At 40.3% G+C, this 72,089-nt stretch overlaps 1 protein-coding gene across 2 annotated transcripts; it reads left to right on the forward strand.

Moving 5' to 3' along the window:
• Positions 1 to 15,604: 15,604 nt before the first annotated feature.
• gata5 (GATA binding protein 5) lies at positions 15,605 to 38,102 on the forward strand. 2 transcript variants are annotated; one of them, XM_072277203.1, is made up of 7 exons: positions 15,605 to 15,939; positions 16,686 to 17,418; positions 21,991 to 22,157; positions 23,199 to 23,324; positions 31,160 to 31,247; positions 35,631 to 35,750; positions 36,639 to 38,102. In XM_072277203.1, exons 2-7 carry the CDS (start codon positions 16,890 to 16,892, stop codon positions 36,650 to 36,652), a joined length of 1,044 nt encoding a protein of 347 aa, XP_072133304.1. In that variant the 5' UTR covers positions 15,605 to 15,939; positions 16,686 to 16,889; the 3' UTR covers positions 36,653 to 38,102. The 2 variants fall into 2 exon arrangements, with proteins under 2 accessions (XP_072133304.1, XP_072133293.1); XM_072277192.1 differs by having other exon boundaries at positions 15,607 to 15,939; positions 35,631 to 35,755; positions 36,553 to 38,102.
• Positions 38,103 to 72,089: the final 33,987 nt, after the last annotated feature.

Here is a 72,089-nt window from a genome sequence, read left to right on the forward strand (position 1 = left end):
CATTGGAGACCTCTTTCCAGAAACAGAAGATTTCTGTGTGGCAATACAGGACCAGGTGGATAACACAAAAAAAAAGATCAAAAATACATATTAAAAGACCAACAAATTCAAGATGATAAATGTAGAAAATATCAAGAAAAACCAGAAACAACTCAACACAAAACAGGATCCTGTAGCACTTTAACACAATCTGATTACTTACACAGGCACAATCAAGTGGCAGGTATCATTCATCAAAATCTTGACTTAAAATATAAATTCATAAATGAAATCACACTTTACTATAAATACAAGCCTGATCCAGTTTTAGAGTCAGAATCCCACAAATTATATTATGATTGATCAGTTATTAAATATAACTGATCAGTTATAATAACCATCCAGATATAATAATACAGGATAAACAAGCAAGAACAACTTATTTAATAGATACAGTGTAGTCACACCCAAACTGTAACTTACAGAAACCAGTACGTGAAAATCACCAGAAATATGCTTAAATAAAAGTGGAAATTGAAAGACCTTGGAACATTAACAAGGTATACATTGTCCCAATAGTAATATCTACAACTGGCATCATCCCAAAGGCATGACACAATAGCATTAAACAATTAGGGCTACATATCTTCAGAAAGCCACAATACTAAACACCACTAGAATAGTCTTAAAGTTCCTAACAACTGATAAGTGAGTGTGCTTGGCTATGCCCGTACCTCAGGTTTTACCAGCTTGAACTGAGAAAAAAATTAAAAATAATAATAAACACAATAAATATAAATACATATAGCCTATATAGCTTATATAAATAGATTGATTGTATGTCCATAAAGTAATGCCTGGTTGTGTGAAGGGGTGGGTTAGTGGGTGGGGGTGTTGATCAGCATCACTGCTTGGGAAAAGTCTCTGTTTTTGAGTCTGGTGGTCCTGCCAAGTGGCTTCCTCCCTGATGGGAATTGGACAAGCAGTCCATGAGCAGGTGTGTGGGATCCTTCTTGACGCTACTGGCCCTTTTCCTGCACCTTTCTGTATACATGCCCTTGCCTGGTGCCAGTGATGCAATGGGCAGTTTTGACTACCCATTACAGATCTTTCATGTCTAGCACAGTGTGGCAGCTTGCTAGGATGCTCCCTACTGTGTATCTGTAGAGTAACGTCGGTATGCACGTGCATAGTTCAGCTCTCTTCAGCCTCCTCAGAAGGTGGAAGCATTGGTGAGCTTGCCTGATTGTGTAGGATGTACTCTGGGACCATGGGAGGTGGTGTGAGATATGTACTCCGAGGACCTTGAAACCTCCTACAGTTTCCACTGCTGTGCCGCTGGTGTAGAGAGGTGTGTGAGTAGTGTGAATTCTCCTGAAGTCGATAACCATCTCCCGTGTCTTGTTAACACTAAGGAAGAGGTTATTTGCTTGGCACGGGGCTACAAACTCTTCCACCTCCATTCTGTAGGCTGCCTCATGTTGGAATATAATTGAAAGTGGTGCATACAAATGTATAGGTAAAGCCATGCAAGAGAGACTCCAGTCAGATCTCAGTAGGTTCCACTTTTTTTTTTGCATTGTTACCTCTTGGAGAAAACCCATAGAGATACCAATAATGAGAGCAGATATTGATCTTATCCAAGAATGAAACAGTACCAATGAAATAAGAAACCATTTTAAGGTCAGCACTGAAAGATAGATACAAAATATAAAACAGGAGTGCATTGATCTTCTCTAGGCATACAGATAATAAACAGATTGGAAGAGAAGGGAGCAGCTGTTTAGAGATATAATTCATGAAAGCAGAAAGCACGTCTGAGTTACTGAGTACTCTGCAATTATGTGGCAAGGAAGTTGATGCAGGCAGCTCAAATTGATAAAGATATTCCATTAGAATGAATCACAACCAGGTTTAATATCACTGATATATGTTGTGACATTTGTAGTTTTGTGACAGCAGTACAGGGCAATACATAATAAAATACTATAAATTATAATAAGTATATACAAAAGAATAAGTTAAATTAGTGCAAAAAGAGAGGAAAAAGTAGTGAGGTAGTGTTCATGGGTTGACTCATTGTCTATTCAGAGGGGAAGAAGCTGTTCCTCAAATGTTAAATTGCATCTTCAGGTTACTGTGCTCTTCTCTGACGGTTGCATTAAGAACAGAGCATGTCCCGGGCAATGATGGGGCGGGGGGGTGGGGGGGGATTCCTTAATAATGGCTTGTTGTACCTGAAGTCAGCAAGTCTCAAGGACCACATGAAACGCATCCCGTGTTGATGAGAGAAGCAAGTGTGGGCATTATATGGGCCTAGTGACAGAGGAATGGGAAAATGCAGATGTTATCCACAGTTTTTACGCAAAATAGAAAGAGCAGATATAATACTAGCAACAGTAAACCAGTTTGTGATATAGGAATTTTTAGAAGCAATAATCCAGGCAAAATTAGCAGAGTGCAGATTAATTCATTCATGTTGGTATGGATCTGTGAAAATAAAGTTGCTTACCGAAATTATTGAATTTTTAGTTAAACTAGAGTGTTGGTTAGGGTGACATGGTTAAGTGTATGATCATTCAAAAGGAATTTGGAAAAACATCCCAGGTGGTGCGCAATCCAGCAGACTGTGGAGTAATTATCTTGGATGCTTTTGTTGCGATCGCAAGACCCTGTTGGACGTTGGTAATGCAGAACACTGCGATTCTGATTCACCGGGTCATTGGTAAGACTGATGGCGGGGGAGCTGCATGACCTCAGTTGTGGCACGGATAAGGCCCTCCTTCATGCCTCTGGGTTGCCTGTTGCAGCTGCCAAAGAAGGCCACGCTGGAGTTGGCAGCGTGCTGTTGGAACCCATGCTGAGTTGGCGGCTAGCCCCTCCCATCATTGCTGCCCTCCAATGTTCGCTCAATGAGAGTCAAGTTGGATTGCGTTTGTCAGCAGCTGCATTATGTGATATGAGGAACTGCTATGGCTTTGTTCCACAGAAACATGGTTCCAGGACAATATCTATGCCCCATCAATCTATAGACCATGACACTCAGGGTCTTGCACTATATATATTTTGTAATTGTATGTTATTCTGCTATCATAATTAGATGTGCCTCATGTGCTTTGTTCTGTGTGTATCTGTTGATTCTATGTTTTGCACCTTGCGCCCAGAGGAACACTGTTTCATTTGGCAACATTCACATGTATGGTTGAATGATAATTAAACTTGAACTTGAGACAAAGTTCAAACTCATGGAATAAAAAGTGCGAAGGCAGCATGAATAAGAAACTAGCTTGGAGAAGTACAGCAGTTAAATAAATTTTCTTTTGTGCGGGGATGCACTGACTTAAGAAAGACAACAGTGGCACTCACCAGAAGTCAAAGCAGTGCATCAATCACTTCCAGTCAAAGTAAATTGATTATCAAAGTGATATACAGTATGATGGTGTAATCCGGGTCATATTACGATCGAGGAACGTGTTTGTAGATATTGAAATTTTTATGCTCCGGCCATATTCCACCGAGATACAACACTGGGCATCACGGGAGGTTGTTCCTGCCTGTGGCCATCGAACTTTGCAGCTCCTCCAGTAGGCTGGTCCTGGACATATTTCCATCTGGCATAGTTTGCATTTTGTTGTTTGATTGTTTGTGGTTTTTGTATTGCTACATTTATGCTCTATTCTTGGTTGGCGTGGCTGTAATGAAACCCAATTTCCCTCGGGATCAATAAATTATATCTATCTATCTATCTAAGTTTCCTATAGTGATGGAGTATAGCACCAAGGGGTGCAGCCTCAGAATAGGACATTCCTTTAGAGCAGAAATGAGGAGGAAACCTTTTAGCCAAAGGGTGGTGAATCTGTGGAATTCATTGTTACAGATGGCTGTCGAAGCCAAGTCATTAGGTATATTTAAAGTGAAGATTGATGCGTTCTTTATTGAAGTAACACACACAAAATGCTGGAGGAGCTAGCAGGCTAGGCAGCAACTATGGAAAAGGAGTACACTTAATTTTTCAGGCCGAGACTCTTCAGCAAGACAGGGAAAAAAAGATGAGGAGTCAGAGTAAAAGGGTGGGGGGCAGGGGAGGGAGAAACACAAGGTGATAGGTGAAACTGAGATTTGGAGGGATTGGTGAAGTAAAGATCTGGGAAGTTGATTGGTTACAGAGATACAGGGCTGGAGAAGGGGGAATCTAATAGGAGAGGACAGAAGGCCATGTAAGAAAGAAAAAGGGGGAAGGAGCACCAGAGGGAGGCAATAGGCAGGCAAGGAGATAAAGTGAGAGAGGGAAAGGGGAATGGGATCTGAGGGGGGCATTACTGGAAGGTTGAGAAACCATTGTTCATACCATCAGGTTGGAGGCTACCCAGACGGTATATAAGGTGTTGCTCCTCCAACCTGAGTGTGGCCTCATTGTGACATCAGAGGAGGCCACAGCTAGACATGTTGGGATGGGAATAGGAAATAGAACTAAAAATTGATGGCCACTGGGAGATCTTTCTTTCTCTGGTGATGGAGCGTAGATGCTCGGCGAAGCAGCCTCCCAATCTTCATTGTGTCTCATCAATATACAAGATGCCACACTGGGAGCACCAGATACAAAAGATAAGCCCAACAGACTCACTGGTGAAGTGTTGCCTCACCTCGAAAGCCTTGAATAGTAGTAAGGGAGGAGGTGTAGGGGCAGGTGTAGCAATTGTTCTACTTGCAAGGATAAGTGCCAGGAGGGAGATAAGTGGGGAGAGATGAATGGACAAGGGAAAGCAGAAAGAGGGAAGGAGGGAAAGATCTGTTTGGTGGTGGGATCCCATTGGAGATAGCATAAGTTATGGATAATTATGTGCTGGATGCGGAGGCTGAGGGGGTGGTAGTAAGGCCAAGAGGATCCCTATCCCTGGTGAGGTGGCAGGAGGATGGGTAGGATGGGGTGAGGGCAGGTGTGAGAAAAATGGAAGAGATGCAGTTGAGGGCATCATTGATGATGGAGGAAGGGAAGCCTCTTTTTTTGAAGAAGGAGGACATCTCCTTTGTTCTGGAATGAAAAGCCTCATCCTGAAGGCAAATGTGGCAGAGAAGGAGAAATTGAGAGAAGGGGATGGCATTTTACAAGTAAGAGGGTGGGAAGAGGTATAGTCCAGGTAGTTCTGAGAGTCAGTGGGTTTGTAATAGACATCAGTGGATAAAGTGTTTCTAGAGACAGAGACAGAGAGATCGAGAAAGGGGAGGAAAGTGCTGGAAATGGACCGGTAAATTACATTCTTTATTACTAAGGTTACAGGGAGAAGACAGCAGAGTAGTTATGGGGGTGAGGTCCTTCATTGATTCTATTCTGGTTATTATTCTGCTGTGGATTTATTGAATATGCCCACAGAAAATGAATCTCAAGGATTGTATATGGTGGTGTTTATGTACATTAATAATAAAATTACTTTGAACTTTGAGAAGGATAATAAATCTCCAAAACTCAACGGGCCAAGTAGCCTAATTCTGCTCCTCTGTCTGATTTTCTTATACTACCCTGAGAGTCATTTACTTGCAGGCATTTACAGGACAATAAAGAAATACAATAGAATTTATGAAAAACCTTATATAAGCAAAGACTGACAAACAACTGATGTGCAAAAGAAGACAAACTCAGCAAATAAATAAATAAATAATGCTGAGAACATGAGTTGTAGACTCCTTGAAAGTGAATCTACATGTTGCAGAGCTAGTTTACCATTGAAGGGATGTTTCAGATGTGATCGAGGCAGAGGAATGAAAGGTGGTGGGGGGGTAGCATTGCTTGTCAGGGAAAATGTTACAGCAGTGCTCAGGCAGGACAGATTAGAGGGCTTGTCTACTGAGTCCTTATGGGTGGAACTGAGAAACAGGAAAGGTATGGCCACATTAGTGGGGTTGTATTATAGACCACCCAATAGTCAGCGAGAATTGGAGGAGCAAATCTGCAGAGAGATAGCAGGCAACTACAGGAAACATAAAGTTGTGGTGGTAGGGGATTTTAATTTTCCATATATTGATTGGGATTCCCATACTGTTAGGGGTCTAGATGGGTTAGAGTTTGTAAAATGTGTTCAGGAAAGTTTTCTAGATCAATATATAGAGCTACCAACTAGAGGGGATGCAATATTAGATCTCCTATTAGGAAACGAGTTCGGACAAGTGACGGAAGTGTGTGTAGGGGAGCACTCTGGTTCCAGTGATCATAACACCATTAGTTTCACCTTGATCATGGATAAAGATAGATCTGGTTCTAGGGTTGAGGTTCTAAACTGGAAGAAGGCCAAGTTTGAAGAAATGAGAAAGGATCTAAAAAGCGTGGATTGGGACAGGTTGTTCTCTGCAAGGATGTGATCGGTAAGTGGGAAGCCTTCAAAGGAGAAATTTTGAGAGTGCAGAATTTGTACGTTCCTGTCAGGATTAAAGGCAAAGTGAAAAGGAATAAGGAACCTTGGTTCTCAAGGGATATTGCAACTCTGATAAAGAAGAAGAGAGAGTTGTATGACATGTATAGGAAACAGGGAGTAAATAAGGTGCTTGAGGAGTATAAAAAGTGCAAGAAAATACTTAAGAAGGAAATCTGGAGGCCTAAAAGAAGACATGAGGTTGCCTTGGCAGTCAAAGTGAAGGATAATCCAAAGAGCTTTTACAGGTATATTAAGAGTAAAAGGATTGTAAGGGATAAAGTTGGTCCTCTTGAAGATCAGAGTGGTCGGCTATGTGTGGAACCAAAAGAAATGGGGGAGATCTTAAATGGGTTTTTTGCGTCTGTATTTACTAAAGAAACTGGCATGAAGTCTATGGAATTAAGGGAAACAAGTAGTGAGATCATGGAAACAGTACAGATTGAAAAGGAGGAGGTGCTTGCTATCTTGAGGCAAATTAAAGTGGATAAATCCTCAAGACCTGACAGGGAATTCCCTCGGACCTTGAAGGAGACTAGTGTTGAAATTGCAGGGGCCCTGGCAGAAATATTTAAAATGACGGTGTCTAAGGGTGAGGTGCCGGAGGATTGGACAATGGCTCATGTTGTTCCGTTGTTTAAAAAAGGATGAAAAGTAATCCAGGAAATTATAGGCCTGTAAGTTTGACGTCGGTAGTAGGTAAGTTATTGGAGGGAGTACTAAGAGACAGAATCTACAAGCATTTGGATAGACAGGGACTTATTAGAGAGAGTCAACATGGCTTTGTGCGTGGTAGGTCATGTTTGACCAATCTATTGGAGTTTTTCGAGGAGGTTACCAGGAAGTGGATGAAGGGAAGGCAGTGGATGTTGTCTACATGGACTTCAGTAAGGCCTTTGAAAAGGTCCCACATGGGAGGTTAGTTAGGAAAATTCAGTCGCTAGGTATACATGGAGAGGTGGTAAATTGGATTAGACATTGGCTCAATGGAAGAAGCCAAAGAGTGGTAGTAGAGGATTGCTTCTCCGAGTGGAGGCCTGTGACTAGTGGTGTGCCACAGGGATCAGTGCTGGGTCCATTGTTATTTGTCATCTATATCTATGATCTGAATGATAATGTGGTAAATTGGATCAGCAAATTTGCTGATGATACAAAGATCGGAGGTGTAGTGGACAGTGAGGAAGGTTTTCAAAGCTTGCAGAGGGATTTGGACCAGCTGGAAAAATGGGCTGAAAAATGGCAGATGGAGTTTAATACAGACACTTTGGAAGGATGAACCAAGGTAGAACATACAGGGTAAACGGTAAGGTATTGAGGAGTGCAGTAGAACAGAGGGATCTGGGAATACAGATGCAAAATTCCCTAAAAGTGGAGTCACAGGTAGATAGGGTCGTAAAGAGAGCTTTTGGTACATTAGCCTTTATTAATCAAAGTATTGAGTATAAGAGCTGGAATGTTATGATGAGGTTGTATAAGGCATTGGTGAGGCTGAATCTGGAGTATTGTGTTCAGTTTTGGTCACCAGATTACAGGAAGAATATTAATAAGGTTGAAAGAGTGCAGAGAAGGTTTACAAGGATGTTGCTGGGACTTGAGAAACTCAGTTACAGAGAAAGGTTGAATAGGTTAAGACTTTATTCCCTAGAGCATAGAAGAATGAGGGGAGATTTGATAGAGGTATATAAAATTATGATGGATATAGATAGAGTGAACGCAAGCAAGCTTTTTCCACTGAGGCAAGGGGAGAAAAAAACCAGAGGACGTGGGTTCAGGGTGAAGGGGGAAAAGTTTAAAGGGAACATTATTGGGGGCTTCTTCACACAGAGAGTGGTGGGAGTGTGGAATGAGCTGCCAGACGAGGTGGTAAATGCGGGTTCTTTTTTAACATTTAAGAATAAATTGGACAGATATACGGATGAGAGGTGTATGGAGGGATATGGTCCGTGTGTAGGTCAGTGGGACGAGGCAGAAAATGGTCAAATGAAGGGCCAAAATGAAGGGCCAAAATGCCTGTTTCTGTGCTGTAGTTTTTCTATGGTTTCTATGGGAGTGAAGTTATCCCTGCTGGTTCAGAAGCTTGATGGTTGTAGGGTAATAACTGTTCCTGAACCTGGTGGTGTGTGACCTAAGACTCCTGTACCGCCTACCTGATAGTAATATTGAGAAGAGAGCATGGCCTGAATGGTAGAGGTGCTTGATGGTGGATGCTGCTTTCTTGTGCCAGTGCTCCTTATAAGAGTTTGCAGATCACAGAAAACTTGGAAATATGGCAAGCAGTAATGGAGACAATAATAGTTGAAGAGGACATAATCAAGCTGGTGGAATGAGAGGGCAAATGGCAGATGAAACTTAATACGGAAGGATCCCAAATGGTACAAATGGACATGGAGAGAATGTTTCTGATAGTGAGAGAAATTGGGACCAGAAGGCACAATCTCAGAATACAAGGATATCACCTTATAAAAGAATCAAGGTGAAATTTCTTCAGTTAGATGGTGGTGATTCTGCAGAGTTCATTGCCACAGATGGCAATGGAGGCCAAATTGTTGGGTATATTTAAAGTGGAGTTGATAAGTTCTTGATTAATCAGGGTGTCAAAGGCTACGGGGAGAAGGCAGAAGAAAGGGGTTAAGAGGGATGCTAAATCAGCTGTAATAAAATGGTGGAGTGGACTTGATAGGCCAAATGGCCTTATTCTGCTCCTATGCTTTATGGTCTTGGTAGGAAGAACAAAGAGAGGCAATATAACAATCACAATCCTAGAGGGTGCGCAGGAGCAGAAAGACCTTGATGCATGAACATAGCTTTGAAAATGCCACGGCAGATTGAAAATGCAATTAACAGGGCCTCAAAATAGATTTTATAAATAGAATGCAAAAGTGAGCAAAAGTTGATTAAAATGCTCATTTAGCCTCAAATAGAATGTGGCATTCAATATTGGAGACTGCACTTGGGAAAGTACCGGAAGTTTTGGAAAGGGTCCAAATAAGTCCAGGGGCAAGGAACATGCGGCAGGTGTAGCTACCACAGCTGGGGCCATTCTGCATACAACAGAGAATATGGAAAGAAATGTGTTAGAGGGCTTTGAATTTAGGAGATGCCCGGACTCCAGGTAGAATATACACAGTGTGAAGTTATTCCCTTTGATGAAATGGGCAAGAACAAAAGTAAATAGGTTTAAATCAACAAAACTATTATGAGAAAAACATATGATTGACTATTGCAGAAACCTTTACAGTATGACACTGCCAAAGTCATTGAGTCTATTTTAAGTGGAGGCTGATAGTTCTTGATTATTAAAGGCGTCAAAGGTCACGGGAAGAAAGCAGGACAATATGTTTGAGAGGGAAAGTAAATCAGCCAATATTAAATGGCGGAGCAGAAACATTGGGCTGAAGGTCTAACTGTATTCAATGTTTTATGTATTATGTATCTTCAAGCCTATTGCCTGACTAGATTCAGGAATAAAAAATAGATTCAATCTATCTATCAAGATATAAGAGTTAACACTAAAAAATAACAAATTTGTAGGATTACTGAAAAGAAAACTCCACAGGGACTGGAAACAGGTGAGCTGTAAACATTTTATGATACGATCGAGGCGGAGAGTGTGAACTCCCAGGTATCAGGTCAGAGAGTGGGTGTGTGCCTGAGACCCTGACGGGAGTGGTCAGTCAGTTCAAAGTCGGAGTCGGCCTTGCACGGACTCCAAGGCAAAGAGCGGGACCCCAAATAGCCCAGTATTACAGAGAGCTGGCAGATAAGAGGAAGGTGGTGGTTAAAAGCTCACGGCGGCCGGAGAGGACTGGCCATCGTGCTTTTGCGAAGTGTTCGGAATATCCTGTGAATGGGTCGACAGGTCCAAAAATACCCGCGCCCCCCATCCCCTTCCCCCCTCCCCAAAGAATCTAACGCATTGCGAAACGAACAGAGTGAAGGACCACCTACGAAGATGTGTATGGTCAGCCTAGATCTCCACTGACACCAGCAGCAACAACAAACCGGAATCCAACAGGAAAGACGCCATATACAGAGAAGACAGTGATAAAAGGTACCCAGAGCGTGAACCAGCTTTCAAGCCTTCCACGTAAACAATGGGCAGATACTTGTAAATGTCCTGGTCCAATAATGTACTGAGGCCAATAGAACAACTACAGATCCTGAAAGAGGCCGGGGCATGATGGAGTAACATTGCGATCACCACAACAACCTAAACAGCCACGCGGAAACCTGGACACAACCTTAACCGCACAGACTGAAACAACGCCCGTTCTCTGGAACTTGACGAGATAGCAAGGCGCAATTCCGTTTACATGGGAAGGTCTCAATAGTATAATTGAGCGATTTCACGGGTAGATGCTAGAAAATTATCCTTTAGTTGAAGAGCCGCCCTCCAACCTAGTTGAGCGGGACCTCACTGAACTGCTGGTGCCGTGGGGGGCATAAGCGAAAAATTCGCGCGGTGTGGTATGAATGGTCTAGACAATCTTCTTACTTTAACGGAAATAACTCGTTCCAACTTTTTATTTTTACGTTATTACTAATGTTAACATGTACTGTTAAACTCAAGATAGTCATGCAGTTTGTATCGTTCCACTCAGTACGTACATTCGCGATTTGCTTCGGACTGTAATTTTATTTAAAGTGGGTAGCTTGCACATTGACCAGACTCAACACACCAGTTATTTAAAACCGTTCTGTTGAAATAATAAAGAAATATTGAGTTGGCTTCGGTCATAATAGACAGAAAGAAACACTGGAAAAGTTAAATATTTAAGATAACATATCATTCTCCAGAACATTTTTTCTACTCACAGCATAAACACATTTTCGATTATGACGCTGCTACACAATATCGACTACTATTTATATTTGAAGTTTATAACACACATTAAACATACAGTCACAATCATTCGCTGCTGGTAAACGGTCAGTTACAAAATGACAACAGGCTGACCACAATTACTGTGATAGTCGAAATAAAAACAGAAACAGCCGAACATACTAGGGACGTCTAGCTGCATATGTGGACAGGCAGAATCAACATCTTATCATGATAGTTATGACTAGCATCTGAGACTGTTTGCCTGACCTGTTGGGTACAGCATTTACAATTATAAGCGACTTTATAAAGCGACATCTACACAGTGCTAGCAACACACACAAAATGCTGGAGGAACTCAACAGGCCAGGCAACATCCGTGGGAAAGAGTACCGTCGACGTTACGGGCCGAGACCCGTCAGCAAAATGCTGAAGGAACTCAGCTTGTCCGGCAGCGAATAAACAAACAATTGATGTTTCAGGCCAAGACTCTTCATCAGGATGGATCTTGAACGGGTCTCGGCACGAAACTTCGACTGTTTATTCATTTCCATAGATGTTGTTTGACCTGCTGAGTTCTTCCCGCATTTTTGCGTGCATTGTTTCGGAAGTCTCGCATCTGCAGAATCTCTTGTGTTGTTTTTATTTTATATAGCGGCTGTTCATATCAGTTTATACTCAATTGTCTGTAATCCCTTAAGAATGTTCATTAACTTTTGGAAAGTGAATTTTGCTTTAGCAGGTACAAATGAGCCATTCTAAAACGCTTAAAATCATTATGCATTTTAAAGACCGGCACTGCGCGTTATTGGAGTAAGAAAATTAGGTTAAGTCTGTTAAGACTAAACACGTTAATTCTTAAAGATGTGTGCTTAAGTTTCAATGTGCAAACTGGGATTTGTAGTTGAGATAAATAAAATCGCATTAAGCTAAAATCGATCATATGATCGAGGTATTAAAGTAATATGATTGTAAAATCATAGCATCGAAGCCACTGATTTAATGTAAATAGTAAAGCGATTAGAAGGTGTTGGGGATTTTCGCTCCTCAGGAAATAGCAGGGGTTTAAACTCGCTGTCTGAAAGGGCATTGAATGCAAGAACCATTTACGAATTGAAATCTCGGATTAGTCTATATCGCTCTATTTTTTCTGTGGGGATAAATAGGATGGGGCGAATGGATCTCTGGATAGAATTAATCAGTATGATTTTATGATAATTAATCTGTTTACCTCATACTTCGAAGTGAATATATTAACTTTTATAGTCCGTTTCCAGTTGAATTTATTTCACAATCTACAAAACAATTCTAATAAAATGGTTTTGGGCTGTACACTGAGAATACAATGCATTTTATAATATTAAACATAAATGTGGCATTTTGCTTCCAGTAACAAGAAATTCTGAACGCAGAAATGTCTCTTTCCAACACACGCTTACTTACTTACAAGCACACACACACACACACACACACACACACAGTTTCGCAGTCTCCCTTAATTAAGTAGTTATTTACATTATCAGTCGAAGACAAACAGTACAGGCTGACATTTTCTTTTCACTTGATTGCCCCTCCCTACAAACCTCCCCCTCACGTCTCAAGTCGGCAAACTCCATAGGTCATTGTGTTGGCCTGAAACCGAGCAGACACGACTAATGCAATCATCAAGCTGATCTAAACTATATTAAAATAATCTAGTAAAGGGGATCTTACTGTTTACCGTTTAGATATAATTAAATTTAAGTCGCTGTCAGGAGCCAGTTATGACCAACTAAGAGACAACAAACACCACAATTGCTCGCAGTACAATCAGCTCATTTACTGCTCATCCTTGAGATAATTATATCTTCACAGTTTTGATATCCTCATCTATTAATCAAATTCGTTGCGGCCTTTCACAACATCAACTGAACGACTTACTTCGAAAATAGTGTATGACATTTTTTGTTCATTTTTAGACTAAGTAAAATTGTGATTTCCCCGGCACGTTTGTTTTTACTTGAAATTCTCACTGTTTTAAGACTTGAAAGAAATCAAGGCTGGTAGTCTGTTGCTTTTCCGAAACTCACCTGAAATTGCCGATATTATCGTTGGAAACGCAAAATTTCGCGAAATAAAGTTATTTGTCGGCAACAAATTAAAGATCACGATGCTGCTGCCAATCGAGATGTGAGCATGAAGACAGCCTCCGAGTAAAAGCCAAAATAACTCCCTGCGTAAGTGTTAAGATAACCGCTTGCACTGACGGAGATACAATTATCTTCAGTTAAAAAAAACATTTTGAAATGGCCAAAACTGTAAATGAAAAGATTCATATTAGAGATTCTTTCTTGAAGAAAGAAATATAGTGCTGATATAAACCGCCCCCCCCCCAACACTACCACCACCAAAATAAACAATCTTAAGCAATTAAATAACACGGGCGAAGAATCATTCTGAATCTATGTTGTAAAATGTCTTCAGTGTGCTCATTATTGGGGAGCATTTGACAATGGCAACGGCTCAAGGTCGTTTTGTAAAAAATAAATGTGTAATAAATGCAATTTTAACGTATTTTTTTACAGAATTCAATAATGCATGGCCTTTTTAGTTTGGGATATTGTTTGTAAAGTAATTTGCAGATTATTTTACATATTATTTTACATCAGAACCAGGTTGAATATCACCGGCATATCCACAGTAACCTATCAATATTATAATGTTTTATAAATTACAATTAAAAAGGAAAGAAATGGCCAGTTGAACTGGCTTGTAACGCGCTGTTGTCCGGTTCAGGGATGATGGAGGTAGAACAGCGACCGTCGTTCAACCTGACCCAAGTTACTCTAACTTGGTTGAACTGGTATTTCTTTACTGTAATGAAAATCCGTACTGATCTCGGACGAAATCTTTTAAAAAGGTTATGAATGCTACCAGGATTTGCCGTACAGTATGGAGATATTGCACTAAAGGGAGAATGAGCAGAGAATGCAGGCTGAGGAAACACCAGCAATAGCTTTTACTTATTCAACTCGTTCTAAAAAATCATGCGCGTTTAATCCATGCCACGGATGCTAACAATCTCCCTAACTGGCTGGAATGGAGGCAAATGCTTTCGAATTATCCTTTGTGATTTAGAAACACCAGGTCAGAAAGAATCCTCAATTGACTTTACAGCGGCACGGAGCTTCTTTCCTGAATCGGTCATATTCCCATAGTTAGGCCGGATTATCTATTCCAACCGCAAACTGTAGTATGGACAAGAAAAAAAGAACGATCTACCCCTCCCCCCCTTTTATTCCCCATAAAATCAGAGACTTGGAACAACATATGTAGTCAAAAACTGACAACACTGGATTAGATGGAAATGATTATTTATCCCAGGCTCATAAGTAGAAGAACTATACCGTACTCTGTAAAATTCTTTAAATCAGAATATTAGTAGTGAAACACTTGCATTTATATGGGGCCTTTCATGCACGTCGCGCAATATCCCAGAGCGATTTGCTACCGGAAAACTTATACAGATGTGCTAACGATTTCTGTCATGTTTCACATATTGAAGCCATATCGAGTGTTATGTGCGGTGTACTTAGATGTAACTACATTTCTTATACTTTGTTTTTTACGCGAAATGATTTTAATATATTCAAACTGTTTCAAGTAATCTCACTGCGGTGAAGTTAGCATGTAAATTCAGCACTTTGGAGCGGCAGCAGTAGACAGACTAACTGAAAATTTAAATTTAAACTCCAAGGACTGTTAAACGCGGCGTCCCGTCATTGTCGGTCACGGGGCGTGCTCACTGTCTTTGTTAACGCACTTTCACAGTTTGCATAACTTGAGACTTAATATTCAAATCTGATGTGAGTTGGAATTGATTTCTATTAATATTAAACAAGGGCTCCTTTCAGACATGCGCATCACAAGGTTATAGATGGATTCCACACTTTGTCATGTTCTGCCCCATGAAGATAGAAACAGCCTTCTTGACAACGTTCAGTAAGGAAGCAATGCCCATAAACATAAAGATGTCAAAACGGAGTCCCATAGAAATCAGAATTCTCTTATTAATGCTAAACTTGTCAATTATTTCCTTAATAGTTCACTTGTTAGAATTACCGTGATTCCTTTTTGTATTTAGGCATTTCCCCGTTCTATAGACCTCATGGAGTGAATCGAGAATACCTGACTCATGTCAGAAGCAGTTCCTTCACTTTACTATTGCTATTTTGTCATTTTGTTCCTTTTTTCAAAATCAAGTATTATGTTGATGCTTGAGTAGGAATCCGTGTAATCTGCTTTCACATTGTTAGCGCTCTTCAAATTGGATTATGACGCCAAATGAATCGGTTCCCTGTTTCTTTAAGAAGTGCTCTGCTATGTAAATACAGTGCTGGAGGAGGAGGAGGAGGAGGAGGAGGAAGAGGAGGAGGAGGAGGAGGAGGAGGAGGAGGGCCTGCGTCACGTGATCCCAGAGCTACAATTAGCTCAGTGAATTGGCAGGGTTGGAGCGGAGAAAAACACAGGCAGCTTTCTGAAACAAGTCACCAATCAAGATAGGAGACAGGTCAGTCGGTATCAGAAGCACCCCGCGCAACAGTTCCCTCGCCGCTCACGTCGTACTGACAAATTGCAATCTTCATCCCGCAATCTTGGATATTGGTACAACAACGATAAAGAAGGGAAGAAGAGAATTTTCGGTTATTTTAATTTTTCCACTCAGTCCAACGGCTGGCTGCTCTGGATTCGATCGTAAGTATTCTGTTAAAGGTAACCCCCTAGCCAATGAATCTGCCGGCTGGAGGTCCCCCCCCCCCCTTATCTGTCAGGTTACCTTATCGCATAGATAGAGGATGCCATGTAAACCTTAACTAAATTGCCATTACTTTAGAGTAGCGCAGTTATCGTTTTTTTTTTCTCTGTGATTTGTGTGGTCATAGATAATAACAACTTAACCCCAAGCTAGAAAGTTTTATAGGGCGCCCCGGGATAAAGGTACAAGCATTCTATCAACTCTCCCGACTCCCTCTAGATACGTACTATTTAAGTATTTCCGCGACTGTGGCTGAAATTATACATAAGTGAGATTCTATTGATTGGATAATTCGAGAAATATCGAATGCGAGAAATTGCGTGAACCTAGTTTTTGGCAGCTACGTTATGAAATGGCCAATCTTGATCAACTGGATTGAACTAAAGCATTTAGTCAGAACAGACCCTGAAATATTTTCTTATTGCACGAAATTCTTCATACGGAAGCGCAGAAGATATTCCACAACTCCGGAAGTCTAATTCAGATGAACGGCTGCGCTCATATATTTAGAGCAGATTATTAAATCTCGATGTCCCAGTTTGAAAATGTTAAAATAGTTGCTCACGTTATACGGAAGTTGTCACTTAGGGCAGGTACTTCACTTTATGGATTGCATGAAACTGGCTATGGGCATTAGATTGGAGATTGTTGGCTAGGTAATTTGTAACTGATCTATTTCTTTCAGGTGACGTACTTACTGAAAGACCAGAGCGAGGATAGAGGAGAATTAAAGGTTTCCCGCGGTCACCTTCGTTTTGAGGGGCTCCCCTTACGAAATTAGCAATGAACTGATTTCAAAGTGAAGGCAGTCTTAGTGTATTTGGAGCTCAAACGATTTCAAGTGAGCATTCGTTTCGGTGACGCATCAAGGCCTTAACTCGGTTAGAAGATGTACCAAAGTCTGGCGCTAGCTGCAAATCATGGACAGCCGACCTACCCCCACGAGGCTTCCGGCAATTTCATGCATTCTTCGGCTGGTTCACCCGTGTATGTGCCGACAACTCGGGTCCCGTCCATGTTACCCAGCATACCGTACCTCCAGAACTGTGAATCGGCCCACCAGAGTCATCACCTGAGCAACCACACGGGTTGGCCTCAACCGGCTACCGAAAGCTCTGGATTCAACCCCAGTAGCCCGCACCCTTCCACCACCTTCTCCTATTCTCACAGCCCCCCCATGAGCCACGGCGCAGGGAGAGACGCGGCGTACACTAATCCCCTGGTCATCAGCGCCAGCGGCAGGGAGCAGTACGGAAATGCCCTGGTCAGGTCGGTGAATGGAACGTATTCCAGCCCGTATCCTACCTATGTGGGGCCAGAGATGACTTCTGCATGGCCACCTGGACCCTTCGAGAGTTCCATGATCCATAGCCTTCAGGCAAGACAAGTTTCCATGTCTGGAAGGAGATCCAGTCTGGGTAAGTCACTGAAATTCTTCTTCAAGTGCCACACAAGAACTTGGAGGGTACTGATCAACCACTCGAAAACAAGTATAAGTTTTGTACTCTTCCATCAGCAGTAAAGGCTTATATTTCCAATACATCTTTGAGGGCCTTTTTTAACTACTGAAATATTGGGACGAACATTCGGAGCTGATAGCCACTGGCCACTCCATAGCCCTTACCCACTAAAATAATAATAAATAATAACAATTTTCTTCCAATAGAAGTGGATTTTTCTAAATAATAATATAAACGTGGTTTTCCGATTTGAACTGTCGCCGTTTGACATTTAATCCGCAAGTGAACAGTTACGAACGTTATTATTTACTAATATAATTTATAATAATAAAAACTAATAATCATCTTTCGATAAAAACCGATTTTTCTGAATAGTAACTGAAACGTAATATTCGGATTTCAACTGTTGCTGGTTGACGAGTGATGAGAAGTGTCGTTCAGTCCAAGCCTATGATGAATATGGTAAATATGGAGAATGGCGGAGGGTTAGAGCTCTCAGGATGACCTCGGGGCAACTGTGTACCTAATAGCTTGAAATTACAGTCAGTGTTTGATTTATCACACCCTTCGACTGTCATTTGTTTTAAAAATGGGGCCACCTTTTCACCCGTTTTAGGCAGAGTGTAGTCCCGAGTGTTGCGATGCGGGTAAGCAATTGCTTCCACACCGTATTATTCATCCGAAAGTATAGCGCAGTGACATCTGTAAATAAGTCATTCTAAATCTGTTCTCTGTGTAGGAGTTAATTTCACGTAGCCAAATCGGACCGACTTTCAGCGAATTGTTAGATCAAAAAAAGATATCTTGTATACATAAAATTTGGCAAAAATTAGTCAAAAACTTAAATCCTTGAAACGTAACTATCTTAGCTGAAATTAGCTTATGTATTACTCTCTTAGTTGATAAAATATCTGTAATAAAATAATAATATTTATTTTTAGGTTAATTACTGTTATGCCTTTTAGGAAATTAGAATTATATGCAGCTGTTCTCTGTTACCTGCTGAAGTTAGTCCTTGAACAAGGCATGCGAATTAAATCACCGCCGAACATTCATGTTGTAATTGTATTAATATCAAATAATATCGAGTCACAGGGACGCTAAAATTTGGAACCAATTATTCGCTTTTAAAAATTGCGATGCTCACGTTCAAATATAAATTGTAACAACAAAATACTCTGCTGGGCATTGAAACACAGCATAGAATCATAGCAATTGTCTGTCCATTTAGCGACAATTTCTCTGATACTTTTTTTTGAGTTCCATGAAATGTGTTCTTGTAGAATTTATTTTCATGTCTTGAGTTCAAGAAAACGGATCTTAGAGTTATATAGCATGCCATCTATGCACTTTGATAAAAATTTACTTTCAACATTAAATTTACTTTTACTTTGTTTACAAACGTAAACATCTGTTTGACTCCGGCCTTTTCAACATCTTTTGCGTCAGCCGACCTCTGCGTCTTCGTAAAGGAAAAGGTGTATGTTCTGTGTCTCTCCGGCGTTTAGGGCAACCCTCGGGGGAGGCAGTGGTCCAGTTCACTAGCGGCAGTTCGCTTAGAACCCCACAAGTTAGTTATACTCTATACTTACTCGATCGTATGTTTACAACTTTGATGAGCACGAACAAATCAAGATTATATAGTGAAAACAACGGGGGGAAAAACATTTTAAAAATCCACATCCTAATTGGTACCATCTCTTCCAACAGAAAATTGCAGATGCCATTTCTTTTAATTTTCCACTCGGCGAGATGTTGCTATGTGTGACACAATAAAATAAACCCGTGGCATTTAGTCCTAAGTAGTAAATATTGCAATCATCTTTCTGGAAACGCGAGGGTTTCAATGCTGTTTTTCTAACCAGTACATAGAAATGAATCGACACTAGACCCAGAGATGCCTTTATTATGGCCAAGTTAAACATGACAATACCTCATTTTATTCGGTGTCTGGAAATCCAGTTTTGAAACAAAAAAAATGGAGTTCTGAAGTAATAAAAATACCCAGGACTAGTTTGGTTTGATTGGCTGCCTACAAACCTATTACACTGAAGTGTGTTTATCTCTGCAAATATTCAGTCTAGCAAATGCAGGGCTGTAATTTATGTCATTGTCCGATAGCAGTAAGCAATGTAGATCGGCTGAATCTGGGTCTCGACAATACTCTTAGAGTCATTTTCTAACACTAACAGTTTTGAAGATGTTTAAAGTAACTTACGAAATTTATGGCTTGTAAGCCTATTAAGCACTTCAATGGATCACATTAGCTCAGTGCAGTCTCTTTAAAAAGTCTGTAAGTCCTCTGGTTCAATCTCCAAAACAATCTACAAATACGTCCCTATTTACCATAGATGAAGATAGAGAGACAGTGAAACTTGATCAACCACCCCAAGTATCAAACCCACTTCATTACCTGTAATACTCAATGTCTATTTTTAAGTGTCATAGGTTGGAATTAATAGGAATGATTGCAAGTGTATATTTTCTAAATTTTAACAGCCCGTGGAAAAGTGTTATCAAAATATACATTTTTTTAAAAATCTTACATTATTCGATATTAAATTAAGAGATAAATACACAATAATAAATTTATCACAAGCATTTAGATTAAGCGCAGCGGTGTTTCACATCGAAAGAAAAAGCGCTACTTTCGCCGGTTTCACGAATCCAAGATATATTAACGAGAATGTTTTTAAAACATCAGCAGATTCAAATATGTTTTTCTTTATAAATACATTATGATATTAATTTCAATCTGCCCTCATACTTTTAAAATATTTCTTTCATAACAATTTTCGGACTTCCTATAAACTATTATTGCAACTATATATTATTTTTCAACATTTGCCGCCCCGAACTCAATTAAGTTCGCTGCCTACATAAGGTATTTTTTTTCAGTTTTCTAAATCTACAGCTAAATAGATCTCAATAGACTAGAATGGAGTCTGCAATCGCGTGCATAGTCACCATGGCAGAAACGTCGTGTAATACAGAACTGAAGTGTAGGATAGGAATTATTGGTTTCGTTTGAGTAGATAGTTTTCTCTCGACAACTAACGAATCTGGATTTTTAGGAGTATATTTAACTCCTTTATATAAGAAAGGTATTTGTTTACAGCACGTTTTGACATCTGCGGGAATCAACCCAGAATGTTGACCTGTTTTCCGTCCACGGGCTGTCATTTGTCAGCCGAGTGCAATAGGTGTGATTGATAAATCGAGTAGTGGATCACAGAGCGTTCTGTAACACAAATGAGCATTCCATCAGTCTTCGGAGCCAGTCTCCTTGTCGCCACTAGTCAACATCCAAAAACACTTTGATGAAAAACGGGAAAGTTTGGCAAGGCATTATGATTTCTATCACCAACCCTCATAAAAAAACCCTACAGTTTAATCGTCTTTTTCCCTCCTTTGAAATGATTTGTGCTTTCTATTGGAACATACTTTACAGAGCACAAATAACAGTACAGTCCCAAGCACGTTTGGGTGCCACTTTTTTATCACAATAAAATTTATTAGCTCCAGAGTTGCCCCTGCAACAGAGAAACAACTTGGATTGTCAGATCAGTTTAGGCTACACAACATCCATAATATTAGTGCCGCTAACAGATGCTCATCTTCCTTACAGTGATATTTTAAGTTATTTCTGAAGTACATGTACACTTTTAGAAATGTTGAGGATGATACGGACATTTATTTGAAAAATGGTCTGTAAAGTACAGTTCACTGACGACTATCATTACAGCTGCTAACTGCAAGGGAATACTGGACTCTGATCAAATGTTGATTGTTTTTTTCTGAATAAGGGAATAACTAGTTATTACTTTACACGATCTAAAATTTCCTGATTATATTCAGAAATTCACTTGCATTATTTTAATCTAGAAATCTCTAACTGGCTTCCATTTTAATATTAATGCAATGAAAAGTCAATGTTGCAAGGAATACTGATAGTTTGAATGAATATGTTGAAGGGCAACTTTTGCCTATGTGAACACACCCTATCCCAATTTTCTTGATCAACTGTAAGTCTTCCTTATTGATGTTGAATTCGTTGAAACATTGGAAAAATTAATCAATTTTTGCAAAATATTTCCATCAATTATTTCCACTGTTACACAAAATGGACATGAATGGTAATAATTGAAATTTATAATTAGTATTAAAGTGGGAAATATTGCAACCCTTTTGTGAGCAAGTTGGTGCAATGTATCAATGATTGGAATTCAATAATACCCTAGAAACCAAGTGGGGTTGATTTAAATGTTTTTTTTTTGCTAATATTGTGTAACTACACCCAGTTTGATACATGGGAAAGCACATTAGTTTAAGTGAATATAAGATAACATACTCCAGGACCAAGCAGGGTAATAAATAATATAATTTATTAGCTGTGGAGCCATTTTTTAAATTTTATTTCTTTTAGAACGCGTTTTTTAACAGGATGCACTTCTCTGACAGTCGCAAATCTCTGCATTATACAAACCAGATGTCACTGATTTCTCCTTTCCCTTTTATTTGATGAAATAGAAATGTTGGAAGAGTTCCCTGAGGGCCGGGAGTGTGTGAATTGCGGGTCCATGTCCACTCCACTCTGGAGACGGGATGGGACGGGCCATTATCTCTGCAATGCCTGTGGCTTGTATCACAAGATGAACGGGATGAACCGACCACTCATTAAACCGCAGAGGAGATTGGTAAGCAGTTTGCTGATCCTGATTCATTTGTTAAAAAAAAGTTACAACCAGTGCAGACCATCTTCGAAGACCTGCTCATGCATCTCTCCTAAATCCCGCTGTTCTCTGTTGAATAACCTGTGGAACCACTTGCAGTTCACAAAAGGACATCCTGCAAAAAAAAATAAAGCACTGAATTTCTGTGATCGTTTCAACAGATCATCTTTCTGTTAAAAATAGACTTTCTCCTTCTTTTCACCATTGCAATGGATTTATTGGTGGGTCAGACTGCTGTAGATCAGAAGAAAGATCAGGGTTTCATTGATTTTAGTTGTGGAGTCTGACAAGAAATTGGTAACTAAAGACTGGAGTGGGGGGCAGTGTGGTGGGACTACTAAATCGTCCAAAACCAAGCAACCATAGGCACTGCAGCTTTAATTAGTTCCTTTTTAGATTCAGTGCAACCTAAGCTCTGCTACTTAAATTATATTTAACATTCTATCCCTAAACACCATTCAAGTTGCAAAGCCTGCAAAACAGACTCATAATTTTTATGTCTTAAATAACAACACTACATCACAATGTTGGGGGTCAACAACTTCCTTGACAAGGTCAGTGTTGTGAAGAGGCATCCTTCAGAGGCCCATTCCCCATTCTGAATAAACTACTTAGGCCTTGACGATATAAATTATTTTAGCCTTGTGCTTTTCAATAAGTATGAGAGGAACCTTGGTCCTTTATCTCGGTTTGAAAACAACACACACAGTTGTAACTAGGCTTCCCTTTCTTAGACCACTTAATTTAAGCTTGTGCTGTATTATGATACTTGATTCCTTCTTGTGTGCACAAGTACACTTCAGAAAATTATTTTCACAAAATGGAATAAAGGACAATAGCACAATGAGAAAAATAAAATTATAATCTTAGTACCAATCAATAAAATTCTTTCATAAATTCCAGTTATGTTATCATTTCAAAAGTATAGATTTTAAGAAAGTGGATCAAAGTAACATTGTGGATTATTACATTATTGAAAACTGCTCCAAAAATTGTGTATTACAGTCTTCTTCCAGACGTGCTGGCTTGTGTTGCACCAACTGCCACACCTCTACCACCACCCTATGGAGAAGAAATGCCGAAGGAGAACCAGTGTGTAATGCTTGTGGACTCTACATGAAACTTCATGGGGTAATACTTTTATTACTTCTGCAATTAAAATTTAATAGATCTGTGAACTATTCAATAAGGGCAAAATATAAGATTTATGATAGAATTTCTATGGTTTAAGTAACCAACTCTTAGTCAATAATAAAATGAGAGAGAATGCAGATTTTCAAATGAAACTTAAAATGGCTAGACTAATTCTTTTCCATAATTGAGAGAAATTATTACCAGGGCATAATTATGAGATTAACTATGAATTAAATCAATTGGTCACCTACCCTCAATGCCCTGATTGAAATAATCAATAAATAATTCTAATTCATAATTAAGCAATACAAAATATTACACAAGTAAATTCAAAACCATACACCTGCCCCTGAATCCATTTGATCATGTGGCAATTTAATAAATGAACTTTGTTCTTTAGGTTTGGTAGCTTTCAGGTACAAAGTTATCTAGGAGTTGTTTGCAACCCATAAGCAAATCTGCAGCATTAGAGAACCATTTAGACTCATGTTTATAATCAACAAGTGTAAACCAGATTGTGAACTAACATTGTTTAGAACCATGTTTGATTCTGTGAAGGCTACTTAAATTTTTGAATAAGGTGCTTTTCAGTCATAATAAGTCTTTTTAAGTTCAGTTTCAGTGAAATTTAATATTTTAAAGATATCATGCACTTTTCCACATTACAGACAGATTCATAGGCCTTGTATCATAGCAGAAGTGCAATAGTGTGGGTCAATGTGTGGTTAATAGTAGACAAAACAAAGCGAATCAGTACTGTGCAAAGGTCTCAGGTACGTACATATAGCTAGGGTCTGTCAGACTTTTGCATAATACTGTGGTAATTTTATGTATTGCACTGTACTGTTGCCATAAAAAAATTCAAGCCATGTGTGAGTGATGATAAACCTGATTCTGATATACTGTAGGTCTCTTGTGGACTGAGAGTGGGAAGGGAGCAGAGCAAGGGGAATCATGGTTAGGAAAAGGGGAAGGGAGAAGGGAGAGAGTGGGAAGCACCAGAAAGACATTCTGTAATGTTCAATAAACCAATTATTTGGAATCAAGGGACCTTGCCCGGTGTTTCAGGGCAGGGTGTGTCTGTACCCATGCCACTCCTTGCCCCTGGCACTCCTTCTCTACCACCTATCCCACATTTCTCCTGCAGTACTCCCAACATCCTTAATTTCCTTCAGATTTACAAACTTGCTGTTTGCTCCACATTGACAAATAGAGTACTGTGCAAAAGTCTTAGGCACCCTAGCTATATATATATATATCTAAGACTTTTGCATTGTACTGTATGAGAATTGCAGAAGAACATGCTAGTTTTAATTTTCATTAATTAGAGAATTGCTATTGATTTGGAAAATAACAATTTTAAGATACCCAAAATTTACAAATGATAAAGCTGAATGGAATAACTAATAAAATGAACCAATGAGAGTTAATATCAAAAAATCCATGTTTGTCAGTGAACTGAGAGGTGATAAAGTGCAATTGAGACTAATTAGCTACTGAAAATCCCTCCTTAGTGTGGTAAGTGACAAAAGAACAAAACTGTGCTTGTTGGGTATGGAAGGGTTAATAAGTTCCATGGCTACAGGCGAGCAGGATTGGCGGGATTGTTCTGTTGGGATCCAACATGGACCCAATAAAATGAATGGCCTTTATAACAGGAGATTAGGTGGAAAGCCATGGATTAGAATTAATCTGTTTTTAATAACAGGGCAGCAAGAAGATTTGGGAAAATGGATTAATAAAAGTGTGGCTTCAGTGTTTGGAGATAATGAAGGTGAAAGAAAGGCCTCTGGCTTAAAAGCAAAATAAATGATACCACTGAACTACTGTAACACACACAAAATGCTGGAGGAACTCAGCGGGCGAGGCAGCATCTATGAAAAAGAGTAAACAATCAACTTATCAGGCTGAGACCCTTCATCAGGATCTCAGACCAAAACGGATAAAAGGTTTTGGCTTGAAACGTCAACCATTTACTCATTTCCATAGATGCTGCCTGGCCTCCAGTATTTTGTGTGTGTTGTTTTAGATTTCCAGCGTCTGCAGATCTTCTCATGTTTGGGCTACCACTTAACTTGCAACTGACAGGTTGACTTTTAACATTCATATTAAAAGAACAGTTAAAATAAAATTATTAAAATAATTTGGGAGAGCAAGAGGATGGAAAAGTGGACCCATAAACTCAGAAGGGGGAGTGTTTGTCTGCTGAACCTTTGGAGAGGAAATATGATGACAGGAAAGGCTTAGCAATTTTAACGGCTAGAGAAGGTTTGGACCCAGGGAACTACTTTAGTCAAGGAGACGCAAGAGACTGCAGATGCTGGAATCTGGAGCAACAAGGTCAAGGACAGGATTTAAGGATTATGGGATAGCTTTTTAAGTTAAGTGTGCCAAGTAAAATGGGAAGGTTAGTCAGACTGTTTTGAGAACTGTTCAAACAAACTCAGTAAGAATAGCAGAACAAGAATCCATGGGGAAGTTTTGTTTAAATCATTTGTTAATAGGAAAAAGCAAAGCTATAACTTTAAAAAAAAGTCATTCGGAGGAAATGGACAGATGATGTGGAAGTAAATATCAATAGTCTCTCCCTTCAATAATGCTACCATTGCCCAGGGAATACTGAGAATATCAGAATTTATTTAGTGCTTTTATATGGAATGTAGATTTCACTAGCAAGGTCAGGATTTATTTCCCATTTTTAACTGTACTTGAGAAGGTAACTAAGATGTCATACTGCATTCCTTGTGATGGTTCTTCCACATTATTGTTGGGTAGTGACTTAAACTCCAGTGATGATAGAGGCAGGGGTTAGTGTGTGACCTAGTTAGGAAATTTCCATGCAGTGATTCCTTCATCTACTTGCAATCCTCCTCTCTCATCTGAATATGGTGGATTTGGAAAGTGCTGAAGAGTATTTTATTTTAATGTAAAAGGTGAACACTACTTCACAGTGCACCAGTGTAGAAGGGAATGAGTGGTCAGGGCTTGACATTTTCCAGAAAGCTGAAAAATGCAGCAAGACCACAAGAAGTCAATTCTCCTTGAAGGTTCAAAAGCAGAAACCAAAGAAACAAACATTATAACATAGCCCTTTAGAATGCATCAAGTAATAGATTATTTTTGAATGTAAGGCACTGCTGTTAAGTAACACAGTCTGTAAAGCCCAATTTATGCCCAATGCATTTACCACAGAGAAAAATTGCGTATGAGCTTGACCCTCTTCACAAAATGCCTTGGATTTATTGATAAATGAGTGAATACGCAAGGTTTTGGTGCACCATACTAAAGATGCCCTGGACTTAATGCATTGATAAAATTTAATGGTTAGAACTCCAGCAGTGTGAGTTGGGAGCCACAGTAGCATATTAGCTGGCATAATGCCTTACAGTGCCAGCGACCCGGGTTCAATTCCTGTTAGCAGCTTGTACGGTCACCCCGTGATTCCTCTGGGTGCTCCAGTTTCTTCTCACAAGCTAAAGATGTGAGGGTCAGCCGGTTATTTGCCTACATGGATGTAGATCATCAGTGCAAGCTTGTTGGTGTGGAAGGGCTTGTTACTGTGTTGTATCTGTATGTAAGTAGATAGATAGGTGACAAAATCCTTTTAACCAATGAACTTCCCATCCACCTCTAGCCAAAATGACTAAACTCCAACAAAAGTCTTTATTGCATCAGATCCACTTCAATATAGCTCTCATGATTGAAGCTACAGAAAAGTTTTGATGTAAATCTACTACACAATGTTGTCATTGGAGAAAGTCCAGAGGAAGTTCATGAGGTTGATTCTGGAAATGAAGGGGTAACATATGAGGAGCTTTTGGCAGCTTTGGGCCTATACTTACTGGAATTTAGAAGAATGTGGGAGTTATCATTGAAACCTACCGAATGTTGAAAGGACTAAATAGGGTGGATATGGAGAGGATGTTTCCAGTGGAGGGGTATCCAGAACTAGAGGACACAGCCTCAGAATTGAGGAGTGACATTTTAGAACAGGAGGAGTTTTAATATCCGGAGAGTAGTGAATTTGTGGAATGCTTTGCCACAGATTGCGATGGAGGCCAAGTCTGTGGGTATATTTAAGGCAGAAGTTGATCATTTCTTGATCGCTCAGGGCATCAAAGGATATGGTGAGAAGGCTGGTGTACAGGGTTGAATGGGATATGGGATCAGTCATGATGAAATGGCAAAGCAGACTCGATGGGCTGAACTCAACTCCTAAGTCTTATGGCCTTATGGTCTAAGCCCTTTTTATCTGAAGGTAACAATCTGTTTCAAATGTGGTCAAGTCCATGGAGTTGGAAGATGCTGGGAAATTCCAGTAGTTTTATTCTCAGCTGTTGGTATTTCTCAGTATTAAAGTGACAAAGCTCAGGGTTCTTACAGAAACACAGAACTTACTAACATGCTGTTTGTTCTTTAGTGGTAGTTGAATGAATCGTAAGGTGACATATAAGATCTTTGATAATAAATTTACTTTGAAGTTGGGATTCTCTTTTTGGCCTTTGAAGTGAGACACTTAATGGAATTTAGCAGTGGAATGCAAACCTACTGCCATTTTTTCCCAATATATTAATTGGGAATTATGCCCACCAAATCTGTACCAGTTAGACCCTACAAAAATGTGAGTCTGCTGATTTCAATGTAAAGGAAATTCATTAGGTACATGCTGATTTACTATTTTAGTAGCTTGCATTTACAAAAATCTATATAGAAAAAATGTTTTTAAACTTTGTTACTTTTTTAATGCTTTTGAAGTTTAGTGATAGTCAAAAATATTTCACTTTTGTTGACAGCTGGCTAAGCCTTAGAGTGTGGGAGTTTATTTCTGCTCATTTTGGGTGACCATTATGTTATGCAAGCTCCTGCAGCCCTACAAGACCTGGCAATTTTTAATCAGAAAGGCTCTGTGCAACATGACAAAGTATACAGACTCAGGGGAAATAAGTCTATACCCATACAGATCACCATGAGCATGGGCAGCTCACTTCAAAGAGCAAGCTTTCTCTCAATGTGTAATTATAATGTACACTCAGTGGACACTTTATTTGCTGTCTCAAATACATAATAAAACAGTCACTGAGTGTATGTTCATGGTCTTCTGCCGCTACAACCCATCCACTTCAAGGTTCAACATGTTGTGCGTTCAGAGACACTCTTCTGTAATCCACTGTCATAATATGTGGTTATTTGAGTTACTTTCACCTTCCTGTCAGCTTGAACCAGTCTTGCCATTCTCCTCCAACCTCTCTCATTAACAAGGCACTTTCCCCCATAGAACTGCCACTCACTGCATTATTTTTGGTGTTCGCACCATTCTCTGAAATCTCTAGAGACTGTTGTGCATGAAAATCCCAGGAGATGAGCATTTTCTGATATAATCAAACCACCCTGTCTGGCTCCAGCAATCATTCCACAGTCAAAGTCACTTAGCTCACATTTCTTCCCCATTCAGATGTTTGGTCTGAAGAATAACTGAAGTTCTTGACCATGTGTATATGCTTTTATACATTGAGTTGCTGCCTCATGACTGGCTGATTAGATAAATGGATTCCAGTTAACTGGGACACTTCTGGACCAGTACATTTTAGCCCAATTAAGTGGCTACATCAATTCATCAAAATTTAATTGAAATAGTGAAAAAGGTATCACAAAGACAAACTATCTGAGTAGTTTGTTTAACTGAGTAACTGAGTTTAAATGAAATGCAGAAAAAATTAGAACACTGCCAATGTTACTACAGTACTATAAAACTGTGTATTAGTTCCTATCAATGGAGGAATTAATCCAGTGTACACCATCGTATTCTCTTAAATGAGCAAAATCAGTGCTAACACCTAGTGTGGACAGTGCACTGCCTTTGCAGTCGTTGAAAGCATAGCTTCCTCCAAGTCTTCAGTTTGATTGTCATATTCAAGACAATACTTACAAATTCTTCACAACTTCTAACTTGTTGAAGTTGTGAAATCATTCCATTTTCACTCCCAGATGTTTCTGGTATATCCAAGCCTGAATGCTTGAAACTACAGTGAACAAAACTGTTCTGAATTGTCTTACTGCTTCTTCTCACCAACTATCAGTGACAAAAATCACACTTCTTGAACACAAATGCATACAACCAATGCTATTTAAAAACTGCTGTAAGCACGGTGTAGTGTCTTAACAGCCACACAAGTGTACACGACTAAAACTGGTTAGAGATTGTTCACAATCTCCTGTCCCAATTAAGCAGCATAGTGTCCCACATAAATGAAGGGAATCCTTGATACTTTCTCAATTAGGTTTTGTCCAATAAGAATTGTCCCCAACAACTGATGACCCAATTAACCAAAATCCACTGTATTTGCATTAACGAGCAGGTCTACTGGTGCACCTAATAATGTGGGCACTGAGTGGACTATTCCATTGAAAAATTAAATATTCTATTCATGGATGCATATTCATGTCTGAGATAGAGACATGTTTTGGACAAGACAGCAATGAAAGTCATGATGATCAGGCAAGAAAATTGATTTCAGGTCAAAGTTCAAATGAGAAATTACTGAACAGTACAACAGGGTTGATTGATCTTTTTGTTCTTTTCCTTTTTCTTAATCAATTCATGAATTTATATAAATTTTTAAAGATTCTTTTAAAAATTTAATTTTTATGTATTTCAAGTCTTTAATGTTTCAAATCACTGGAGACTTTCAAATAGGATGGGAAAATGTTAAGTTTCAGGAGGGCACAGGAGGGTTCAGAGCTGTGCCTCAGGATTCACAGCTTGAGGGCTGTTCACTGCTCACAGACCACTCTTTTGCGGGAGGTCTGGGACAGCAGTGCTTCCAGGAGATTGGCAGCAGTATGGGTGGTAAAGTTCAGTTTGATTGTTTGGGGTGAATCCCACAAGAGGCAAATGCAGTGTATGGGCTGTTTCCAACACAATCCAGCCAAATGAGGTAGTTTTGTTCAAGTAAACATATTGAAAACTTAATCTTACTTTTACATAATCTCTTTAATTTATCAAAAAATAAATTCCTCAGCTTTACTAAAGAAAATATGATATTGAGCAATGTATAGAGAAGTTGAAGAAATTCAGAAGCTTAGACAGACAAGGGCAAGTGTAAATTTGAGAAGTACTTTGTCTCCAATCTGAGCACATTGCAGCCTTCCAAACTGAATATCAAATTCTACAACTTTGGTAACTCACTCTTTCTGTCTGTATCAGACTGATCATTTCCGCTCATCATTTTGGCTCAGTTTTTCTTATCACGTTCATTTAGTCTGGCCTGTTGAACGTATCTCACAACCCCCATCATTTATAACACATTACCCAGACAAGGAAGCATAATGTGTTTGTGTCTGCCCCTACATTGCATTTGAGTTCTCGCTACAAGAGATATTTACTTTGTTCTACCTATTCCTTCTCTACCTTCTCTCCTATTGAAAACTAATGTTTTTTTTTCTTCACCCATTCTGACTCAGGGTCCCAGACCTGAAACATTAAACGTTTCCCCTTGCTGCCTGACGCACGAACATTTCCAGTATTTTCAGAAAATATAAGAGTAATTTTCTTTTAAATTTTCAAAGCATTTTTCACTTTTTGATCTACCATTTTTGGAATTAAGTGTCTATAGAGTGTTCTGTGTTGATATAACTAGTATAGAAGAGAAAAACAAGTGTCTCCAGGATATGAAGGGGAACAACTGAGAAGGGGACATTGAATAGGTTCTACTGAACATCACCACAGATTTGGGTGTGATATTAGTTTAGTCTTGTTTCTGTACTGCATACAATGTTATGATGTACTTGTGCGTAGAACAACATTCACCCTGTCATTGTGCTTTGTCCGGCAGGTACCACGCCCATTGGCGATGAAGAAGGAAAGCATCCAGACGAGGAAAAGGAAACCCAAGAATGTTAACAAATCCAAAGGTTCCTCAGGTGCTTGTATATTCCTGCTATCACTGTCAATAACTTGAACTGGTTTCCATTCTTCATGCTAACCTTCAAACATGTTCCTCAATAGTAAATGGGCAAATGGGTCATTGTCCATGTATTGCTTCTGACCAGAAGAGGCAGCATACTATAGCAATGCCGTACCACCTGAAGGTAAAATCTAGATTGGTGCAGGCTGCATTGTAGCACCAGACGACTGTATAGATCTTTCTTACAGAATAACAGTGTCACAAAAGTTATCCAGCTTTACCAATTCCACTTTACCAGCAATTAGTGCTACAACTCATGGAATATTTAATCGCCAGTCTAGAATTAGTTACAGGGTTCCAGTAGTGCAAGGACTAAAGATGTAATTGCTTAGATGAACCTACAAGTTAAGAACAGGAGTAGGCCACCCAGGCTCTCAAGCCCCTCCTCCATGTCTGGCCTAATTGGAATAACCAAAGTGCTGAGCTGTCTCCTGCCCATAGCCTCCTGCCTTTCAAGGATCTCTCTTTTCCATAAAAATATGCAAGGATTCTGCTTCCCCCACTCTTGAACTAAATGTTCAGTAACATGAGAGGAAATAGTTTTCTCTCATCTCCAACTTAAATGGGTGACTCCTTATTTTTAAACTGTGCCCCTTAGTTCTAGACTCTCCTACAAGAGTAAATATCCTCATCACATCAACCCTGCTAGGATTCCTTAGGACCTTGTACTTCTCAATCATAACTCCTTTCAGTCTTCTAAACTCGGCTAGAAGCCCTTTCTGTCCAAGTTTTCTTTGTATGTCAACCCAGCCAGTCCAGTAAATCTTACTGAAACTGCTTCCAATATCTTTACATCCTTCCTCTAATAAGGAGACCAATACTGCATTAGAGAATATCATTTGTGGACTCACCAATATCACTGAAAACCTCTGTATTCACGTACCTGACAATAAATAAAATTATCAGCTTAGGAGCAGGTAATATGATGCCCCTCGGCTCTAGTAGGTCTGCGCTTGACTTTGGATGCTGCCCAGGTAATACTTGCACATTCTCAGTGTGACGGTTTGAGGTTCCTCTCACATCCCGGAGTGTGCTGGAAGGTGAATTAGTAAATGTAAATTGCTCTGTAGCATAGAAAAGCCACAAGAGGACTGAAAGGGAATTGACGAGCAGTTTGATGAACAGGATCAATGGATAAGAAACTGTGCAAATGCAAATATAAATAAATAGTAATAAATATCAAGCATGAAATAACAAGATAAAGAGTTTTAAGAGTCTACTTTAGATTATTTTTCCTGCCAAAAAGGGTAACTTCACATTTTTCCACATCTTAGTGCATTTGCCTGGCTGCTGCCTGCACAATTAACTTATCTACAGATTCCCCCCAGTTGCAAACACCTGATATATAGACACCCAGTTTATATGAAAGAGCATTTGGGAGACTGGCACAATTGAGGGCGATGGATTTTGCAGACTGCTGTACAGCTTTAGGACAGAGCTGAGCAGGAATTTCTTTAGTCAGAGTGTGGTGAATCTGCAAAATGTATTGCCATAGATGCTTATGCAGGCCAAATCATTGGATCTAGTTAAAGTGGAAGTTGATAGGTTCCTGATTAATAGGGGGTTCAAAGGTTATGGGGAGAGGACGGGAGAATAGGATTGAGAGGGATAATAAATCACCCATGATCAAATGGTGAAGCAGATGTGATGGGCCAAATGGCCTAATTCTGCTCCTACAGTTTATCTTACAGTCTTAAAGTTTGGAGGCATCCTCTGTTAAGTGGGAATTGGGCAATTCTGTGTGCTTTCTTGCCTCAACCTCTTGCCCACCTAAGCTGCAATCATCATGGGCTGGCTCATGCTGAACAGAATCACACTGAGGCTCAGTGAGCCTGGCTGACAGCCATTCTTCCCTTACTAGCTTACTCTCCCAACACAGCCACCTCTGTGATTCAGACCCATGCACCATTTTTGTTCAATTCTGACTGAAGAACAATTAACAGGAATGGAACTCCTTCGTAGCATGGTGACTGCCTGTATATCCTTTGTATTCTCTATGTCCTCTTTGCAACTTAATTTCCAATCTAGTTTTATGGTTTCAGTAGGGTGGCTGCCTTACCTTTAGTGCCTCATTTTTACAAATTGCAAAAAGTAAAGTTCAAGCACCAATCCTTATGGCACACTATTCGTTACTTTGTCCCAACCAGAAAAAGACTTATTATTCCTGCTTTGTTTTCCAATAACCAACTAATCTACAATATTGTTACATCTCCTTTTATTTTTCACAATAACCTTACCAAATACCTTCTGGAATCCAAGTTTAGTATATACACAGGTTCCCCTTTCTCTAGCACGTTCCTTCTTCAAGGAATTTCAATAAATTGGTGAAAAGTTTTTCCTTTCACAAAACAGTTTTGACTTTACCAGACTACTTTAGATTATTTTGCCCAAATGCCCCAGTATAATATCTTTAGTAATATCTTCCAATAACATTTTCCCTATGACAGATGTTAAGCAAACTGACCTGCAATTGTCTGCTTTCTATCTCCCCTTTTGAAAAAAGGACTTGGCTTTTTTTTTTTTGCAACCTTCAAGTCCAAGCAAGTTTGGAAAATTAAAACCAATGCAACAAGTCTCTGATAAGCTACCTGCTAAAGACAGTTGGATGAAGTCCATTAGAATCCAAAGACCTGTAAGCTGGCAGCCTCAGCAATTTGTTCTCCAGAGACTAATTTGCCCTACACTCTTGCCTCCAAATTCAATATTCAGGGCATCTTTTCTACAATGTTACTTGTATCCTTTATAATCAAGTCCAGTGGAAAGCACCTGAGATAAATATCACAGAAACTCTTGCTATCTACTTTTATAGTTCTGGCAAACATTGTCTGGGACATAAATATTTGCTTGCATCTCAACTGATAAACTCCTCAATATAATCTGCCCTTTCACCTTAGCTTGCCCCTAATACAAATTCTAGTTTTTCGGCCCATTTTCCTGTCCCTCAAGCTGAAATTGTTTCTCGGTACCATTGATGATAACATGTCTCCACTAGGAATTCGTTAGTTAATCCTGCTTGACTGCATAATGCCAGGACTAACATTTATTCCCTCAGTGACTACAGAGTATGTTATCCTAAGAAACTATCCCAAAGTTTCTCTGATCTCTTCATTTTGCCTACATTTATCTATTGTGGATTAAAATCCCAAATAATTGCCATCATAAATTTCTGACAAGCTTCTATTATTTCATACATTGTACACTGTCCCACTAAGTGATTGTTGTCAGAGTGCTTGTACACAATTCCCACATATAATTCTGTGCCTTTGTTATTACTCATCAGCAAACAACCCAATATATGTCCCAATTTCTTGAATTTAAGGCATCCCTGTGTTGTACTAAAGTCTTCATTAACAGGTCCACTCCTCCACTTTTCCTAGCTTCCTAAAAGTAATACTTTCTTTAAACTTCTGGCCTCTTTGCCCTCTGGGTCATATTTTAATTTGCACTCTCTGTTCATCTGTTTTGGCAATCAGTTTGAGAACCTTTAGTTTTATTCGTATTATTTATATCTACTAACTATATCTGCTGCATAGCTGTTGGATTTGCACTCTTGATCCTCTCCCATTACAGACTGTTTATCATTTCCCGAGTTAATAGCTTTCCCTCTAGCCTTGTCTTTTTGATTTACCAATCTTCCTACCTTTGATCCCTTGCTCCCATTATTTAGTTTAAAATCCTTTAAACTTCCCCAGTCCATCGAGCATTTTATTCTTACAGTTTAGTGGGTTAAAATAATTAAACAATTCTAATTGAATGTTATATTTCCAGATTGGTCTTGTCACCAGTACTTTGTCTTTCTGAGACAGAATGTTACTAATCGAGGTTTTATGAATTGCTAGATCTTTGCTGAAGCTCAGTGAAGTACTGAAAAAGTGCTGCGTCACTGCATTCGCAGCCTGCTGAGGAGTCAGAATCAGAATCAGAATCAGGTTTAATATCACTGGCATATGTTGTGAAATTTGTTGCTTTGCAGTAGAGGTACAGTGTAATACATAAAAGAAGCTATAAATCAAAATAACATGTATAATATTAAATAAGTAGTGCAAAAAGAGAGCAAAAATAGATTCCTGCTTTAAACAACAAAAAAAATTGTTTTGCTACTGATTCTGCTGTGTACAATATTGACAAGCATAAAAAGATCATTAACTGAGAAAAACACTTCCACTATCGGTAAGCAAAATGTACATCGGATGCACATCATGTCTTCTGTTAAGTTACTGTAGAGATGCCTGTCCCTTTCTTTCAATGACTTCAAATTCCAAGAATCAAGTGATATTATCTTAGACATCTGTCATGTAGTTCAGAAGCTGAAGGATTAACAAGTTCTATTCTCTTTCAGGTACAACTTCAGGAACTAATTCTCCATCTTCTATATCGAACTCCGAAACGGCATCAACTATCAAAACTGAATCTGATTTGGCCTCATCTCCATATGCCGGACAAACAGTGGTGTCTGTTTCTCAGGTAAAGTATCAAGGCCTTGTAACATCATTCATTTGCAACCAAACCATTGAATAACCCTAGAAAATTAAGACGAACAGCTGACATAGTGGTTACAGCGAAGTTAAAATAAATTGGAAAATCTATTGGATGTAATTGGACAACAATTTTAAATATTAATTTAGTTTGATGATTTTGAGTTAATCTGTATGGAATAATGAACCATGAGTGACGAACTCAGGTCTTCCTGAATTTATAATATGATTCCATTCCTGTGAACTGTTGATAACCACAGAGTTCCCACACAACAGCCAGCAAATCCATACTTCAATCTCATAGCCACTCGTTTTTATGTGTGGGGTCTAATAATAGGGACATTCATAAACCAGGAGGGACCTTCATCATCTGGGCCATGCCTTATGGTTACTACCATCAGGGAGGAGGTACAGGAAACTGAAGGCCCACACTCAATGTTTCAGGAACAGCTTCCCTCTGCCATTAGATCTCTGCCTAGTCCATAAAACCATAAACACTACCTCTACCTCGCTGTTTCTCTTTTGCACTACAGTAAATACTACATTTTATTGCAACAGTACTTTTTTTATGTCTTGCACTGTCCTGCTGTGTCAGAGCAACATAATTCACAACATATGTCAGTGATGATAAACTTGATTCTGAAGAAATTTTTATACAGTTATACTTTTTATTTTTACAGTATATTTTAAATGCTAGTTTTTATTCAGTGGATTAAAATACCAATATACTGTAAATAGTGTATTATTATACAATTGGAATAAGTTCAGTGATTCTTATTTCTGTAGGCACCGCCCACAGCAATGATAAGTCGTGAAGATTTGAATCCCGGTCCTTCACACTTGAAATATGTAACCGAAGATTATTCTTATACCTCAGCCACTGTGATCCCACAGACTGGAGTTAATGTTCCACTCAGACAAGACTCTTGGTGTGCTTTGGCGCTGGCATAGATTACAGTCGTTTTTGCAGCTTTTCTGCATCTATCATTGAGTGGATAATCCAAATACCCCAAGGAACTGAAAGAGATAACATGAACCCAGGTATTTGTATTGTGTTTTTCTGATTGGTGAAATGCTATCTGAATATCCCAGCACACACTTCTATTTCCATCTCTGGGAACAAGCCTTATTTCTAAATCAATTAATTCCAACATCTCCGGCAACAAGCGATCAAGTGAAAAGTATGCTGTTCATCTCAAAACTACAAATGATATTGAAACCATTATAAAGTGTCTTCTTGTAAACTACTTGTGAGTGCAATTAATTTCATTAGATCAGTAATAACAACTGATCCTGTTAGGCTAAATAACTTAATAATTTAAAGGGAAAGTGTGAACAGAAATTATTGTATGTTATGTTGAAATACTGGTTCTTTCAATGGACATATTTCACATTTGTTTTGAATATTTTAATGTTATACTAAGGCGCCGTCAGTTCCTTTTTAGAAGTTTTACAGTACTTTGCCTTTCAGATTAAAAAGATGAATTCATTTGTCTGTAATCTATAAATATATATAAACAAAATCAAGGCTTCCAATCTCTACATGGGAATATTCACAGATTGTTAATGGGAAAATAGGACTTGGCAGCATTTGGCATGTAAAATATGTTGTAGAAAGGTTATTATAACAATGCTAATGTTTTGCATATTCAAAAAATACTAAAGCTCTATTTACCTCTGAGACACTGTTGTAAATACAATATAATAACAGCACAGTTTTCATCAAATGTTATGCAAGAGCTAAACTGGGAAGCAAACTAGGAAAGATGTTTACTGTGGATTTGCTAACTTGCAAGCTGAACTCCGAGGTACAATGGAGAAATCACTCTAAACCGTAGAAAATCTATTGACAAATACACAAGATACCTCAAAAGAAATTGAGTCGTTCTCCATATTGATTATTTGTATTAAAAAAATCACATTTTTTGATTCTTACTTCATGTCTAATGGTCTATTCAGAATATTTATTAGTTAAATGAAATTTGTGCAAACCAATTAAGCCATTAAATCAGTGGCAGACATTGCATTATCAGCTTGGATGTATTTCAAGCATCATTATATTACTGGTGCTAATAAAGAGAAACCTGAGAGATTGTTTTCCCTTCATTTTAATGGGCATGCAGAACTGTAGAAAGAAGTGGTTATCAATCTGAAAATTTAATGATAGCAAAATATTGAGTTCTCTTAGGTTACAGATGAATGAAATGTATTTTTAGTTATGCAAAATATGGCACTTAATTGCTATATACCATTACAAATTGCCAACCACATGAACTGTAACTGCAAAGAACGAGATTAGCTTTAGAAAATACATTAATGAAGTGATTTGAACATCACAGTTTGACTCCTGTTATTGATCTTCAATTTACTGACTGTATCACGCATTTTTATACATTTATCTAGAGTATTGTGCACATTTCAGAAGTCTAATTAGTTTATGATTGATATGGACAAGAAAATGATTACTTTCAGTAATTTTGCTGTCAAATGTTTCATCCTTACAAGGTTGACAATAAATACAAATAATTTACTGAATTCTGTTTGGAGTTACAAATTAGACATTACTGTTACATTTGCCTTCTTTGCATTCCTTCTCCATTGGAGTTAAGTTTTAAAATTAATGATCAGACAATTGTCTGCATTAACGATTATCAGTTGAGACACTAAACAAGACTTAAGTCAATTTGGTTCAGGGTTTTTAAAAGTCTGAATCCCTTTCTAATGTTTCCCAGTTTTCCCAGAATATATTGATACTTGATAGATTACAACATTTGCACCACCAAGCAGCAAACAGATCCTGTCTCAGAACAAAAAAATGCTTCAAATAGTTCAAGTGGCTCCATTATTTATTATCGGAGAAAGTATACAGTATACGACCTGAAATACCTGTCTTCACAGACATCCATGAAAAACAGAAGAACCCCAAAAGAATGAATGACAGAGAACATCAGAACCCCGAAGCCTCCTCTCCCCCCTCCCTTGCGCAAGTAGCAGCAAGTATCAATGCATCAACCTCCCCACTACTCCCCGCCCATTTCAACAAAAAGTCAGTGCCTACCACCCACACAGCAACAGCAAAGCACTCAAAGAGAGACAACAAAAATTATTGTTTACCCGACACTTCGACATATCACAGGCTCTCTCTCTCTCTCACTATCATGGCACAAAGAGATATCAGCTATTTGCACAGCAAAAGGAGAGTCTGTTATGATATTACAACCTGCTGCTTCACTTTTCCATACATCCGCTGCAGCAAAATCCTGATGTTCCCTCTTCCATGACTCCTCAGTCAGCGACACTGGCCTGGAATCGGTCATCCATAGGGCCACACCTCAGAGGCGTCATCTTCCAAGCTGCGCCTGGAGAATGTCGGAAAACAGACGGCCGACGAGCTCCAGAATGGGAAGTCATCCGACATAAAAAAAACACAGTTTGAGTGCCACTTGCAGATCAGGACCTCGACATAACCCCATCCACCTTAAAAAAGAAACAAAAAGAGACATCAAAGAGAGGAATTACACTTTCTATACTACCCTGGTTTTTGCCAATGACATGGCCTTTGAGTACTTCTCCGAAGAGCATGTCCAAAACATCAAGGTCTGAGAGAGTTTTTGCAAGAAAACAATTTTGCAGCAATTGGAATAATAAACTCAATAGATGGTGCAGAAGTCTTCTTTGGGCAGGGCTAAAACCATCCTAAACAGTTGAGATTTTTAAAACTGACATCATCCCTTATTTTCATTATTCACTGATTTTAAATGAATCCTCACAAAATGTTTTCGTTAAGCTTGACAAAACTTAATATTTAAGAGAATATAAGAGGAGGTGGAAGAATCTGATCTCAAACCTCAGCTGCTTTGCGGCTGTGCCTACTCATGGGGAAGTCTTTGGGAGTAAACCCTGAGGAAAAATCCAAAGCTGGAGTCCCTAAGTCATTTCTATATTGAATTCAATTCTGACTGGCAACTCCTGTGACACCACTGGTGCCAAACTGTATCGGTCTCTACCGTTCCTTTGGATCCCCCAACTGCATGGAGAGGGAGAGGCTGCTACATGGGCAACAGCTTGCTCTTCACATCATACTGCCCTAGCTTGCATATCATGTAACATCCGTGGTCGAACTTGACACTCCGAGGGCCTCAAGAATTTGAGAGAAGCTTGGGTAAGTACATGGATGCCAGGGGTATGGAGTCCAATGGTCCAGATCTGGGTCAAAGGGACTATTGACTAACGGTTTGGCTCAGACTTGACGTGCTGATAGGCCTGTTTTTCTGCTGTAGTGTTCTATGACTCTGACTTCATCAAGAAGTATCTATACTGCCTCAGCTGTGAGAAAAACACTACAGCACTAGACGATTGAGGATGATCATGTGGATTGCCAAAGTGAAAACTCAATCCCCCTGTCTATCATTGGGAAACATGGTGATATTTTAAAAAATCATCTGCCAGATTGGAGTTTCCAGTTTGTGGGTCTCAAAGTTGATAAGGTCTTTGAAAAATATAAGTTAGATTCTCTTAATGCCACATGTCATATAGAGAATGATGATAGGGATGAGGCCAGTAAGGTCAAGGTCATTGTGAGGAGGAACAATTGGAGGGATGTTGAGTTTGACTGTTACAGTGGACTAGGTAATCAAGGGATTGGAACTCTGTTACAAGAATGATCCCCAATCCAATCGGTGAATAAGGGATCTTATACCCTTTTAACAGACTGAATATATTACAGCCCTGCTCCTACAGTCAAATTTATACCCAGTAAGGAACAAATTGGCCTTGGCCAGACCCACTTTAGATAGGTCACATGGAAGATGTCGGTTAGCAAGATATTTGCCTCAGTGAAAAAACAGTGAATACTCAGATATAATATGGTTCCAGATATTTTATATACATGGGGTGGAGTGGCTGATTTTACTCTTTTTAAAGAACAACTTCTTTTAAACATCAAGCAGGATTTGCTTGGATCCCAGATGTCATTATTGTCAAAGACAGGTGTGGTGTTGGATGTCTCATTTCACTTTGAAAACAACTCTTTTTCTCTGGGCACTTTTTATCAGCAAATCTAATAAGTACGGACACTTGGAATCAATCATAGATGCCATTCTTGACATTACTTTTGTCTAATTCCTTGGTTTTATTGATGCAGTGGGCTATCATTTTCAGAAAACTTGAGAATATTAGATTCTTTAAGCATCTACGAGGGTACAAAACTTTATTTCATGGGCCACCACTACACCTACCGCTCTCTTTGGAATGAACGAACATTAAGTATTTAATGGACTGTTTTATATTTTTAGGTTATGCCACGTTAGTGTTTTATGCATTACTTTTAACTTTTATATCTTATTCTTGCAATTGTATTTTTCATTTTAAACATAGGACATTGAAATCTACAGCACATTACAGGCCCTTCAGCTCACAATATTGTGCTGACCAGTTAACCTACTCTAGAAACTGCCTAGAATTTCACTACCACATAGCCCATTTTTCTAAGCTCCTCTAAGAGCCTCTTAAAAGATCCTATTGTATCTGCCTCCACCACTGTCGCCATTTTAAATTTTAAATATTAAATTTTAAATATGAGGAATTTTAGTCTGAACACATAAAATGATGTTAAAATGGCAACTGATACGTCAAATGGTTCGAAACCCTAGCTCTTTATTTTTGGGCAGCAATCTAACTGGTGTGACTCTTTATTAAGTTATCTCTTGGATGGTATGGTGGATACGTGAGCAAACCAATGCCACTGCTGGAGACCAAACAAGGGGAGATATCTTGTATGACATGGCCCCTGATCAGTCCAATAATAATGTTCAAAAAAGTCAAAGAAATGTATTCGATCCTTTATTAGCAACTAGCAAAACATGCAACTTTAAAGCAATGAAAGTTATTAAACAAAACTGGTGATATTAAATGTACTTAAGCAATTCCAAATGTAATTAAAGTGGTCAACAAAAGATATGACCCCCACCAATCCTCAGCTGTAAACTGAGAGCAAAGCATAAATATGTAACTAAACCCTTCACTTCTACCATGCCTCCACCCATATGAGTAGCTACCATAGTACACATAATTAATGCATAACACAGAATACAATGCAGTTAGAAAACTGATGCATGGTTCCTTCAGCTGGTTTAAATATCTCACTGGTAGGTCCTTTTATTTTAGAGAGCAGGCAACCTACTTAAAATGTCAAAATAAGGTGAAGTAACCTTGTCCCAGATATTAGCAAAAGGCATCTTCAAAATTCACAGTTCAAAGTAAGTTTATTATCAAAGTACATACATGTTACCTTGTACAACCCTCAGATTTATTTTCTTGCATGCAATCACAGTAAGTACAAGAAACAGAATAGAACCAATGAAAGACCACACCCAACAGGACTGATAAGCAACCAATGTGCAAAGACAACACACTGTGCAAATCAAAAAGAAAAAAAATAATAATGATAAGCAATAAATATGGAGAACATGAAATGAAGAATCCTTGAAGTGAGTCCGTAGGTTGTGGGAACAGTTCAGTGATGGGGCAAGTGAAGTTGAGTGAAGTTGCCCTTCTGGTTCAAGAGCCTGCTGTTTGAGGAGTAACATCTATTCGTGAACCTGTTGATGTGAGTCTCCTATACCTCCTTCCTGATGGCAGCAGTGAGAAGAGAGCATGGCCAGGATGCTCTCCATCTAATAAGTGAATGGATGAACATGACTCCCAGTGTCCCCACCTCCCATCTAGTGAACAATATCCAAGGGAATGAGCTTGGCGGAATCAATGGGGAAAGGCAACCCTGTTGAGCTTGACTCTAGTCTGGCGTTGTGCAGGGACATGAAACCTGCAAAATCAGAGGATCCCCTGGACTGTTGGTGAAATTCCACTACCTTGACTGTTTTCTCACTTACCCAGTGTGGCAGGTCTGAGAGACTCTCGCTTCTAGTCAGATTAGGTCCATAATTATAGATTGCTATCCATACCAGGATGGACTGTGAGATTAACAAGAGGATTTCTAAGAACAATAATTTTGTCATTACTTCGAAGTGTGTAGAATATTGCACAAGAATTGGCTGCCAGTCAGATTCACCCCCTATAAATGTCAGTAGAGCCATAGAGTTACTCATTCCAGCTTGCTTTTGTTAACCAAGATGCCCATCCCAAACAAATTCCACTTGCTCGTTTTGACCCATATCCCTATAAACCTTTCCTATTCACGTACCTGTCTAAATATCTTTTAAATATATTTTACCTGCCTCAATCACTTTCTCTGGCAGTTCATTCCATATACTGACCACCTTTAAAAGTTGTGAGAAATTTATGCCCTCCAGTTCTCAACTCCCCAACCCTGGGAAAAAGACCAAGTCCATTCACTCTATCTAGCCCAGCCCAACAACCCACCTATTTATAGGCATCCATTAGTCTCGTGAGACCACGGATTTGCGCCTTGGAAGGTTTCCAGGACACAGGCCTGGGCAAGGTTGTATGGAAGACCGGCAGTTGCCCATGCTGCAAGTCTCCCCCCTCCACGCCACTGAAGTTGTCCAAGGGAAGGGCACTAGGACCCATACAGCTTGGCACCGGTGTTGTTGCAGAGCAATGTGTGTTTAAGTGCCTTGCTCAAGGACACAACACGTTGCCTCAGCTGAGGCTCGAACGACACTAGACCGACGCGTTAACCACTTGGCCACGTGCCAACACAACCCACCTATTTAACACTAGCTAAATCACAGGATAATTCACAATGCTCAATTGTCCTACCAACCGGTACCTCTTTGGACTGTGGGAGGAAACCAGAACACCCAGAGGAAATCCACAGTCACAGGGAGAACGTACAAACTCCTTACATTTGGAGTCAGAATTGAACTCCAGAATGTCTCAAGATGTAAAGGCGTCACAATAACCGTTATGATTCTGTGGCGTAGAAGAGGTGTTATTTTTATAGTGATTGGAAAATTATATCAAAGAACATTTAGATGAATGCCCCTGTAACACTGGAACATACAATTGCTTGGTATTTCTGAAAATCATAGTAGGTTCACATCGAGTTCAGGATGCAGTTATGAATCTTCACTTAGCTTGGAGTTTTCGGACGGATGGACTCAGGGTCGGCTGGGGTCAGCTGCTTCCAAGGTATCGGCAAGTTGACAATGCCTGGAGGTTTATGGCAGGGAGTTTCTCCCTTTTGCCACCGCTATCAGGGACTCGGGAGTCGATCAACTCGGGGACTTCAAGACTTTTTTTTTACTGTGCCTATGGACTGTTCTTCATCAAACTATGGTATTGCTTTGCACTGCTGTAACTATATGTTATAATTATGTGGTTTTGTCAGTGTTAGTCTTAGGTCTGTCTTGTTTTCTGTGATATCACGCCGGAGAAACATGGTATCATTTCTTAATGCATGCATACATTTCTAAATGACAATAAAAGAGGACTGAGTGTTCTCATAATCTAATGGTGAATGAAATAAAACATAAAGCACTTCAACGTTGCTTTGCACCTAAAAATACAAAAGAAGAGTGTAGGAGATCAATTAAGTGTGCAATAAGGCTACTTGTGGAATGAATAAATATATAATTAGACTCAATACAGTAACAGAGCACAATGAGGCTCCCTGAAGGATTACGCCTGTCATTTACTTTGGAGTTATTTCAGGCATAACAACCAAATTTACACTTTTAGTACCCAACTCTAATCTCAATGGGTATATGGATAATAAATCATCCGAGTTGTAGGAATGCATACTAATCTTTCCAGACTTCCTAGGTAGCTTGTAGATCTTCCATTGTTTCTGTTTGTTTTAGCTTAACTTATTTAAAGTCTACAGGGAGCTCGTGTGAAAATGAAAGCTCAGGAACTGGTACCTAGAGCCAACTATGTGAGAAGAATGAATTAATCACAAAGCTGAAATATCAAACACTAGAAATTTTACTGTGGTTCATTTTTCAACACATATCTTAGGCTGCTACAGCACATGCCCAAAGCAGGGAACCTGAGAATAGTCAAATATTGGACCTCCCACCTCAATGCAACAAGAAAGGCTGGAACTTGACACCTCCAGAAACACATACAAATTGTTGGAGGAACTAAAGAGTTCAGGCAGCATCTACAGAAATGATTAACTTACCTACTGCCCATTAAGCTGCTGGTGTTTGAGACAGCAATGAAGGTCCTCCATTTCTGTCTGTGTCTTCATTGCTGTTTCTGTAACAATATTTTTTGACTTGAACTGAACCCCTAAACCTGAAGGATGGGTGGACCACTCTTAGTCTGGCCTCTACCCTTTGACCTGTTTGGCATGGGCAACCCTACCAAGAGCCCAACCACAAGGCCCTGACTCTTGTCAACATAGCTCTCTGAGTCATTGAGGCATGCAAGCCTCCAAACCCCAAGACAAGGTTGTGGTCCTCTTGGAGGATGGAAATGAATTAAAGAGTTGACAGTTTGGGCTGAGACTCTTCATCAAAACTGGAAAGGAAGGGGGAAGAAGCCATAGTAAGAAGGTGGGTGAAAGGGAAGGAGCACAAGCTAGAAGGTGATAGATGAAGCCAGATGGATAGTTGGAAAAGGTAAAAGGCTGGAGAAGAAGGGATCTGATAGGAGAGGAGAGTGGACCAAGGGAAAAAGGAAAGGAGGAGGGGCACCATGGGGACTTGAGAAGAGAAGTGCTAAGAGGGTGCCAGATTCCCTGGAATCCTTGCTGAAAGTTGAAAACACTGAATGGAACAATTGCCTGCATTAAACAGACTAGGCTCAACAGGAAGGTCGGAAAGAAAAACAATTCATTTATTTGAGGACAAATTCTGCTTCAACCTTAAGAACGATTGGGGGAATACAAACACCAGTGGTGTGTAATGTCCTTTGAAACTAAATTATCCGGTAGGAGGCCTGGATTAAAATGTATTGTTCTCTAGCATGTTCTTGACACCATCTACAGTATGTCAATATACTGTTATTTTTAGCTGTCCTCTAAGTGGGGAAGACTTGATGTGCCAAATGACCTGACTCTATTCCTATGCCTAGTGGCCTCACAACCCTGAGAATGAGGAGGGAATAACATGTCCCCGTCTCTTTTGCAATTCCATTCTTTCACTGTTGGTGCAAGGTGTGCAATCAAAGAAATGTGGTCTTTAACTACAACAAGAATCTGTTTATTTACTAAATTTTTATGTATTTGGAGATAGAGCATAGAATAGGCCCTTCCAGCCCTTTGACCCAACCATCCACAACAACCCTGCATGCATCCTGTCTGCATTCATAGGGAATCCTGTAAACCCCAGTCGACCTGAATCTCAATGAATTCTTTAACCTGCATAAACTGTGACTTGAGCTTCATAATGGGTTTGTGAATAGTATTAATCTGGTATTTCTTCAGGATCCTGACAATCCTTCCAGAAAGCATGGAAATATAGGGAAGATGGGCGGTAGCGATGGCTTCCTCTGCATTATTAGATTTCCTGGTTTTTCTGTCAAACCTTTTAAAGGCCAATTTGATGATCCCAGATCAAAACTGGGAAGACATTGCACTTAGTAGATACATCTGGAGGAAATCTGTTCAAGAGGGAGCTGCGCTACATAAAACGATTAACACCATGCTCCAGAGAACAAGCGGCAGCTGCCAAAGGAGAGACTGAAAAACTGGAAGACCCAACCACTAACCACAGCTACCACTTTATCTTGCCCACACTGCACTAGAATGTAGGTGACCTCTACCTGATGACCAGCAATAGACACCCCCTTAGGTCACTCGGGTTCCGGACTTTTTTATGCCATGGACCCCCACCATTAACCAAGGGGTCTGTTGGCCCCAGCTTGGGAATGCCTGCCTCAGGAGAACATCATACTCGAGTTGAGTGATCGCACCATCCAGATTAGACACCCAGAAGGACTCTATTTCCACTGGAGTGTCTGCTGACATGAAGTATACATGTACAACTGCTATCAAATGACTTAGCAAGCCCTATTAACCTAATCCAGGTATTTGATGATTTTGTAAAAGAAAGATTTGTATTTATATAGTAACATTCATGTCCCAAAGAACACAAGGCCAACTGTGTGGTTTTGAAGGTGACTGTCGTGTCTGTGATCATCTGTTATTATAATGCTGATTGATTAGGGATAGCATAGGAGATCAGGTATACCTTTGTCCACTCTTCTTTAAGACTGAATTATTAAGCATAAAAACACAGAAGAGGAGGAAAAGGCTCTTTGTGCCTGTTTTGCCATTCAGTATGACCTTGCCTGATTCCTGTCTTAAAACCATTTGCCAATTTCTTTCCCATACCTGGTGGTGCCTTTTGTACTTAGAAATCCATCTCTTTTCAAAAGCTGTATTTAGTTGCCTGCCCTCTGTGGTTTCAAAGTTTCATCACACATTCACAAGGGGAGACACTTTTCGTTAACTCTTTCCTAATGCACACTCTAGGGCCATGAATTCCTTGAATCCTGAATCTCTCGTGAGGGAAACATCCATCCTAATGTCCATTCTCTTTGTCAGAATATTGTACATTTCAGTGAATTCTAGTCTCATTCATCTAAACCAGGGGTTCCCAACCTGGGCCCACGGACCCCTCAGTTCATGGTAGGGGGTCCAAGGCATAACCAAGGTTGGGAACTCCTGTTCTAAATTTTACTGAATACAGGCAGAGTCAATCCAATTTTTCCTTATACAACAGTCCTGTCACCTCAGAAGTCGATCTTGAGATGAATCTTCACTGCAGTCTCGCAATGGAAAATCTCTTTTCATTAGGTAAGGAAAACAAAATTTTACTCATTACTCAAATTTTACCATACTGCCTAATTCTGGTAAGGCACCCTTGTTCCTGTACCGGAAACCTCCTGTAATTAAGGCCAACATTAAATTTGCCCCCTTAACTGGGCCTGCATGTTTGCTTTCAGAAACTGGTACACTCCTGGATCTCTTCATACCTTAATATTTCCCTATCCATCACTATTTAAGTAATACTCTACTTTTGCATCTCCTACCAATGTGGAATACTTCACAGTCATACATATTATACTATTTCTGTCAATGGACTTCCTGAAAATCTATTGGTTCTCCTTTCTGTTCTATCAGCTACATCCCCAATAAAATTTAGACTTGGATTATCAAACAGAATTTCCCAGTCATTGCCCACATTGCAATAAATCTAACAATACCATAGTATCTTCTAAATCCATGTGTGGAGGTAGTCCAAAATCTCTGATTAATACCTTGTCTGGAAGATGACATTTCTTCTAGTCCAAAAATCCTTCAGCTAAGATGGTTTTGCTCAAGTGAAGAGCTTTTCAAATATTTAAACTAAAAAATGTACTTTCTATTCAGTGATCATTCTAATTTAAGTTCTCAGCTGTATTATTCACATCCTGGTACTTATTTTTTCTTCATTTCTCTTAAATTTCCTCAATGTTTTACCTTTTCATGGGTAATTTGCTTTGGTTACTTAACAAAGTGCACTTTAACTGTTATATTCTGAGATCTTCTGTTTCATTTTCCACCGAAGTTTCCATCATATCTGTTCGTGACTGTTGTATAGATCTTACGCCTCCTCTCCTGGTTAACATCAAATGGAGATTTTCCTAGTTGTAAACAGCATGCATTGTTAGTATTTTTGTCTGTTGTTACTTTTTTTAAGTTAAAAATTTGTAAAGATCCTGTTGAGACGCACCATATTTCATTATATTTTTTGAAATGTTCCCTGAGGAATGGTTATTTACAACTGCCGGGAAGTTGTCCAATAATAGTGTCTCAGTACAAAAGAGCAGTGGCACTAGATTTCCTCAAATCATTCTTCCCTTTATAACATGAGTGTTATAAAACCAATAAAGAACAAGATGCCTTTTTATAATTGAATAGTGCACAGTAGCATTATTCTTATTCCTCATGGTCTAGATTTCTTAACTTTGCTAATTTTGGGCAAAACAGATAAAAGAAAATGTCTTGGAATTAAACAAAATAAATTCCTTCTTATGTTTGGAACACAAAAAATAATGATGAATATTGCAGGAATAAGACCATAAGACATTGAAGCAGAATTAGTCCATTTGGCCCATCAAGTCTGTTCCACCATTTCTTCATGGCTAATCCATTTCCCTCTCAATCCGATTCTCCTGCCTTCTCTCCATAACCTTTCACACCCTGACTAATCAAAAAACTATCAACCTCCATTTTAAATATACTCAATAAATTGGCATCCACAGTCACATGTGGCAATGAATTCCACAGATTCAACACCTTCTGGCTAAAGAAATCACTGCTCACCTCCAATCTAAATGGATGTCCCTCTATTCTGAGGTTGTGTCCTCTGGTCCTAGACTCATCAACTATAGAAAACATCCTCTCCACATCCACTCTGTCTAGGCCTTTCAACATTCAATAGGTTTCAATGAGATCCCATTTCAATCTTCTAAGTTCCAGTGAGTGCAGGCCCAGAGAATATTTTATTGGAGAAACCAAAGACAAATTACCTTTAGACAAAATAACAAGTATGGCTGATGCCTCCAAAAACCCTTTAGTTGAATATTGTGTAATGCAATATGCGGCAGCTGGTGAACAACTGGAAAAAGACACGTCATTAACCTGGAACGTGCCAATGCAGAATTTACCACAGATCTTGAGCAATTTTCTTCAGTGAAATTCTACAACATAATGTCTCTGCCCCAACCAGTCACGAGCCAGGAATTTTTTTTTTACTCAATTTGAAAAGGTAACACTGGACGTCAATTGTGTTTTGATTTTGCTCCATTTCAAAGACAAAATCAGAATCAAAGTTAATTTATGATCAAAGTACAGTACATATACTGTATGTCACCATATCCTACCTTGAGATTAATTTTCTTGTAGGCATTTATAGGAAAATAAAGAGATAAAAAAAACACCAGATAAGAATTCCAGAGAAACAGACAAAATGCTGAAGGAACTCAACAGGTCAGGCAGCATCTATGGAGAGTGTCATGTATTTAATAATTAAGTAATATTTGTGTAATCTTGTGTATGTATATGTGTGTGTATATATATATATATATATATATATATACACACACACACACATATACATACATATACACACACTCCTGCATGTATATACGTGGGGTTATTGATAAGTCCGTGGCTCTAAGGTAGAAGGAGATGAGTTATACAGTTCACTTTACATGCACATGGAGTTCAACTCTGAGTGATTATGCAGAAAGTTTGTGTGTATATGCATGTGTATATATAGATTAAGTATGCTTATTTGTTCAAATAATTAATTATGGATTATATTTAAAATTACATGAATTGCATATGTCATCTAACACATGATATGTGCATGCTTCACTTAAAGTAAAGACAAAGTTACACCTGCAGTTCGGACTCCCATGTCTTGCTTTGAATTAATTTTGAATGTTTGGAAGTTACATAACAGAGAGGAATAAACAGCCAATATTTTGGGCCGAGACCCTTCATTAAGTCTCCTAAAAAATGCAATATAATTTATGAAAACCATACACAAAGAATGACAAACAACCAATGTGCAAAAGAAGAAAAATTGTGTAAATAGAAGAACAAATCATGGACACACGAGGAAATCTGCAGATGCTGGAATTTCAAGCAACACACATCAAAGTTGCTGGTGAACGCAGCAGGCCAGGCAGCATCTCTAGGAAGAGGTACAGTCGATGTTTCGGGCCGAGACCCTTCGCCAGGACTAACTGAAAGAAGAACTAGTAAGAGAGTTGTAAGTGGGAGGGGGAGGGGAGATCCAAAATGATAGGAGAAGACAGGAGGGGGAGGGATGGAGCTAAGAGCTGGACAGTTGATTGGCAAAGGGATATGAGAGGATCATGGGACAGGAGGCCTAGGGAGAAAGAAAAGGGGGAGGGGGGAAGCCCAGGGGATGGGCAAGGGGTACAGTGAGAGGGACAGAGGGAGAAAAAGGAGAGAGAGAATAAGAATGTGTGTGTATATAAATAAATAACGGATGGGGTACGAGGGGCAGGTGGGACATTAGCGGAAGTTTGAGAAGTCAATGTTCAGGTCATCAGGTTGGAGGCTACCCAGACGGAATATAAGGTGTTGTTCCTCCAACCTGAGTGTGGCTTCATCTTTACAGTAGAGGAGGCCGTGGATAGACATGCCAGAATGGGAATGGGACGTGGAATTAAAATGTGTGGCCACTGGGAAATCCTGCTTTCTCTGGCGGACAGTGCATAGGTGTTCAGCGAAACGGTCTCGCAGTCTGCGTTGGGTCTCACCAATATATAGGAGGCCACATCGGGAGCACCGGACGCAGTATATCACCCCAGCCGACTCAAAGGTAAACTGTCGCCTCACCTGGAAGGACTGTCTGGGGCCCTGAATGGTGGTGAGGGAGGAAGTGTAAGGGCATGTGTAGCACTTGTTCTGTTTACATGGATAAGTTCCAGGAGGGAGATCGGTGGGGAGGGATGGGGGTGAACGAATGGACAAGGGAGTCACGTAGGGAGCAATCCCTGCGGAAAGCAGAGGGGGGAAGGGAAAGATGTACTTAGTGGTGGGATCCCATTGGAGGTGGCGGAAGTTACGGAGAATTATATGTTGGACCCAGAGGCTGGTGGGGTGGTAGGTGAGGACAAGGGGAACCCTATTCCTAGTGGAGTGGCGGGAGGATGGAGTGAGAGCAGATGTGTGTGAAATGGGAGAGATGCGTTTGAGAGCAGAGTTGATGGTGGAGGAAGGGAAGCCCCTTTCTTTAAAAAAGGAGGGCATCTCCTTCGACCTGGAATGAAATGCCTTATCTTGAGAGCAGATGCGGCGGAGACGGAGGAATTGCAAGAAGGGGATGGCATTTTTGCAAGAGACAGGGTGAGAAGAGGAATAGTCCAGGTAGACTGTGGGAGGAAACCAGAGCACCTGGAGGAAACCCACACAGTCATGGGAAGAATGTATAAACTCCCTACAGACAGCTGTGGGAAGAAACCTAAGAGCAAGAATTTATTTTCTTGGAAGTACTTTACTGAGCTATCTTTATGATTAATAGTTTTAGGGTCACCAACATAGGTACCCCAGAATTTAATTAACTAAATTTAACTTTGAACCAGGAAAATCAGTCCAACCCTCTAAAATACTAGCTCTGTATGAGTGTATGAGATTACTGCTATATGCCTTCAATTCCACAATCTAATATCACTGTCAGTCAAAATATTCCCTGAAGGCTCTTTAATCTGAAACATAGACTTTTCATTTCATGGGTGTGGTCTGATCTGCTGACGGCTTCTAACATTTTCTGTTTCTATTTCAAATTTCCAGTATTTGTACTCCTCTGATTTTCAATAATGTGCTCACAACTGTGTCACAAATTTGCAGATCTCATTCCAGGGACTCAGACCCAAAAGCTAGACTGATGCTACACTACGATATTAAAAGGATTCTACATTGACAGTGAGCCATCGATTTAAGTCCTCTGTCTGCTCTTCCAGAGCAAAATATCTTGATCTCCTTCCTGTAATGGGGTGACTGGAATTGTACACAATATTCCAAGAGCAGCCTAGTGTAAGTTTTATAGAGCAACAACAAGATCTCCTTGCTCTTGTACAATGCCTTAACCAATGGAGGCCAGCATACCATACACCTTCTTTATCCCCCTATCTTCTTGCGTGGTTACTTTCAGACAGCTATGGACTTGGATCCCAAGAGCCTCTGCATGTCAGGGGGATTGAGGGAGATGGGTTGGCTAAACCTTTTCAGCACAGGGTGAGTGGCACGTACCTGTAATGAGCTGCCAGAGGTAACATTTCTACTCTGATTCATCATTCTTATAATTTTATAAACTTCCATCAGGTTTTCCCCCAGCTTCTCATGCTCCAGAGAAAAGAACATATAGGCAGAAGACATTAAACGTAACTTTGCATTCTGTCCAGCAGCGCAGACCTTGCGATCAAAGCACCTGTCTCTGTGCTGTATTTGTCTATGTACAGTACATGAAAGTTGCTACAAGAAGGAAGGATGGGAGTTTTGTTCAATTTTGAATGACTAATGTCGTACTTTTCAGTGACCATTCAAAAATCTGATGGCAAAGGGGAAAGGTTCAAAGGTTCAATTCAATGTCAGAGAAATGTATACAATATACATCCTGAAATGCTTTTTCTTCACAAAACATCCACGAAAACAGAGAAATGCCCCAAAGAATGAATGACAGTTAAGCGTGAGAACGCCAAAGATTTCCACCCCCCCCCCCCAGCTCCTCCCTCCCACGTGTAAGCAGCAGCGAGCAATAATCTCTTTCTGGAGGGAAGAAGCTGTTTCTGAAACATTGATCATCTTTGGGCCCCTCTACCACCTCCTTGATGGTAGTAGTGAGAAGAAAACATTTCCTGGGTGGTAAGAATCTTCAACTATGGTTGCTGCCTTTTTGAGGCATCACCTTTCAATAGCAGGGAGGTTAACTCCTATGATGAAGGTTGTCTGTGCTTACAACCCTCTGTAGCTTTTTCAGTCCTGTGTAATAGAGCCTCCATACAAGTTAGAATACTCTCCACAGTGCATCTGGAGAAATTTGCTGGAATCTTTGGTGACATACAAAATCTCCTTGTGATGAGAGTCCTTGATGAGGATGGTTTGGACCCAAATGCTGGAGTATCAGAAGAAAGGATCAAGACATGGTATCAAACTGGATGGAGAACTGAGCACCAAACAAACACCAGATGATATCACTAGCAGGCTTACTATTGAGCACCAAACCTCAGTTCAGGTGCTCTTTAAGTACTCAATTCTTGGCCCCAAAACCTGATTGCCAATTAGTGGGACCATCCTGAACCCTTAAAGGGGCCGTGCCAACTAGCTATACTCCGGAGAGCTAGAGTGCCTAAGTCCAAGAAGCTGGCGCAGTTGGGAAGGTTTCATAACAGGAAATATTGACAGACCACCCTCGACATTCCAGGCCACCGATATCTTCTCTTAATGAACTCAAGGGTCCTGGCAATCCCTGGGTGAGAAGTCAATCTCAATGCATGTCCCCAATGAAGAACGTGAGAGCAGACAGGACTGGGAATGAACAGCTGACCCGGAGGGCTATTCTGAGGAATCTCCCCTTGTGCCCAGGCCTTGCAAACAAGTGTGTCGATTCCCCAGTGATTTGGCACTATCACCTTGACTTGGGGCAAAATGGTGGTAGGCTGCTCCTCTCTTTCAGGTTCATCAAAATGACAGGAAAAGGCATCTAGCTTCCAATTCTTTGACCCCGGTTGATAGGTCAGGACAAAATTAAAGCGGTTAAGAAAAGCAGACCACCTGACCTGTGTGGATTTCAGTCTCTTGGCCTCCTGAGTATAAGCCAGGTTCTTGTGGTCTGCCCATATACTAAGGTGTTCTTCACTCCCTCAAGCCAGTGATGCCATTTCTCCAGAACCAACTTGACTGCGAGCAGCTCTCTAGTTCCAATGCCGTAGTTCACCTCTGTCAGAAAGAATACACACAGGTGCAGTTTATTGTCCAAGGGTGTCCGTTGAGACAGTCCGACGTCCAAGGCATCCACCTCCACGATGAACCGAAGGTCCAGGTTAGGTGCAACCAAAACAGGAGCTGTCATGCAAAAGCAGCCTCAGCTTCAGTAGTCCAAACAAAAGGGTCCATGGATCTCTTGGTTAGTGCTGTCAGCTGAGCTGAAGTTTCTGATGAACTTTCGGTAAAAGCTGTCAAATCCCAGGAATTGTTGGACTTGATTCACACTGGAGGTTGTAGCCAATCTCTGACTGCCTATGTCTTACTAGGGTCCATCTTGAGATTGCCACTAGAGATGATGAAACCCAAAAACAAAAAGGTGGTTATGTGAAATTCAGATTTCTCAAGCTTAACGTAAAGTCCATAATCAAGAAACCTCTTTAGGATATCTCTATGTGAGTGACATATGGATCTCAAGTAAATAGAATGTCGTCCAAGTAGACAAAGTCTTACTTATGGAGAGCATCTTGGACACAACATTTATACAGGTCTTGAAAATGGTTGGCGTGTTCACAAGGCTAAAGGGCATGACCAGGTACTCATAGTGCCCTGTTTGTGTGTTGAATGCTTTCTTCCACTCATCACCCTGCTTTAATGCTAACCAGGTTGCACGCACTCCGCTAGTCTAACGTTAAATACTCTTGCCCCTTGGACAATCTCAAAGGCAGTGTTAATGGGTGGAAGAGGATAATGATTCATGACTGTTATGTGATTCAGCCCTCTATAATCAATGCATGGTTGCAGGTTCCTGTCCTTTTTCTATACGAAGAAGAGGCCAGCTCCAGCTGGAAAGGCGAAGGGCTGAATGAATCCCAGGGCAAGAGCCTCCTTTATATACTCCTCCACAGCACTTCACTCCGGGCCTGAGAGTAGGTATAATCGACCCCGTGGAGGACGAGTACTAGGCAGTAGATCTATAGCACAGTCGTAGGGTCTGTGTGGTGGAAAGGTCATGGCCTTTCCCTTGCTGAAGACCTCTTCCAAATCCTCATAGATGGCTTGGGTGCTGAAATTACACCTGAACCTTCCTCCAAAAATGACTCTTGAGGCTCCTTAGGTAGTGGAGTTGATTTGGCAGATCCCAGAGTCTCCTCCACAGATTCACAAGACTCTTTAGTAAAAACAGAGGCCAACTCACAGTCCAAATCCTCTTCCATATCTTCAGACTTCAGCAAAGAGATGAAACAAATGTTTCTTGGGCTCTTGGGACTAGGCTGCAAGGGTCTCCATTTTGGAGTCTTCCCCTTAGGCGGGACCTGGCAACTGGAGCCCTTTGGCTTAGCTGCTAGAATTCCAGACTGCTTAGGCACCTCCTTGATTTACTCCTGAACTAGAGATCTATTTTCAGCACACCTCTGACTGGACAAGGTTGGGACGCACACGGGCCTGTTGGCTGGAGCCAGCTTGTCTCCCCTTGAAGACAGAACTGTGTTCCCTGAAGACTCCCGGTTACCCCGAACAGAAGTGTGCCCCCTCATTAGCCATTGGTCTTAAGGGAGTCTGGGAATCAGAACACCAAGCCAAAAACATACCTTCTTGCAGCGTCTGGACCATGCAATGATCTCCCTTCCTTCCAGTTCATGAAAGGGTTATTGCTGGGACAGCCAAGGGTGCCCTAGGATCAGAGGTATGTGAGGAGACTGAATTATATAGAGACTAATGTCCTCTGCATGATCCTCTATCCTCATCTGCTAGACCGATGTCTGTTGCTGGATCTGCCCAGAACCAAGTGGACGGCTGTCCAAGACAGTTATGGGCATGGAGTGGCTCAACTCATGCAGTGGGATGTTGAACCTACCAGCGGTTCCCAAGTCCAGGAAATTTCCCATTGCACCAGAGTCCAAAAAGGCATTCACCTGTTGTCAGTTCATACCCCAGGAGATCTCCGTCCTAGGCGTTGCTCCAAAATCCGTGAGGTTGGAGTAGTAGCTGCTACCATCACAGTCCTCTTGACACTGGACAGTCTTAACAGTTCTCCCAACGGCTGCAGCTTCGGGCATTCAGCCCACAAATCACCTGCTTCCCCTCAGTAATAGAGGCAACCTCAACTCTGTCACCAGAACCTCTCATTGGCAGAGATTCTTATGCTGCCGATTTGCATGGGTTCAACAAAATCCTGAGCAGGAGGTGGGCTGGTCATGGTCCGAGATCGGAGATTGAAACTACAATGTGTTGAGGCTGGGCTCAAGCTAAATATCTTTGACAGCTTGATGTAGTCCTACTTACACTCTGCCAGACAATTATCGAGCCAAATAGATTGGTTGATCAGACACCTCTAAGTCCATCACAGGCTTTCCTAAAGAGAGGGCATCCTTCAGTTCATCTCGGAGTCTGTGGTGGTATTGAGTGGCCACGACCTCCCCATTCCAGCCACTCTCTTGGGCTAATGTCCGAAATTCGATTGTGTAGTTGGCTGCTGGCCGTCCACCTTGTCGAATCTTCATCAGCTAGTCCAAGACTTGGCTGGCTCCAGCGGAGTGATGGAACACCTTCCGCATGGAAGCAATGAATTCCTCCAAATCTGAGCAAATTTCTGACCTGAATTCACAATGCACAGTGACCCAGGGCAGGGCTCTTCCGGTCAGAAGAGAGTTAATGAAGGCCACCTTTCTATGCTCTGAAGGGAACCAGGATAGCTGGAGCTCGAACACTAATGAGCATTGGATGAGGAAACTATGGAAAGAACCCTGGTCTCCTCCGAATCTATCCGGGGAGAACTGGCTCCACAGAGTGACCGACGGGCTCTCCCAAGCAACTCTGACTTCCTTCTTGCGGAAGTTGACAAATGGCTACCTGGAAGTCATGTGTCTCCAGGCTCTGCAGTTGGCCACAGTGGACGAAAGACTCTGATACTCCATTGAGTCCATGCTGGTTCAATCGCATTGTGACGAGAGTCCTTGTCGAGGATGGTTTGGACCCAAATGCTGGACTATTCAAAGCAAGGATTGAGACATGGTATCAAACTGGATTGAGAACTGAGCACAAAACAAATGCTAGATGATATCACTAGTAGGGCTTACATCAATCTTTTTGGCCCAGGACAGATCTCCTGAAACGTTGACACTCCAGAACTTAAAACTGCTCACCCTTTCCAAACTGCTGAAGAGTCAAAGAGCCTATGAATATTACTTCACTCTTTTGTTCTCATTTTCCTCTACTTAATTTGCTTATTTACTGTATATAAGTAACACGCTGTAAGGTTTCACTGCTAATGTAATGGCCTCTCTGTAATGTTTCACTGCTAAGGCTAAGGTAATGGTTTCTCTGTAGCAGCAATGTTTGGGTTATGACTGGAGATAATGGGGCATGTTAGCCAATGAGCAGGATGTTGTCCTTTCTTGTGTGTCTGGGAGCAGATTTCATGGTCTTTTATCGGGGAGAGATGAAGAGAGAGGACATGAATGGAGAGAGTTGGTAGACCACCAGACAGTGTGGACTGAGCGGCGAGGGTCCGAGGGTCGGCTACGCTCAGAGGTGGACGATGGGAACAAATGGATGACACCGTAAGCTCCAACGTTTGCGCATTAGACTGTTTCATGAGAATGGGCCGTTTTCTTTTTTCTGTTTCTTTACTAACCATATAGTCAAATTAAGAATTATAAAGCTCAATCGTTTAATCGCACATTGTGTACTGTTCGTTATTTCGTGGTACTGATTTGTAATGGGACACATCATGCAGCATCCACCCAAACAAGGTTTCTTAAGTTTGGCCGGGCCGGGGGCTATCATCCCCTAGATTAAGCCACTAGCCGAACCAAGGGTTACATATATATTTCTTATTGTTATTTATAGTATATCTCGAGTATTGCACTGTATTAATTAATTTATTGAGATACAACGCAGAACAAGCCCTTCCATCCCTTTGAGCTACACCACCCACCAATCTCCCAATTTAACCCTAGCCTAATCAATTTACAATGTACAATGAGCAGTTAACCTACCAGCCAGTATGTCTTTGGACTGTGGGAAGTAACCAAAGCACCCATAGGAAACTCACATGGTCTTGCGGAGAATGAACTAACTACTTACAGACAGCAGATGGAATTGAACTGGGGTCACTGGTACTATAAAGCATTGTGCTAACCACTTCACCACTGCAAAACAACATACTTCACAACATGTCCGTGATAATAAACCTGAATCTGATTCTGCTTACTTAACTGCAACATTACTTTTTGCAGGAAAATGCCAGGGCCTTCTTAATTCTGGGTGATCGACACTGTCTTTCATACATAAATAATACGTGGAACGATGTAGCTGAATTTATTGAATGTGTCTGGTTTGTTTGACAGTGTGCTTTGCTGAGTACTTTTCAGGTACCTTTCATGAGATAGACTCCCAAACCTAGAAGATGGAAGATTAGTCAGATCTGTAGCTAATCATGATAGATACACATGATACAGCTAGGATTACACTGAAATTAGTGTGGATTCCTTCTATTCCGTAAGTAGCAGCTGCCCTCAATTCTGGATGGATCTATGATGACAGAACTCTAAGGGGGCATATTTTTGTTGATTTGCGGGGGTTTATCTTGCAGGGAAAATCTGGAGGAAGCCAGCAAGCACACACAAAATGTTGGAGGAACTCAGCAGGCCAGGCTGCGTCTATGGAAAACAGTACTGTTGACATTTCAGGCCGAGACAGTTCATCAGGACTGCAAGAAGCTAGCAAGTGTGTTTATTTTTGCCTTCAACAAAGTGCAGCAAATACGGTGACATTCTAATTTTTTTGTGCACGAGGTTAGGAGTAATGTTAGCAAGTAGAAAGCATAAAGGATCAACAGACAAGTCATCATTAAGGTGGCAAGTATAGCTAGTTGATTACCACAAAGATCAGTGCCAATTTGCCTTGCTCAATGATTTGTATAATGTCCAAATTCTCCTGAATACCAAATTTAATTTCTTTCTCTCCTTCATAAGAAAATAAATTAACCTTCTCAGTTCTTCCAACTAAAGTGGATAATTTCAAATTTTCCAGCAGGAAAGGAAGGTGGAGCATAGGATCAAATAAAAGAAGTGGGATGGATAATCTCCCCTCTTTTTCTGTCCATATGAAGGCTCTTGACCCAAAATGCTGACTGAATATTTTCTTCCACAGATGTTGACAGACCCATTGAGTTCGTTCAGCATTTAGAGTTATACAGCACAGAAACAGGCCCTTTGGCCCATCTACTCCATCTTGAATTGTTATTTTGCCTAGTCCCATCGTCTTACCTCAGGACCATAGCCCACCAAACCCCTCCCATCCATGTGCTTATCCAACCTTCTCTTCAGAAGTTTTTGTTTCTTTATCCAGATTTCAGCATCTGCAGTCTCTTGTGTCTTCAGCTCACTGTTCCTTCTCACTTTTCCTGAATGCCTGGAGAACAATCATTATATTCCAATTTACAGGGACCAATCCAAAATCTAAATAAAATAAAGAAGACAAACCTACTATATCCAATACCTCAACAATTTCATCCTGTCGAGACAGAGTAAACCATGAGGCATAGAGAATTTACCAGCTGTTGGTCCCATTATTTCCTCCACTACCTTTCCTTCCCTCATACTAATTAACTTAAATTGCTCTTCTCATTTCCCCATAATTTCAAACACATTCCTCTGGGCTTTTACTCTGAGGCCAAGTGCAAAATAGTTGTTTAATAACTTTGCTATTTCTTTATCATAATGTTTTTTTGTCCCTTCTCTAAGGGACATAAAGGCTTAGCTAACTTCTTTCTTCTTATGCGTTTGTAAAACATACAGTCTGATTTTATTGCTAGTTTCCCTCTTATTAATACCTTGATTGGCTTTGTTGTCTTTTAGATTAGTTATAAGTTCCTTGTCTTTCTGACAACACTTTTAGCATTTTTACAGATCGTTAGCCATGTTGTACAATATTGTTAATGGAGCTATTTCTAAAAGGACTATGGAGAATTACAAATTAAGGTATTTATTAAGTTTTATAGCCAATGTCAATGGATTACTATGAGAGAAATAATGCTTCTTCCAAGCTGACAGTTGGAATGATTGGCCAAACATTTCCTTTGCAATTACTCATAAAGGTTCCCAGAAAAGTTGGAGATGAAGATAAACGGTTGTTACATCAATTTATGGGGACACTGTACTATCCTTCTCTATACTTAACATTAGTGTTTTATTACAAATAGCTATAGTATTTCTCAGCTTCTGAAGGTCATCCTTCTTCCACAGTATTGATCACCTTGTACATCCAAGCATTTTCCTGCCACTCATTACCCCATCAAAATTCAAAGTTCAAAGTAAATTTGTTACCAAAGTACATATACCAGGGGTGATTGGTAAGTTCATGGCCTAAGATAAAAGGAGTCAGTTTTAGAAAACCTAGCACATTTATTTTTCAACATTGTCCCCTCCTACATGTACACACTTAGTCCAGTGGTCGTGGACCATACGGATCCCTTCTTTGTAGAAGTGGTCCACAGCAGGGGTGATTGATAAGTTTGTGGCCTAAGGTAGAAGGAGTTGAGTTATTAACTTCAAACTTTCTGCATTTTCACTCAAAGAGTTGAACTGCATGCATATGTAACAAGAGCGTCTTGAACCTCCAGGTGGTCAACAGCAGGGGTGATTGATAAGCTTGTGGCCTAAGGTAGAAGGAGATGAGTTATACAGCTCTCATTACATGCACATGCAGTTCAACTCTTTAGTTAATAACTCATCTCCTTCTACCTTAGGCCATGAACTTATCAATCACCCCTGCTGTGGACCACTTCTGGAGGTCCAGGACGTCGACTTCTACAAAGAAGGGATCCTTATGCTCCACGACCGCTGGACTAGGTGTGTAAGTGCAGCAAAAAATAAATGTGCTAAGGTTTTCTAAAATTGAATCCTTCTACCTTGGGCCACGAACTTATCAATCACACCTCATATGTCACCATACACAACCCTGAGATTCATTTTCTGCTGGGCATTCTCAAACAAATCTCTAGAATAATAATTATAACAGAATCAATGAAAGGCCACCCATCTAGAACATTTGGCCAGAGTGCAGATGACACAAACTGTGAAAATGCAAAAAGAAGAAACAAAAATATAAATAAGCAATAACTATTGAAAACACGAGATGGCCTGTCCCCTAAAACCCTCACTAATCTTTATAGATGCACCGTAGAAAGCATTCTTCCAGGGTGCATCACAACCTGGTATGGAAGTTGTCCTGTCCAAGACCGAAAGAAGCTGCAGAAGATCATGAACACGGCGCAGCACATCACACAAACCAATCTTCCGTCCTTGGACTCACTCTACACCACACGCTGTCGGAGCAGTGCTGCCAGGATAATCAAGGACACAACCCACCCAGCCAACACACTTTTTGTCCCTCTTCCCTCCGGGAGAAGGTTCAGAAGCTTGAAGACTCGTACGGCCAGATTTGGGAACAGCTTCTTTCCAACTGTGATAAGACTGCTGAACGGATTCTGACCCGGATCTGTGCCGTACCCTCCAAATATCCAGACCTGCCTCTCGGTTTTTTTGCACTACCTTACTTTCTATTTTTCTATTTTCTATTTAGGATTTATAATTTATTTTTTTATATTTACTAATTTTTACTATTTTTAATATTTTTAATATTTAATATTTGTAATCCAGGGAGCGGGAAGCGCAGAATCAAATATCGCTGTGATGATTGTACATTCTAGTATCAATTGTTTGGCAACAATAAAGTATAAAGTATAAGAGTCCTTGAAATTGAGTCTATTGGTTGTAGGAACACATCAACGATGTGGCAAGTGAAGTTGAGTGAAGTTATCCCCACTGGATCACGAGCCTGATGGTTGAGGGGTAGTAACTGTTCCTGAACCTGGTGGTACTAGCCCCGAGGGTCTTGAACCTTCTTCCTGATAACAGCAGCAAGAAGAGAACATGTTCTGGGTGGTACGAGTCCAAGCATTTTCCTCCCACACATTACCCCACTATCCCCCAATGTTATACTCAAGCAATCAGATGAATACTCTATACTTTCCCATTTCAGTATTCATCTAACCTTATCGCATCTACCTTAGTTTAGTTGGTGATTCATTACATTTAACCAAATGTAGATACTTATTCCAATCTACAGAAAACTAGAAATTTCTTGATTCTACTTTTGATTACATTATTATCTGCTATCAAACATTTTGCTTTAATCTGTTGCAAAATGCTTTCAAGTGATGGTTGCTCTGGTTATCCAGTATTCTCATCACTGAATGTTTTAGGAGAAAAGCCGACAAGCCTTTTCCAAGTCAGTTTAGAGATCATGATGATCTTTCTCAATAAAGTCACCGGCATTTTACAAGCATCTGTCTCGGCTGCTCGTACTTACTCCTTAAAACATTATTCACAGGAACTTGTTCATAGTTAAATACCCAACATAATAACACAGCTCTATAAAGTTTTTTCTACAATACGTAATAAAAATATTGGAAGTATTTAGCTTTGAATTGACACAGCTCTACTTCCAGAGTTTGTAAAATATAATGAAACCATCAAAAGAAATTACTTCAAAGGGAATACTCTTAAAGGGGCAAGCACATCCTGGAGTCTTATAACAGATCAGCTCACAATAAGAGTCTTTTTATCACCTTTAAGTAATAAGATATTGTCTAATTCTAATGCAATTCTGCAATAATTCTGAGATGGAGTTCTATCATGTTTATTTCAACTGTTCTTTCAGCACTTAATATTTTGTTATTAATGTATTGTTGCTTGGGATGTTCCTGGAATAACTGTTCTATTCTTATTTTTAAGGGGAAGCATGGTAGCATAGTGATTAGTACAATGGCTCTACAGAGCTGGTGATCACTGATTGACCTTCAATTTCCACTGCTGACTGTTAGGAGTTTATAGCTTCTCCCCGTGATTGCATGGCCTTCCTCTGGGTGCTGTGGTTTCCCCCCACATTCCAAAGACATACTGTTGAGGCTAGGTTTAGTAAGTTGTGAACATGCTACATTGGTGCCAGAAGCATGGTGACAATGGCAGGCTGTCCCTAGCATGATCCTCGCTGATTTGATTTGATGCAAATGATGTATTTCAATGTACATGTGACAAATAAAAATAATTTTTATCTTGATGTGCCAATGACCTTCTGGGCTATTTTAGGAAGAGTTGAGTCATTACTGTAGATACATTTTAAGCCAGAATAGATGAGGTTTCAGTAAAATACTTAGGTTTTCATAATGATTCAATAACCTCCAAGCCACCGTAGCAGATAATATTATTTTATTCCAAATTTATTTAACTTATTTTTTTACCAACTTAAATTGGTGTCATTGGTGTCACACACAAAATGCCGGAGGAATTCAGCAGGTCAGGCAGCATCTATCGAAAAGTGTAAAAAGTCAATGTTTTCGACTGAGACCCTTCATCGGGAGGTCCTAATGAAAGGTTTCAGCCCAAAATATCGTCTGTTTACTCTTTTCCATAGATGCTGCCTGGCCTGTTGAGTTCCTCCGGCAATTTGTGTGTGTTGCTTGGATTTCCATCATCTACAGATTTACTATTGTTTCCCATTGATATCATTGCTATATTAACATATTACAATCAGTGAATATGCAACATTTATCATCAATATGCGCCCGTGTTACTACCTCTTAATTTGATGTGGTCCCAGTGGACCATTTGATGTGGTGGTTTGCCACATGCAGTTTAAAGATGAAATTAGGTAGGTGTGTTAGAAATATGGGAACATTGAATTTATGACATCAGACAATGTATTTGTTGTTTGCCTTTTAGTTTTATATTATAAAGTGACAAATAGTCTTCCTTGTGCAGTAGATAATATTATTTCAGTAATTGGAAGAAGCATGAATGCTAAAATAAAAGAAAATAAACAGTACTAAAAGAGTATATTTTGTTGAACTGCAGATGACTGAAAGCCAGATAAAGGTCGGCTTCAAAGTTGTTAAATGTCTATTTTGGTATAGAGTACTGTACAAAAGTCTTAGGCACATATATGTATATAGCTAGAATGCCTGAGACTTCTGCGTAGTACTGTATTTGTCAACGTGGAGAGCAAGTTTGCAAATCTGATAGGAGCAAACGATGTTGGGAGTGGTGAGGGTGGAGCACCATGGGAAAAATTTCGGACAGGTGGCAGGGAAGTTGTGTCGGGGCAGAAGGTGGTGCAGGTGCAGACACGCCCAGCCCCGAGGCACCATTTATTCCAAATAACTGGTTTATTGATCATGACTGAATTTTTTTCTCGTGCTTCCCACTCCCTCCTTTCTCCCTTCCCTGACCCCTTCCCACTCTTGGTCCAAAATAGAGATCCATATCAGAATCCGGTTTATCATCACTCACATCCATCATGAAATTTGTTTTTTTACAGCAGCTATAGGAAAGTGCTATACATAAAATTACTACAGTATTGTGCAGAAGTCTTAGGCACCCTAGCTATATATTAAAGAACCATTGTTCATTATAAATGGCAAAGAAAGAAAGAGGGTGGGGAGGATTTGAGGGAAGAAATGATTCAGTTTCTTTAAAAAAAACTGATACTATCAGAAAGCAAGCTGCCTGTTGAATTACTGAAAATTTTCCAAGTGTAATATAATATAAATATGAGTAAATATAACATAAATACAAATATAATATGGGTGGAGTTAAGATGGTGTTCTCCCAACCTATCAGCAAAACAGATTAATTTCTTTAAATTCTTCTTCTTATAATATCTCTATTTTCTTTTTCAAGGTGGCTGAAGTCCTGTTGGAGTCCATGATCTACAGCTGCACTCAAACTGTGGTTCTGCACGGCAGGGTTCCCGTTCTTGGAGCTCGCTGATTGGTTACATTTTTGATATGTCCAGAAGCAGCCTGAAGACAGCTACCTTCCGAGTGTGGCCTAGTGTGGCTCTATGGACATGAATTTGCGCCAGTGTCACGAACTGAGGCATCTCGAAAAGCCAGAGCATCAAGACATCAAGACAGCAAGTGCAGCTGTCAGAGGCTTCTGCACTAAGGTGATCTCTCTCTCTCTCTCTCTCTCTCTCTCTCTCCCTCTCTTTCTCTCTCTCCCTCCCCCTCTCTCTCTCTCTCTCTCTCTCTCCCTCTCTCTCCCTCTCTCTCCCTCTCTCTCTCTGCTTTGCTGTTGCTTGCATGGTGGGTGCTGAGAGTGCCGATATTTTCTGCTAGAATAAGTGGCGGGAGGGGGAGGGTTCTGTCTGTCTGTCTGTATCTTGTTTTACGGCGGTTGGCATCCAGCTTAATGGTGCATTACCACCACCCTCTGCTCCAGAATGTGCACTAGACATACATTCTAAATCCCTTCACCCAATCTCTCTCTCACACACACACACACATACACACACACACAAACTTACACTTCACCCTCCCATCTTTGACCATCCTAGTATTCTATTCCTGTTTATTCGTCATATTCTATAAAAAAAACCCTGTACCCCTTAAAAACGCTAAAAATACCCGGACTTGTGCTCTCTCACCCATGCCCAGCAACCCTTTTAATGTGAATTCCTGCACCCCCAACTCCCTTAATTTATTTCTCATCATCTCTCTCTGTATCCCATACTTCCTGCAACACAAAACTACATGTTCTACAGACTCCTCTTCCTGACATTCCTCACACAATCCTGTCTGGTGTTTCCCTATCATTTTCAATGTTTTGTTTAATGCACAATGTCCCAGCCTTAACCTAGTCCACACAATTTCCTCTCTCCTGTTTCCATTACCTACCCTAGTAACTGCAACACTCTTTTGTATTTGATATAAATGCCTCCCTTTCCCCTCCTTGTCCCATCTTTCTTGCCACATTCGGTTGACTTTTTCCCAGATTACACACTTAACCTCTGCTTTACTGATACTAATGTGCATTTCCACATTTTCTTTCTTTAACGCCCTCTTTGCCAACTCATCCACCCTCTCATTCCCCTTCACCCCTACATGTGCTGGAACCCATAGAAATTTTACCTGACCTCCCTGATTTGCAATTCTTGTAACTAACTGAAGGACTTCATAAAGTACATCTTGCCGACTGTTTGTGTGAAAAGACCTTAAACTTGCTAGAACTGAGGATGAATCTGAACATATCAATGCTTTGACTTGTCTGGCTTTCTGCACCCATTGCTGCTTGTTGCTATTTGTGTGTGGGAGGGGGCAGGGGGATTTGGGTCTGTTATTCATTCCTTGGTGTTTCCTTCCGTATTGTCACCAAACAATTGATACTAGAACGTACGATCGTCACAGCGATATTTGATTCTGTGCTTCCCGCTCCCTGGATTACAAATCGATAGCAAATATTAAAAATTTAAATTATAAATCATAAATAGAAAATAGAAAAATGGAAAGTAAGGTAATGCAAAAAAAAACCGAGAGGCAGGTCCGGTTATTTGGAGGGTACGGCCCAGATCCAGGTCAGGATCCATTCAGCAGTCTTATCACAGTTGGAAAGAAGCTGTTCCCAAATCTGGGATGTCTGCGGAGAGTATGAATTTCAGGTACTGTATACATCCTCTGATATTAAATTGAGTAATATAAATAGGTTTAGCCACTGATGGAGACTGAATGATGACTAATTTTAAAGAAGGGCTGCAAAAATAACCCAGTGAACTACAGGCTGGTGAGCCTAACATCAGTGTGGGAAAGTTATTGGGGGTAATTCTGAAAGACAGGATACAGCTGCATTTGGAAAGACATGTCTAATTAGGGATAGTCAATACAACTTTGTGTGATGGGAAATCATGTTTCATGAATTTAATTAAATCTTTTGAGGTGGTGACTAAGAAAATTGAAGAAGGCCAGGCAGTAGATGTTGTTTGCAAGAACTTAAGCTAGGCTTTTGACAATATCCCAGCTCCTAGACAGATCTGGGCATAGGATCCAGGGTGAGCTAGCCAGTTGGATATCAGATTGTTTTGGTAGATGGAGTCTGAGGGTGTTTCTTGAGGGTTGTTTTTTAGGTCGGAGATATGATTCCAGTGATGTGCGGCAGGGATGGGTTTGGGTCCCCTGCTGTTTACCTTCAACATTAACAATTCGAATTAGCCATTTTGCAGATGTCACCAAAATTAGTAGTGTATTGGACAGTGAAGGAGATTATCTAGGGTTATAGCAAAACTTAGATCAATTCAGAAAGTGTACAAAGAAATATCATTTGTAATTTAACTCAGAGAAGCGTGAAATGACAAACCATTTGGAAGTTAAACCAGGCATAGTAAACTTGCATAGTAAATGTTGCAGAACTTAGTTCCCTGTAAGTAGTGACAGATAGGCAAAGTAGTGACGACGTCACAGTTCATGCTTGTCTATATCAGATGAAGCACTGAGTTCAGACATCATGCAGAACACTGATGAGACATCACGTGAATATTGTGTGCCGTTCTTGTCACCATGTTATAAGGAAAATAGGATTAAACTGGAGAGAGAGCAGAAAAGATTCACAGGGATACTACTGGGACTGGAAGACTTGAGCAATGAGTCTGTGGCCGTTTTATCTGGAGCATAGAAGCATGAAAGGTAATCTCATAGAGGTTTATTTAACTATGGGAGTATAGATAAATAGGATGGTCACAGTTTTTTTGCCATGATAGTGGTGTCTAAAAATAAAGGGATTAGATTTAAGAAAAGAGGGTAAAGATTTAAAGGGGACATGAAGACAGACACTGCAAAACTGCAGACTTCCATCAACTAGTGCCTGAGAAGGACCCTAAAACATCAGATGGACTGACAAAGTAACCTACCAGACACGGTGGGAAAACACCAGCAGAGAATCCATAGAGATACAAATATGCAAAGTGAAATAAAGGTGGATAGGCCTCACCTTGAGGAAGCCAAGCAACAACATCAGTAGTCAAGCATTAAAATGGAATCCCCAAGGAATGAGGAAAAAGGGACATCCAAAGAACACATGGAGGAGAGATGCTGAGGCCGAAATTAGACAATAGGGATGTTCCTTGGTCCACTCTCAAAAAACTGACTCAGAACGGAGGATGAAGGAGACAGGAGTTCATCGATGGCCTAAGTTCCTCTGGGTGCTAAGAGGCCAGGAAGGCAGGTTCTCCATACGAGGTGGTGTGCATGTGGAATGAAAAGCCAGAGGAAGTTGTACCCCAGATACAATTACAATGTTTAGAAGATGTTTCAACTGGTTCATGGATAGGAAACGTTTGGAGGGAATTGAGCCAGATGCAGGCAAATGGATTTAGATCTGGAAAATCGGTTGGCATGGATGAGTTAGGCTGAAGAGCCTGTACCAGTACTGTAATAGTCTATGACTATGACTCCAAGTACTTGGCATCAAGGTACTGGAAAGCAGAGACCTTGTGAAAAAAATCTCAGTAGTCAATTCAACTTTGTAAAGGATTAGAGTTTCGTCAAGGTACGATCTATAAGTTAATTCAGAGATTAAATAATATTATTGTGTACAGAGATCAAATAATACATTATTTCTAAATCTACACTCAGTGGCCACTTTATTAACTACATCTTACATCTACTACTCATTAATGCAAATATCGAATCAGTCAATCACGTGGCAGCAACTCAATGCATGAAAGCATGCAGACACGGTCAACAGGTTCAGCTGTTGTTCAGACCAAATGTCAGAATGGGGAACACCATAAGACCGTAAGATATAGGAGCAGATGCAGGCTATTCGGCCTATTGAGTCTACTCTGTCATTCAATCATGAGCTGATCCAATTCTTTCTGTCATCCCCACTCCCCTGCAACCTCCCCATACCCATTGATGCCCTGGCCAATCAAGAACCTATCTATCTCTGCCTTAACTGCACCCAATGACTTGGCCTCCACAGCCGCTCGTGGCAACAAATTCCACAGATTTACTACCCTCTGACTGAAGTAATCTCTACGCATCTAAAAGGACGTCCTTCAATCCTGAAGTTGTGCCCTTGTGTCCTAGATTCTCTTACCATGGGAAATAACTTTGCCATACCTAATCTGTTCATGCCTTTTAACATATGGAATGTTCAATGAGATCACCGCTCATTCTCCTGAACTCCAGGGAATACAGCCCAAGGGCTGCCAGCCGTTCCTCATAACCCTTTCATTCCTGAAATCATTCTCGTGAATCTTTTCTGAACTATCTCCAACGTCAGTATATCCTTTCGAAAATAAGGAGCCCAAAACTGCACACAATACTCCAAGTATGGTCTCAGGAGTGCCTTATAGAGCCTCAACATCACATCCTTGCTCTTATATTCTATACCTCTAGAAATGAATGCTAACATTGCATTTGCCTACTTCACCACTAACTCAACCTAAAAGTTAACCTTTAGGGTATCCTGCACAAGGGCCTGTATTGTGCTGTAGGTTTTCCATGTTTCTATGTTTGTTAATGAGAGAGGTCAGAGGAGAATGGCCAGACTGGTTCAAGATGACAGGAAAGTTACAGTAACTCAAATAATGATGTGTTACAACAGTGGTGTGCAGAAGAGCAGCTCTGAAAGCACAGCATCTGAACCTTGGAGAGAAAGGGCTACAGTAGCAGAAGCCCATGAACATACACTCAGTGGCCATTTTATTGGGTACTGGTGGCATCTCATAAAGCTGCAACTGAGTGTATATCTAAACTAAATTCAGATCAGGTTAAATTTATATTAAATCAAACATGGTGGAGAGAAGTAATGCAGTAAATTGCAAATGTTGTTAAATTTAAAACAACTTACAAAAAAATCAAGTTTAGAAGAATCCAGATTTAAAAAAAGACTCCCATGTTTTAGATAAATTCAATTAATAATAAAAAAGGAATTCTTCATGACTAATCAACTAAGGAAGGAGCCAAAAGTCTCCTTTATCCAAGTCTTCAGCCAAAAAATAATGAAGAATATTCTAAAGTTGGAAGAAATTTAAAACGGGTGTGAATTGGGATGATGTTTTTGCAGGGAAATGTACTATGGACATGTGGTTGATGTTTTGGGATCTCTTGCAGGATGTTAGGGATAAATTTGTCCCGGTGAGGGAGATAAAAAATGGTAGGGTGAAGGAACCATGGGTGACAAGTGAGGTGGAAAATCTAGTCAGGTGGAAGAAGGCAGCATACATGAGGTTTAGGAAGCAAGGATCAGATGGGTCTATTGAGGAATATAGGGTAGCAAGAAAGGAACTTAAAAAGGGACTGAGAAGAACAAGAAGGGGGCATGAGAAGGCCTTGATGAGGAAGGTAAAGGAAACCTCCAAGGCATTCTTCAATTATGTGAAGAACTAAAGGATGACAGGAGTGAAGATAAGACTGATTAGAGATAAAGATGAGAAGATGTGCCTGGAGGCTATGGAAGTGAGCAAGGTCCTCAATGAATGCTTCTCTTCAGTATTCACCAATGAGAGGGAACTTGATGACGGTGAGGACAATATGAGTGAGGTTGATGTTCTGGAGCATGTTGATATTAAGGGAGAGGAGGTGTTGGATTTGTTAAAATACATTAGGACAGATAAGTCCCTGGGGCCTGACAGAATATTCCCCAGGCTGCTCCATGAGGCGAGGGAAGAGATTGCTGAGCCTCTGGCTAGGATCTTTATGTCCTCGTTGTCCACGGGAATGGTACTGGAGGATTGGAGGGAGGGAAATGTTCTTCCCTTGTTCAGAAAAGGTAGTAGGGATAGTCCGGGTAATTATAGACCAGTGAGCCTTACGTCTGTGGTGAGAAAGCTGTTGGAAAAGATTCTTAGAGATAGGGTCTATGGGCATTTAGAGAATCATGGTCTGATCAGGGACAGTCAGCATGACTTTGTGAAGGGCAGATCGTGTCTAACAAGCCTGATAGAGTTCTTTGAGGAGGTGACCAGGCATTTAGATGAGGGTAGTGCATTGGATGTGATCTATATGGATTATAGTAAGGCATTTGACAAGGTTCCACGTGGTAGGCTTATACAGAAAGTCAGAAGACATGGGATCCAGGGAAGTTTGGCCAGGTGGATTCAGAATTGGTTTGCCTACAGAAAGCAGAGGGTCATGGTGGAGGGAGTACTTTCAGATTGGAGGGTAGTGACTAGTGGTGTCCCACAAGGATCGGTTCTGGAACATCTACTTGTAAGATTTTTATTAACGATTTAGATGTGGGGGTAGAAAGGTGGGTTGGCAATTTTGCAGACGACACAAAGGTTGGTGGTGTTGTGGATACTGTAGAGGATTGTCAAAGATTGCAGAAAGACATTGATAAGATGCAGAAGTGGGCTGAGAAGTGGCAGATGGAGTTCAATCCGGAGAAGTGTGAGGTGGTACACTTTGGAAGGACAAACTCCAAGGCAGAGTACAAAGTAAATGGCAGGATACTTGGTAGTGTGGAGGAGCAGAGGGATCTGGGGGTACATGTCCACAGATCCCTGAAAGTTGCCTCACAGGTAGATAGGGTAGTTAAGAAAGCTTATGGAGTGTTAGCTTTCATAAGTTGAGGGATAGTGTTTAAGAGTCGCGGGGTAATGATGCAGCTCTATAAAACTCTGGTTAGGCCACACTTGGAGTATTGTGTCCAGTTCTGGTCGCCTCACTATAGGAAGGATGTGGAAGCATTGGAAAGGGTACAGAGGAGATTTACCAGGATGCTGCCAGGTTTAGAGAGTATGCATTATGATCAGAGATTAAGGGAGCTGGGGCTTTTCTCTCTGGAGAGAAGGAGGATGAGAGGAGACATGATAGAGGTGTACAAGATATTAAGAGGAATAGACAGAGTGAACAGCCAGCGCCTCTTCCCCAGGGCACCACTGCTCAATACAAGAGGACATGGCTTTAAGGTAAGGGGTGGGAAGTTCGAGGGGGATATTAGAAGAAGGTTTTGTACTCAGAGAGTGGTTGGTGTGTGGAATGTACTGCCTGAGTCAGTGGTGGAGGCAGATACACTAGTGAAATTTAAGAGACTACTAGACAGGTATATGGAGGAATTTAAGGTGGGGGTTTATATGGGAGGTAGGGTTTAAGGGTCGG

The sequence above is a fragment of the Mobula birostris genome, chromosome 2 (assembly GCF_030028105.1).
Source record: "Mobula birostris isolate sMobBir1 chromosome 2, sMobBir1.hap1, whole genome shotgun sequence".
Taxonomy (NCBI): Eukaryota; Metazoa; Chordata; class Chondrichthyes; order Myliobatiformes; family Myliobatidae; genus Mobula; species Mobula birostris.

Bases quoted from the DNA above. Each gene is read 5' to 3' on its own strand.
- gata5 (XM_072277192.1), top strand. From the start codon at position 16,890: ATGTACCAAAGTCTGGCGCTAGCTGCAAATCATGGACAGCCGACCTAC. The intron at 17,419-21,990 runs GTAAGTCACTGA...TTGATGAAATAG, and splicing joins TGGAAGGAGATCCAGTCTGG to AAATGTTGGAAGAGTTCCCT. The intron at 35,756-36,552 runs GTAAAGTATCAA...TTATTTCTGTAG, and splicing joins CAGTGGTGTCTGTTTCTCAG to GCACCGCCCACAGCAATGAT.